This window comes from Nannobrachium achirus (assembly GCF_963921795.1).
Source record: "Nannobrachium achirus genome assembly, chromosome: 12".
Taxonomy (NCBI): domain Eukaryota; kingdom Metazoa; phylum Chordata; class Actinopteri; order Myctophiformes; family Myctophidae; genus Nannobrachium; species Nannobrachium achirus.
The window spans coordinates 16,412,730-16,478,391 of NC_137832.1; the positions used below are offsets into that span (position 1 = coordinate 16,412,730).

General features: G+C 44.0%; 1 protein-coding gene across 2 annotated transcripts; it reads right to left on the minus strand.

The window, feature by feature from the left end:
- Nucleotides 1-4,598: 4,598 nt before the first annotated feature.
- LOC308296151 (protein crumbs homolog 2-like) lies at nucleotides 4,599-58,759 on the minus strand. Of its 2 annotated transcripts, XM_080739304.1 has the most exons (15): nucleotides 58,011-58,759; nucleotides 49,797-49,958; nucleotides 30,501-31,202; nucleotides 25,559-25,754; nucleotides 24,761-24,900; nucleotides 23,137-23,322; nucleotides 22,045-22,158; nucleotides 14,197-15,186; nucleotides 11,563-11,738; nucleotides 10,669-11,067; nucleotides 9,793-9,955; nucleotides 7,987-8,854; nucleotides 7,412-7,528; nucleotides 6,419-6,545; nucleotides 4,599-4,877 (listed from the first exon to the last, which is right to left on the minus strand). In XM_080739304.1, exons 2-15 carry the CDS (start codon nucleotides 49,864-49,866, stop codon nucleotides 4,659-4,661), a joined length of 4,467 nt encoding a protein of 1,488 aa, XP_080595430.1. In that variant the 5' UTR covers nucleotides 49,867-49,958; nucleotides 58,011-58,759; the 3' UTR covers nucleotides 4,599-4,658. The 2 variants fall into 2 exon arrangements, with proteins under 2 accessions (XP_080595430.1, XP_080595429.1); XM_080739303.1 differs by lacking the exon at nucleotides 58,011-58,759 and having other exon boundaries at nucleotides 49,797-50,275.
- Nucleotides 58,760-65,662: the final 6,903 nt, after the last annotated feature.

A 65,662-nucleotide genomic window follows, 5' to 3' on the forward strand; every position in this document is an offset into this window, starting at 1 on the left:
GGACATGTTATTGCTACTGCACCAAGGGGGCGGTTGCGTCACATCCGCTTTATCTCGCACTCACCGTTTCTATTTCCGTCTGCCAGACTGTATGCTGGGAGCATTTGACCAAATCGCGGAGGCAACAGTCTGGCCACGCGAGACTATATGTACTGTATCAAAAATAAGCACCTTCAGTAGACAGTGAAAGAGGTTTGTAAAGTTAGCAGCACGGGTGTGTAGTGAATGAAAGGTAGGTGAGAGGTTGGAACTCATGGGTTCACGTGGGTACAGTTCACCTACAGTAGAGTTTATACTGTAGGTCAGTGGTTCTCAACCTGTGGGACCCCAGGGGGGTCCCCAAATTATTTGGGGGGGGCCCCAGATGATTAACTTAATGTGCAACATTGTTTTCTCACTCAACAGTAAACAAACCAACATAAAGTTTCCTGCTCATTTCTAAAGTGACAATTTAAGGACTTTTTTTAATACTAAATGATAAATTAAACATTGGCCAAATTGTCAAATATTCAAGGCAGAAATTGTGGAAAATAGCAGATCTACATGCGCATGTAGATCGGCTATTTTTTTCTTTTTTTCTTTTACAATAGAACCGTGTTATACAAAATGTTATGCCTCAACTCTTAGTGCTCGTCCCCAGTTAAAATCTTATTTTGGGGGTCGCGCTCTGAAAAGGTTGAGAACCACTGCAGTAGGTGAACACCGCTCAGTTTAAAATATCCTATGAATTATTGATGTGGTCTTTGCACTGTCCAGTCATTATTAGTGAACATAAAAAACTCTCCCAAAACCAGAAACCAAAGGAGAAAGAAAAAAAAAAATCAATTGCGGTGCTTAATTTAACCACTTAAACCCCATAGTCTTAGAAAAATTGGACTTGAGTTACTGTACAACTGTGCTCGGACCGCTCTTTTCGGTCTACACCAAATCTCTTCGGGCCCAAAATAGCCAATCTACAAGCTCAAAACTCATTGCAACGCGACACGTTTTGAGCTTGTGTACGTGCTACTTTTTGCCTTATGTTCTCCCCGGAACAGGCATGCTGGGGTTCAAGTGGTTCAAACATAAAGGTATGATATCTGGAGTTATATGCTACCGAGTTCCCTGTGGAGACCACCCTCCTTAGACAGAACTTAACCATAGACTGTAAAGTAAGCCTTCTTTAGCCTGAAACCCACAGGGGAATAGAAGGCCAGAAAGAGCCAGGAACAGCTGGAGAGGGTCTGTCGAGGCAGAACTCGAGGAAACAAGAACATCCTGGAAGGAAGCAGAGGAGAATGCACCAAACCAGCTGGAGAAGGTTCACGAATGACCTGTGCTCCCCAAAGTCAAATCTGGAGTTACTTCATTCAGCAGTGCACTTTAGTTACTTCCGGAACATTTTCTTAAAAAAAAAAAAACTGAAACTCATTCATGTATACCAGGGTTCCCCAATAGGCGGCCCGCGGGGGGCTACTGTCTGGCCCCCACCAACCCCAGTAATAATGGTGGTATAAGAGCAGCAACAACACTAGTATATCGTCGTTGTCGGGTGGAAATCTCGTATCTCCAAATGTGTACGTTCTTTCGCAAATCATACAAGGCCGTCGCACAAAAGTAGTGAAAACAGCAGATCTACAAGCACACCGCGAGGCGTTGTGTGCTTGTAGATCGGCTGTTTTCACTAGTTTAAATCATTTTTAAAATGATAAATTCAAAACGAACGGTTTTGGACATACAAGATTTTCACCTGACAACGACGAAAACTGTCGCTGGAGTAGCGGGAACGCCACCGCCGCCCCCTGCAATGTTGTGGCCCTCGGCTTGGTACCCTAGACATAATTCGGCCCTTGGGGAAAACTAATTGGGGAAACCTGGTGTATACAATTCAACCTCTACAGCAGCACAATCATTTGAGTCTCATGTCAGCATGTTTGAGTCAAGGTTTTCTCCAGTTTCCAGCTTTGGGAAAGAGATGTTTCTGTTGTTGACAAAAATATTAATGCCTCCTTTGTCAAGTCCCGCCCATGGCTGTGCCCCCTCTTCGCACCCATTTATGTTGCTGTTTCTTGGTTGGTTGGACAAAAATCCCTTCTCTCCATCCACAACCATTGAAATAACAGGTTTTTCAGTTGCTTCGTATTGATATTCAGTGTATTCAGTTCTTATTTGAAACTTGGTCTCAGTAAAAAAAGGAACATCTCAAGTGCAGTATAGTTAGTGACTGGGCATAAATTATGTAGGGCTGAACCAGGATAGAACAAGGCAGAAGGGCCTGCTCGTTAGTCAGACCAACCAGGAGGCTGACAATGGGTCAATTGTCTAGCCAGAGACTACAAGGGTAAGAGTATTGGAATCCCAATAGCCTTAAATGTAATACCAAACATAATCGTCACTGTCGGGCAGAAACCTCGTATCTCCAAGTTTCAAATTTGTAATTTTTTTCACAAAGTGAAGCACTGCTTCATCACACAAGGCCGTCACACAAAAGTAGTGAAAACAGCCGATCTACAAGCACACAACGCCTCGCGGTGCGAGGCGTTGTGTGCTTGTACTGTAGAACGGCTGTTTTCACTAATTTAAATCATTTTAAAAATGATAAATACAAAACAAACGGTTTTGGACATACAAGGTTTCCACCCGACAACGACGATATCTTACAGTGACTTTAACTGTTTTTTACATAACACATCAAAGACATAGACAACATACAGTGTATTTACATAGTGACAAATAAAGTACAGTGGTTCGCCTATTAAGCTACTTAGTGCACGTCGATAGAAAAATACAATGATTCTGAACACCAAAGTCAGTGTTTCCGCGGTCGGTTCCTCGCAAAACTAGCGAGGGCGTCGTTGAATGTCCACAGGTAGATCCGAGTTCCTTGGGTCAAAACGCCATCTATAATCCACAAAAAGGTCTCGCGTTCGTTGATATAGTGGGTCCAGCAGCAGTGGGGCCACAGACTCCACGGGACGAGCCTCCGCCCGAACAGGAATGCCTGAGTACAGGGACGTGCTGGCCATTGGGAATAGCGGGACAAGTCCCGAACGGCCGGTTCATTCTCGGCCATTAGGAAAGAAATAACAATAAAATGTCGGCCTTAATTCGTTCCATTTTGGGGGCTGTGCGGCCAACAAAGTCGGGCAGAAACCTTGTATCTCCAAGTTTCAAATGTGTAATTTTTTTCGCAAAGCAAAGTCCTGCTTCTTCATACAAGGCCGTCGCACAAAAGTAGTGAAAACAGCAGATCTACAAGCACACAACGCCTCGCACCGGCGTTGTGTGCTTGTAGATCGGCTGTTTTCACTAGTTTAAATCGTTTTTAAAATGATAAATACAAAACAAACGGTTTTGGACGTACAAGGTTTCCACCCGATAACAACGAAATAGAACTAAAAAATAATAAAAATGAGGGCCTCCCCAACTCTTTTTCCCGGGCAGAATCAGGGGCCCAGCACGTCCCTGCCTGAGTATCACACCGAAAAATCCTGAGCGTTCATTTAGCCCCGAGAGGGAGCAAAATGAACACGGGACGATTTCACCGTGCAGCCAGAGAGAGAGGCAGGTCTCTGACCTTTTTCCCCTATCCGTGCATGCTTGCTGAAGCTCAAACCTCAGCAGTTTCCCCCCCCCCCAACAAAGGGATCAGCCATTGATTTATTACCTTTCCCCCGCCGCCACCTCTGTCCCCATCGCTGTTCCCTGCGCGCAGTAGGCCAGGCACGTGCACACATAGACATCGAAGGGGGCTTGAGCCCCTGCCCTTTTACCTGTCTGTAAAAAGTGCCCTCTCTCCAGACCATGAATGCAGTTTTTACTATGGTGAAAGAAATGCAAATGCCCCTCTTTCCATGACATGTCTGAAGGCAGCATTCAAGAGAACTGCCATGTCCAAACATCTCCTGAACTTGAATGCGGCATCTCATGTTGAAAGAATCGCCCTCCCTGTGTAGGGAATCCATGCCACACTGTGCGTACGCCGCATCTCCAGTATCGACTCGATTACGCAAACTTAGTTCGGAGTGGTATCAAGCACAGAAAACAGCCGACCTCCAAGCTCACAACGCCGCGTTGTGAGCTTGGAGGTCTGCTTTTTTCAATATTTCCACCGAAAGGCCCTTTTGGAAACGTCAGCCCCTGCCTCTGTAACATTCTCTGCGCGCCCCTGCAGCAGGCCCCACCAGCAGCAGCCTAGCAGCAGCAGCGTAGCACCATGGAGACACGGTCCTCTCCCCCTCTGGTGGGGGGGCCATTCACTGGCCCCTTCCTGGACACCTCATAGAGTTATAAGACGAATAGAGAGGACACCAGATATCCCCGCCCGTCCACTTGCATTGAGTTGCTCACCCAGCGCATGAGGCGTTTTCACCCCTTCTTCCGGGTCGTAAAACCGTGACGTATAGTGGGGCCACTGTGACGCATTTTTCGTCATAGTTTGTGTTCATGGACGCGCTGGGGCTCCAATTCATGAACGAGCACTTATGAACGCGCGGCCAATACAAAGAAGCCTAGACGCGCGTTCATGTTATTGGCCCCAACTGCAGTACCTCAAAACGGCCACCATGTCCATTGCGCCTCAGGGCTTGGGACACCTCTATAATGACTTCTCTGAGGGAAGAGCAGCTCTGCGTCCGTCGTCGCCCCCCTCCTCCCCCTCCCCCCTCCTCTCCTCCTCTTCATATCAGCCGCTCCTCGGGGGGCACTTTGAGCACGCTGCCCATCTCCAGCCGCGCCCCCGCCACCTCCTGGGAGCTGGGGCTGTACGTGCCCTCCGACTGGCGCTTCTTCCGCGCCGTCATGGCCAGGAAGGCCACGGCCAGCAGGGCGAGCAGCGCGCTCAGCGTGGTGAGGGGGATGGCCACCACCAGCCAGGGCACGCCCTTCTGCTCCATCCTCTATACGGGAGAGAGAGAGAGAGGAGAATAGAGTGGTGTTGTTGTTAAAGGTGATGCACCGTGCATTTAAAAAGTATTTATGTCATATTGTTTATGTCCCAAAAACGTTTTTCAAAAGGTTTGAGGCTAAATTACCACTCCTGAATAGAGAGCCTCTCTCATTTTGAATGGCTCTCAGAGCATTTTCAGCTGCAGTACCACCTTTGGCCTGAACTGCGCCACCCCCCCAAAATCTTTTAGATTTTTTTTTTTTGAAAAATAATAATAATAATAATTTGAAAAAAAAAAAAAAAAGTTTTGAAAAAAAAAAACTTCAAAAACGGCCGTCGATGACGTCAGCGACGGCAGCAAATCTAGACAGCCTGTTTTGAGAACCTGTGGGATGCTTTTAACATCGGCCTTCTCAAAACCAGAGAAAGACACAACGGTCAGAAATGGACTTTGTGAGGATAGAAGGTGCTAGTGGGACACTAAAAAAAGGTTTTAAAATAGGAAAAGTGAAATTTCATGGTGTATCACCTTTAATCAGTCTTTTTATTTATCATCAAATCCTATCATATTTTTTTAGAGATGTGCCGATTGATCGGTGAGTGATCGCGATCGGCCGATAATGCCTCTATCGGCTTTGATCTGTGTCGGCTTTGTCGATTTACAAGCTAGATCAGCTATTTTCACAATATTTATCTGTGGGACTGAATGTAACCTCAGCTTCAATTCCTACAAGTTGAATTGGATACTAAAGGACCTCAGCCTGGCTGCAATCTCCTAATGTTTATACTTAACACATATGGTGCCAACCCCGAGTTTCCCGAGTTTGTATTGGTACTAGTGCTGTGCCAACCCCGAGTTTCCCGAGTTTGGGCCGTTTTTGAAAAAAAAAATTTTTTTTTTTTTTTCAATTTTTTTTTTTTTCAATTTTTTTTTTGGACCTCCAGAAATGTATTAGGCATGATCGCGATCGCGAAATTGCATGTTTAACCCCCATACCAACCCATTCTTTCAAACATGGCAGCCATGTTTGTTTACATGTGAAGAAAACATAATGGCCCATAAATCATGAATGCCTGAACGGATTTCCAAGCGGATTTTTTTGTTTGAAAGCTGTGAACAGCATCTACACACGTGGTGCATCATCTAGGCATGGGCGTGCACTTTTTACACACTTGCACAATTACATGGAAGTCTATGGTAACCATGGCAACGCGGGACATTGGCCGGAAAAAATCATTGCAACATAAGTGTTAATATACAACGTCAATGTTTTGTAAGAAGAATCATTAGATATATAAATGCTGCTGCAGTAACACAATAAATAGAAGAATTTATGGATTTGACGCTGTGATCGGGAATATCGGTATCGGCAGATACTGATTCCAGTTGATCGGTGACCGGTATAGTCCCCAAAAATCGCAATCAGAGCATCTCTAATTTTTTTGTGGTCAGAAATGATATTCTGTCAAGATATGTCCATGGCATTGTGGGCTCAAATGTGAATGAGTAACATAAAACACGTCATTCAAAATAAGATGTGTGCCACTTACGTTGCTTTCACACAGTCTGCCGCTGAACCCGGACACACACTCACACTGGAAGTGGTTGAGTCGGTCCAGACAGGTGGCGCTGTTGAGGCACGGGTTGGACTCACACTCGTCCACCTCTGTCTGACATCTGGAACAACACATCACACAGGCTTTAACACAACTCTCTCTGACACCCCACATATAGGTCTGTCACAATTATCGCAATTATCTAACTATTAATGTCCGTCCGCTGTCTGTCTGCATGCTGACATCACTGATACTAAACAGTGTCTTCATCATGGTAACAATGCCCAACTGACAACAACAAAGCCCAACTGACATCTATGACTGCTGCTACATCTATTATCTGCTATGTTCACAATAGAACCGTGTTATACAAAATGTAATGCCTCAACTCTTAGTGCTCGTCAGCGTGGAGGGGTCCCCAGTTACAATGTGATTATTTCCCCTGAAAAGGTTGAGAACCACTGTAGTATAGTACAGGGGTTTTCAAAGTGGGTGACGGGGCACCCTGGGGTGCCGCGACGGCAGTCCAGGGGTGCCGCGAGATAAGTTATTTTCAGTCAGTTCTAACCAAAATGGCTATTATCTCAACGTTTTCCTCGCAACATAATCACTAAAATATTGTCAGTGTCGGGCAGAAACCTCGTATCTCCAAGTTTCAAATGTGTACGTCTTTTGGTAAAGCAAAGCCCTGCTTCATCATACAAGACTGTCGCACAAAACTAGTGAAAACAGCAGATCTACAAGCACACAAAGTTGTGTGCTTGTAGATCTGCTGTTTTCACTAGTTTAGTCCATTTTATAGATGATAAATACAAAACGAACGGTTTTGGACATACAAGGTTTCCACCCGACAACGACAATATGCTATAAATATAAGGTGCTGGGAGTGAAAATTATAATGTAGAGGTGCCTCGGATTAAAACAAATATTTATAGGGTGCCCCGAGACAAAAAAGTTTGGGAACCCCTGGTATAGTATATCCCTTACCGGTTCCCTGTGTATCCTGGCTGGCAGGTGCAGTTTCCCCCCCAAACGCCTCCCATGCAAACGCCTCCGTTGAGACATTCTGTGTGGGCGTCACATGCCACTGGAGGGAAGCGCCACCTATTGGACACACATAGAAACATTCTATTACAATGCAATACATTTACACGTTTACCTTAGCCCCACCAACTTGTTTCCCCTATCCTGTATATAGTATTTTATAACTGCGATATTATTGAACGTTTTCTTTGCTTGCTATTTATTATGTCCATGAATTAAATACTGAGGGCTTCCAACGTAAAACGTACACTTTTTTTCAAAAGGTTATTTGTGTTTATTTTAATTCTTTTGTTTGCTAATAAATAAAAAGCTCTTCGAACTTGAATTAAAGATATATATATTTTTTCTTTTACAAAATATTGGACAAAACATCTGTAACAGGACAGATACATCTGGCCGGTGGTCTGGCTTAACCTTAAAGTGCTAGTAAGTAAGACACCCAACCCCTGTTGACTAAATCACATCATCAGCTAAATGCCCATTCAAAAAAAGCAAAGTGAACGTATCCCTGTACTCACTGGCAGCGCTTGCCGGTGTACCCAGGTGGACATGTGCACGTGTGGCGCCCCGCGGCCTCCAGGCAGGTCCCCCCGTTCTCGCAGCTGAACTCCAGGCAGTCGTCCACCTCCTCCCGGCAGTCCTTGCCCGTGTATCCCGGCTGGCACTTGCACTGGTAGTCTGCCAGCAGGTCAGCGCACGTGCCATAAACGCAGGGGCTCGAGGCACACTCATTTGTCTCTGTCTGGCAGACGTCGCCCTCCCACCCCGGGCTGCAGCTGCAGTTGAAGTCATTAAACTGGTCGTGACAGGTGCCCTGGTTGAGGCACGGCTGGCCGCCGCACACCGGAGCGCCGCGGCATCCCGCCGCGGGAAGGCGCCCGCCGCCCCGCCGCCAGAACTGCGAGGCCTGAGGGGCGTCTGGCGCGGCGTCCCTCAGCGGCAGGTAGACCCCGCCCACTCTCACCTCCCGCAGACACCCGGTGAAGTTGGGTGCCAGCCACACGGCCGTGTCGTTCAGGAAGTTGAGGTTGCCGCCGGCGCCCAGGCTGCCGCCGGCCCTCTGGCCGTCCACGGTGAGCCGCCAGCGGGACGCGGGCGCGGCGGGGTCGGCCATGGCCAGGTGGACGCGGTGCCACGCGCCGTCCGAGACCGTCACCTCGCTGGTGAAGGCCAGCAGCTCGGGCCCGTCCCGGCCGCGGAGCTTGACTAGCAGGGTGGAGTTGAGCAGCCCCAGGCAGAAGACGGTGGATCTGTGACCGGCTCGAAGGACCACGCCGTTCTCCTCTCTGGTGCGGAGGTCTATGGTGACGCTGGTGACGGGGTTGACCAGGGAACGGTTGGCGCTGTACTGCACGGCGTTGTCCTGGAAGGTGGCTTCGGTCAGGCCTGCATGGGCGGAGATGATGTTTAGATTTAGATGAGAAAGATTCTGCAACACTGCATGAGTTATAGGTATCATCTCAAGGGTTTATTCCTAATAAAAATAATTTCAATAGGTGCTGTTCACAATGCGATGCGACGCGTTGTGAGCTTATGGACCCGCTATTTTCAAATAGCATAGGTATAGAATAGGGATAAAGTGGTGAATGTATGTTTTCTAAGATTATAATTTATATCTGCAAAGTAACTAGTGACTAAAGTTTTCAAATAAATGTAGTGGAGTAAAAGTGCAGAGATCCGAGAGGTAGTGGAGTAGAAGTAAAAGTTTTGGAAATTGGAAATACTCAAAGTACAAATAACTCAAATTTGTATTTAAGTACATCTACTTACTTCATTACTTTACACCACTGATGAACTCATGCTATTCGATTTTTTTATATAATAGAGTTACGCTATGTAATAATACTATGCTATGATGCCACAAGCAACTCAATTATTTTTGTCTACTGTCTGAAAAGAACCAGCTTATCCCATCTGGGTTTAATGTAGTTTCATCTTAGAGTTAGGGCTGTTCGACTTGGCAAAAAAAAAATCCTGATTTATTTCTCTGAAAAGTAAATTTTCGATTTCGATCAAACAAATATTGATATTTCCGGGAATGAAGTCCAAACCGTTGATGAGGAAAGATCAATTCGGGCCGGGGATTAATAAAGTGACAAAGTCAGAGAGAAATAACATTAATTTGGTGTCGGACTCGGGCTTATTATATTGCAGAACATTTTGCCCTGTGCAGGGCTCTAATGAGCTAGATCCATACCAGAATTATCCTAATTAAAGTGAAAAATCAACTTGATTTTCTTTTTTTTTTAATCTTCCAAACAAAAAAATCAGATTTTGATTAGTGTGAAAGAGAGGGGAAACAGTGAAAAATGATTTTCACTCACACTCGTAGCCGTCCGGCAGGTCGACACACTGGCCCTCAGAACAGGGCCCGTCAACACACCACAACCGTGTCTCGCATAGCCTTCCAGAGAAGTTAATGGGACAGTCACACCGAAAGTCGTTCCAGGTGACATTACACCGCCCTCCATTCAAACAGGGCTTATTCTGCAGAGAGAGATAAAGAGAGAGACAGATGGATTAAAAGTTAATTGGCAAAATCGCTCACCCTACGTGACTCCAACAGTGCAAGCTGAAGAGAGGACTCGCATCGCGACGCGCTGTGAGCTTGTAGATCTGCTATTTTCAAAGACGTTGTACTTTTACTTTTAGTACCAATACTATTGTACTTTTACTCAAGTACATTTTGAATTCTGGACTTTTACTTGCAACAGAGTACTTCTACAAAGCAGTATTGATACTTTTACTTAAGTAGAAAATGTGAGTACTTTTTCCACCACTGTCATTATCTTTGCCACTTTTTTTTTCTTTTTTTTTTTTTCTATATTTTTTATCCCACGGTTTTGCAACCCATTTTCTCACCCAGTGCCAACTACCTATTTCCGCTCTCCCCCTGCCACGCCAGGGGAATTGGGGAGCAACTGGCTGGCCAGGGGGAGGTAGTATAGAAACCAGGACTACTGCATGTTTTTGTGAGGGCATCTACCCTAGGAGACATGGGGAGAACATGCAAACTCCACACAGAAAGGCCCTATCGCCAACCCCACCTAGGGTGTGGGCGCTGATGATGCGGAGGGAGGAACACGCCCCCAGCGCCCACAGCGTCCACCGGCGGGAATTGAACCCAGGACCTTCTAGCTGTGAGGCGAAGCGCTAACCACTGCGCCACCGTGCCCCCTGTCTTTGCCACTTTTATTCACCTTGCAAGTGTCGTCACTCTGGCACCCTGGCAGCACGTTCTCCGGCGGCGCGGCGGCGCGGTAGACCTCGTCCTCCGCGGCGGCGGGGTGGTGCTCTCCCACGGCCAGGAGGTGCTTGTGGTCCAGGCGGAGGTCCTGCAGACAGCCCTTGAAGTGCCCTCCCCAGGGGGCCGTCGTGCTGCTCTCGCCCCCGGCGGCGGCGGCGGGGAGCCCGCCGACGAACGCCACGTCCCCGGCCTCCACGCTGACGTTCCCCAGCGCCAGGTGGTTCCCCGCCTTGGGGAAGACCATGTGGCCGTAGCGCACCCTCACCGTCACCAGCTGGTCGCGGCCGTCCGTGACGAACCTGGACTCGGACAGCAGCGTGGTGTGCGGGCTGTAGACGGCCACCGTGCCCTCCTTTTGATTGATTGATTTTGTAGTATTTCATTAGACAAAAATGGAGAACGGTACAAGTACAGGCAATACAATAAAGAAATGTAGTACAGTACAAGTACAGTTAAACTCCCTGCCTAAAAGGAGCATCCCAAATAAGTACTTTTACGGTCTTTTTTTACATCGGAAGTCCTTGGTATTCAATTCGTGGACATAACAAATGGCAAGCAAAAAAAAAACATTAAAAAATCATCACAGTTATAAAAACACTAAATGTACAAGGTAGGGGAAACAAGTGAGTGGGCTAAGGTAAGGGGGGGGGGGGGGCTCACTTCTCTGTCTACGAGAGATGTGATGACTACCTCCGCCTCTGGCCTCCTGAGAGGTGAGTCTTCAGGGCAGTTTTGAAGGAGGCCAGCGAGCTACATGTTTTAAGGGAAGTAGTCAAGGAATTCCACACCTGGGTGGCAGTGTTGTAGAAGGAGAATTTACCCATATTTGTCTTATGGGTTGTGTTACCTTCAGGTAGATGGTGAGGTAGGGGCTCTGCTCGCGGCTCAGCTGCAGCAGCAGGCCGCTGTGCTTGAGGGAGCGCATCACGAAGGAGACGGTGAAGTTCTCGCCGTGGTCCTCCTGGATGGCGAAGGAGGCGTGGCTGGACACGTTCTCGTGGCCGAACGTGAAGGCGGGGAACTCTAAAAAACGACACAATTTTGACAATTAAAGAGGTGGTGCCATAGTTATGTTCTTTTTCTGGTGTTCATGTGTCTATGAGGTTGACAGTACTTCGTTATTTAGACCCACTGTGGTTGTTATGAGCAATTCACCAGTCGCTATGCCCCTCCTAAAGCCGTCCTTGTCCAATGCCAAGTTAGCAACAGGTTACTAAGGCAGGTGACCTGGCAAGCTGCCATGGCGGCATGCATCAGTGTACCGAGTCTGGCTGCTAGATAGAGATGGGATTTATGGTTCTTTGAAGTGAGCCGGATCTCTGAGATCCGTTCCTTTCAAAGAGCCGTTCAAAAGACTGGCTCATTTTAGTTACTGGTTACTTTGTAGATTTTGATTATGATTGCAAATCACTTCCACCCTAATAGGCCTATACATTTTGGCCATTGGATACATTTCTGGCATTTGAAAATAGCCGATTTACAAGCTCACAATGTGTCACGTTGCGATGCATTGTGAGCTTGTAGATCGGCTATTTTCAAATGATTTTTCTACATTTTACTCATTGGAAAACCTGTGAAACATTCTGCATAATGAGTACGTTCTAATATTGGTACTTTAAGTACATTTTGATACCAATACTATTTTACTTTTACTCAAGTACATTAACATTCCAAACTTGATTGCAGTATTGATATTTTTACCTAAGTAAAGAAATTGAGTACTTTTCCCACCACTGTTCATTAGAAAGGAACGGCTCCCTACTGTGAACCGAATCCTATCGTTCATTTCAAAGAGCCGTTCAAAAGACTCGATTCGTTCGCGAACGTCCCACCCACTCGCTCCGTGTCAAACAAACACTGAAACAAAAACAGAATGGATTACACTGACCTACACAAACCCACGGGAATAATTTAGAAGCACTTTATAAGAAAATATAACTGGTAACACTTGTGTACTGTATGTTAATCTGACTTTAGTATAGGCTATTGTTTTCTTCCTGGACGTGCGTTTGTGGCAGGTTTAACATGGGATTTTGACAGCTGGCTTCTCCTCCTCTAAACGGAACGCCGTTCCGGCCCCAAATGTTTTAACGGAACGGGGGTTCCGGCCGTTCCGGCTCACTTTCACCACTGTGTATTTCCTGGGGTTACCAACTCTAGCAGCCAGACTCGGTACACCGTTGCACGCCGCCATGGCAGCTTGCCAAGTCACCAGCCTTAGTAAACTGTAATGAACCCTAACGGTTCATTTGGTTCCATTCGTACAAGGTCAGAGTTACAGACTTGTATGGGTCAATTTAGCCCCCCCCCCTAAAGGAACCCACAGAGTCCCTGGAATCCACTTTGAGAACCACTGAGTTAGTCAACCTATTTCAATACATTCTTCTTTGAACGCGTACTGTAGTGTGTACTGTATACACAAACAGATGCAAACTGACGTGCTGACAGAAGTTCATACTCCACTCCACTAAATTACGAGCTCTCCAGAACCAGAAGTGATGTAATATCTTCCCCATAATTATGATTTATGAAACTTGCTGCATTACTGATTGCATCTGTCTTGAATTTTGTCAATGTCATTTGGTTTCTGTTAACGAACTCACTTGTGTCTCTGTTATCTCTCTCTCTCTCAATCTCTCTTTCTCTCTCCCTCTCTCTCTCTCTGGAGTGAGATGCTTGTAGCACTATGGACTTTATGGTCCCTGTTAAACAGGTTGTATAACTTCTTTATTTGAATTATTTTATGTGCGAATAAACTCAACATTGAGCTAGAACCAAGAAAACCTAGGGATCTAGGGGGTTGACCGGAGGTTTGGACAGCGATTTCCCAATCATTCCAGCAGTTTACATTTTAAAATAATCCACAGACTGCCATCTTGAGGCAGGGCTGAAGCAGATCATTTGAGGCATGCAAAGCATATCATCGTTGTCGGGAGAAAACCTTGTATGTCCAAAACCGTTTGTTTTGTATTTATAATTTTTAAAATGATTTAAACTAGTGAAAGCAGCCGATCTACAAGCACACAACGCCTCACTTGTAGATCAGCTGTTTTCACTACTTTTGTGCGACGGCCTTGTCTGATGAAGCAGAGCTTTACTTAACAGAAAAACGTACAAATTTGAAACTTGGAGATACAAGGTTTTGGCCCGACAGTGACGATATGTAATATAAAACATCTCTAAGCCACATCCATTGAAAACATCTGCTAGGAACTGGTCAATATCCCAAAGCATTTTTGGTTATCACAATCAAAACAAATGCCTATGCCTATGTGGCAATGCCTAAGTGGTATGCACCACAGTAGGCCAGCGGGCGCCGCTTCTGAAAATGTTTTGAAATAATAATAGTTCAAAACAAAATGTAGGAAGCAAAAATTAAGGGACCCATAAAAATGTGTCCGCGACCAACAAATGGGTCCCGAACCCAGTGCTTGGGAACCGGTGCCCTTGAGAACCGCTACATTACATTTGGGGTCCTTACCTTCCTCGCATCTGTCCCCGTAGTACGGCCGGTGGCAGTCGCAGGTGGCCCGGACCCACGCGTCCACGCAGCGCCCGCGCTGGGAGCACGGCTCGGCCTGGCACCAGTCCTCCTTGTGGCAGCCCAGCACCATGCCGCCCGCCTCCGCCATGCCCAGGTCCTGGGGCAGGAGAAGCCTGTGGTCCACCTGAAGGTCCTCCATGCAGCCCACGAAGCCCTTCCCGCTGGCGAGGTGCGCCAGGTACTCGTCCGGCGCCCCTCCCACGTACAGCTGGCGGAACGAGCTGGGCTTGAGGAAGAGGAGGTTGTTGTAGCCTTCGTCTTTCACCGAGCAGCCTCGCTCGTCGTCGCAGCGAGGACCCTCCAAGACCAGGACCAGCCTGTCCGTCACGCTCACCGTGACCCGGTGCCACTCTCCGTCGTTGAGCGGCCGAGGGTAGACGGCCGCCCTCAGGCCCCTCTCGGCCTTCACCCTGGCCTGCAGGAGGCCCCCCAGCAGCTCCAGCGAGACGAAGCGCTCCGCCGCCCCCCGGTAGAAGAGCACCATGTCGGGGAGGGTGGTCCTGAAGCGGAGCCGCATGTGGAGGAGACCCCCCCGGTTCTGGATCGCTGACCCGCTATCCGGGTCGGCCTCTCGCCTGGTCCTGTTGTCCGCCGCGGGCAGCTGGACAACCCCGTACCCGTACTCGGACGTGAAGGAGAAGGTGGTGGAGGTGTTGCAGCGTGCCCCGGCCCAGCCCGACGGACAGAGGCAGGTGTAGCCGTGCTCCCCGTCCTGGGTCAGCGTGGGGTGACAGGTGGCGCCGTGCTGACACCCGTGCTCCCGGCAGCCGACCAGGGGGACGTCGCAGTCGCGGCCGCCCCAGGGTTCCACGCCGGGCTCGGCCTCGGGGCAGTGGCACGCGTAGAAGTCGACGCCGTCCTCGCACGTGGCGCCGTTCCGGCAGGGCCCGCTTTCGCACTCGTCGATGTCCACCTCGCAGTGTACGCCTGGATGTGGAGAATGAAAAAAATAAACGTTACCTCAGAGAGGCTAGAGAGGCATATCGGTGTTATAGACTGTCCCCACAAATGTGCCTGAGACAGGGGTGGATGACTGACTGACATAAAAAATTAAGCTAATGACCAAGCTGTTTGTTTTTTTAGGTTGTATGAATCTATATGAATATACAGTAGTTATATTTAGTTGCGTGTGGGGAGTGGCTAACCATGATGGAAGATATTCTGTCAACCTGATGAATACAATGTTCTATCCTCATTAGTATTATGATGAAAATGAACTTAATTGGTCAGTAAAACAACAGCCAATGTTCTGTTCTTCTGGAAACCTACAAATTGTTCAAGTTAATTAGCTCTATTAGATAAGCACACGCACGCACGCACGCACGCGCACACACACACACACACACACACACACACACACACACGCACGCACACACAGAAGCAGGTTTGATGACGCGAGTGCACCTCAGGAAGGATTCTATCATCATTATCATCATCATCATCGTGCAGAAAATGAAATTACAGAGGAAAGATGGCAAATATCTGGTTAGCAGTTAATTCAATTTGCCTGTCTTCAGTGACACGGTCAAAGCAATGTCTGTGACGTTCACAGAATCAGCCGGACCTTTTGTGATATTGCACTGCATGCTTGATTGACCGCACCCAAGCACGTCAGGACCTGGACCAATCAGCGACGTCTCGAATGTGGGCCGAATCACAGCCCATATGGGGATGATCTTGACGTAATTTACCAGGACGTCATATGGACTTTTTTGTTTGATAGGATTTATGTTGGTTGAAATCAGGTGATATTCTAGGCCAGATACATATCATAACTAGTTAGATATGTCCCAGAATATAACCTTATATGCTCATATTTCAACTAACATTACAAACAATAACAATAATCCTGTCAAACAAAAAAGTCCATATGACATTCTGGTAATGACGTTAAGATCATCCCCATATGGGCTGTGATCTGGCCCCAATCGAGACATCACTGATTGGTCCAGGTCCTGACCGTGCTTGCTGGGCATGCTTGTCAGTCAAGCACCTGTCTCTTCCTGTGCCACAAACATACATGCCTGCAGTCTATCTGCTCATCCAGGCAAGAAGTGCATGGGAAACATTAGGCCCCGCGAGCAGCAGCAGTCGCCTTGCATTAACACACACCTTTATAACACTCGATCTCGTCTACGCCAAAGGAAACCAAAAGCTGTTAATTTGTCATGTTCCAACACTCCACCAAAACACACACACACACACACACACACACACACACACACACACACACACACACACACACACACACACACACACACACACACAAACACACGTAAGACATCTTCCTTTTTCACGTCTCATCGTTCAAGGTGCTGTAACGTGTACTGTATGGTACCGTAGGCCTACCTGTCAGCCTCCAAGGCCCACCGCAGCACACCAGCAGCAGCAGAAGCCCCCTCATCCCCCTCATGCTCCACAGGACCTCACAGCACATGTCCCTCCCTCACCCAGGTCAACGCAAGGCAGATCCCAAAGTACAGAGGCACAACCAGGTTCTCCTTTCTGTTTCCTTCTTTCTCTCTCTCTCTCTCTCTGTCAGTCTGTCTGCCTCTCTCTCTCTCACTCTCTCTCCAGCATACCTAACAGAACTGCCTCCACTCCCCCACCCTGTACCAGGACGGGCAGGCAGGAGCGATTACAGACGAGCCCTGCCCACCATTCCCTCCTCCTCTCACCCTCGCTCATCCTCCCCTCCTCCCACCCCTCTCTCCCTATCTATCTCATCCCCTCCCTGTCTCCTTTACAAACTTCTTTCTCCCACACACACACACACACACACACACACACACACACACACACACACACACACACACAAACACCCCGAACTCCCTCCCTTCATAACTTCTTCTCCCCTCCCTCCCTCTCTAATGGCCACAGCCTATCCCAGACAGAGCCTGTACATAAGCCCCCCCAGCCCCCCAGCTGGCTCCTGTCGGTTGCTGACAAGAGGAATGCCGCGCCACGCTGCGCTAGCAGTCACTCCCCGTCCCGATCAGTGACCCATCCGTCCTGCAGCGGTACCCACTGACGGCCGCTAGCGGACGCCACTGTCCAAACACTGAATTTAAAGGGGTCATGACATAAAAAATCACACCCGTGTGAACTGAGCGGTGGTCGTGGGGGGGGGGAGGGGTGCCTGTGTGTGTGGGGTGGGTGTGTGTGTGTGTGTGTGTGTGTGTGTGTGTGTGTGTGTGTGTGTGTGTGTGTGTGTGTGTGTGTGTGTGTGTGTGTCTGGCCTGGCCTGAACAACAGCGCCCCTCCCTTAACATGTGTGGTCAAAAAAGGTACTTCAGGCTACATACAGACACACACGCACACACACATACACACACGGCCACGTATAGGAGACGGTGTAACCACCGCTCAAAAAAAATATATATATATACCGGTATATATATATATATATATATTTATTTATTTTTTCATGTTTCCTGACCTCAATTACACCCCCCCAAAAAATTAACATTCAACATTCATTGGTTTTTCTGTATTCTGTAGTTTTTGGAATAAAGTCTCAGAAAAGTGGGTTAATTTATGCCTCTGGATGTGACATCATCATCATCCAGGGGAGGATGTGGTTGTAGGTGAGGGTGAACACAACAACTGAACTGGTAAATGGTAAATGTTAAACGGTGCATTGGAACGATACAAACTCAATGTAAAGTAACATCAAAGGTCGCTCAGGTCTAGAGAGGCTGGCCTCCTCTAGGTCCCAAAGGCCAACCGCCAAACCTGGGGTGACAGGGCGTTCTCAGTGGCCGCCCCCACCCTCTGGAACGAACTCCCTAAATGCGTCAGAGACGCCCCCTCCCTCCCCTCCTTCAAAACCGCTCTGAAAACTCATCTATTCAAAACTGCCTTCCCCAGCTGATCTTGGACAATACTTTCATTTTTATTGTTTTCTACTGTATCTTATCCTAGTTTTTTTTCCTAATAAAGTTGTTGTTTTTATCTGCCGTACACACACGCACACACAAACAATTAGTATTGTAAAGCGACTTTGAGTACTAAGAAAAGCGCTATATAAATCACAGCTATTATTATTATTATTATTATTAAAGGTGATACCCTCCCCTACAACCACATCCTCCCCTGGATGATGTCACGTCCAGAGGCATAAATGAACCCACTTTTCTGAGCCTAATTCTTCCAAAAACTACAGATTACAGAAGAACCACTGAATGTTGAATGTTCATTTTTTGGGGGGGGTGTAATTGTGGTCAGGAAACATGAAAAAAAAGGAAGAAATACATTTATTTATTTTTTATGTCATGACCCCTTTAAATAGCACGCATGCCGGTCTTGCACTTGGCCCCGTTCAGCCACCTTGCACGGGATGACGAGGAAACGAAGGCCTAACCCTAACCCAAAAGTATTGGCATCATAATGTACTTACAGGGGAGCGTGTCGATATTGCGACGTAGCATTTGTTCGACGTCCCATTCGACGCTGGTGGTGAATGCTAACCTGGTGAAATGTTAACCTGCCGACGCTGGTGAATGCTAACCGGGTGTTAACCACTATGCCTAAACCTAACCCAAACCCTAACCTCAGTCGAACTAATGACACATAGAAATATCGAGCCTTTCCCTACTTAAAGTACCAAAATCTTTTGAAAATAGCAGATCTACAAGCTCAAAACGCATTGTGAGCTTGTAGATCGGCTATTTTCGAATGGCCAAAATGTGTAGGGCTGAAGTGGTTACTGAATGTTTTGTAATAATAATCAAAATCTAGTAGAAGTAAAAGTGGAGTAGAAGTAAAAGTATTCAAAATTGGAAATACTCAAGTGAAGTACAAATACCTCCAAATTGTACTTAAGTACAGTACTTAAGAAAATGTACTTAATTACTTTCCACCACTGCCAGTGGGCCATGCTAACATGTCGTCTGGTTTGGGGAGGGGGGCACAGGGCAGGTATCTCCTAAATTGGTTTAGCAGCCAGTACTGTCGGTAACCCTTATCTATTGCACGCACGTGAGAAGTCAACATAGAAGCACGTGCAAAAGAAAGTTAATAGGATCATAATATTCCTTTTGCTCTAACGGTTTTATCTTTGCCTGTTCCTTCATCTCTGTAGTTTCAGTCAGTCACAATTGTGAAAGGCTGTGCAGTGATAACTGATAAGGTAATTGTTTTTTATGAGATACATTAGTCTGGCCATGCCAAGGCTAAGAACCCATTTGATTCATTAGGGCTTGATTAGGCTCATAAGAAGCTTTGTTGTTAATCTCCTCTCCCCCTGTCAGATTTCGCGGAGAGACAGAGACCACCTCCTTGTAAAAGCTAAGCCGGACAGCTGACATATGGTGGCTGCAGTCCTCCAAAACCATATGCTACGCAGTACAGTACGCACAGGCATGACTACAGCAACCACACTGTGTACACTGTGCCCTTAGTGTCATTAGGACAACTTTGTTTTTTTACAACAAGGGTTCATATTTTAGGTTGTAATTAGAGAAAAGGGAAGATGAGTGTTAAAATGTTTTCATTTACTGCTTTCTATTGTTTTAACGATTTTAGTATTTTGATTTCAGTGTTTGGGGGCAAGCGTACAAGTGGCTATATATATATATATGTATTTTTAGATACAATAAGCCCATTCCTAAGATGCACCACAATCTTTCATGGGCAGATGTGACTTATAGTCCACTTGCCAGAATCTGAACCCTGGCATATTGAGTACACCAAGGTTTTATGTTAGAAATGTTGAGTATGGGTCCCCAGCATGTAGAAACTGCCGGATGCTAACTTGCATATGTTGATCAATTTTCATAATTTGCATAATTCGATTTATTTAGCATAATCCCCCATAATAATGGATAATATGTCAAAAACTGATTGGCCGATTTGAACAATATTGGAGTGGTTTTGGGGGGTATTGAGGATGCTGAATCCATTTCTGACATTTTCTAAATTCAAAATTGCCGTTTTAAACCGGAAATGGCCATATACCAACTGGAAAATCAACAAAAAAGTATCAAAATCACCCCACTTTAAGTTGGTATAAGGCCATTTCCGGTTTAAAACGGCCATTTTGAATTTAGAAAATGGAATCAGCATCCTCAATACCCCCCAAAACCACTCCAATATTGTTCAAATCGGCCAATCAGTTTTTGACATATTATCCATTATTATGGGGGATTATGCTAAATAAATCGAATTATGCAAATTATGAAAATTGCTCAACATATGCAAGTTAGCATCCGGCAGTTTCTACATGCTGGGGACCCATACTCAACATTTCTAACATAAAACATTGGTGTACTCAATATGTCCGGGTTCACAATGGGGCTCTATGGGCTGGCAAGTAGACTATTATGGGGGCCAAGTAGTGTTACTGTAAATACTAATAAAGAAATTGCTGGCTTATTGTGTCTAAAAAGACAAAGTTAGGATTTGCACGCATGCCCCCATGCACTGAAATCAAAGTAATTAAAATCGCTAAAACAATAGAAAGAGGTAAATGAAAAAGAAATTAACACTCATCTTTTCTTTTACAATCTAAAATATGAACCCTTGTTGTAAAAAAAAAAAAGTTGTCCATTAACCAATGAATCCCCTCTTTGAATGTAAAAGTCAGTAAAGGTGTTTGCTATAATACTTTTTGTTGGTGATGTTATCTCTTTGTTTTGACGGATGGCAAATCTCCCCTGATGAGAGTAGTTTGTCGGGCCATCATTAGCAGGAGGACGGATTAACCCTTTGTTGTTTTGACTGGGAGATTCAGGGCCTTGGTGTTATCTCTGTCTTCAGTCCACTCTCTGTCTACACTGAGTGATGCCATGCAAGGGGAGTCAGTGGAGGTGTTTTTGTTAAGAGATAAATGGTTGGTGTCCCGAGACAGATTGGGGGAGCATCTGTAGAGGCACACGTAGCCCTGCTGGCCTAAAGGGTCACATTCAACTAGAGCTTCCTACTCCTGTGCCTCTTATTACTCTCACGTTTCCTACTGTGCAACCGTACAAGGGCTGGGGCGGTATGGATTTTTAGTTATTGCGGTAATAAGTCACTGTTTACCGATGGTATCTCAATAATAGTCTTTTAAAAGACAGAGAAGTAGCCACACACTAGTCAAAGTGCTACAGTTTGTGTTTAGAATGCAGAGTATAATAGGGAAACGAACATTTCGGCAGCAAAATGCCTTCTTTGGGGTATAGGGTATCGCGGTATCTCCCAAAAAAGTTGTTTTGAATAGAAAATATAAATACATTTTAAATACGTTTAAATTGAAAGAAATGATCTCTGTATAATCGCGGTTATGAACTCGACATGCGGTATGCATTACACAACCGCGGTATGGCGGTATTGTGGTTATTGCACCCAGCCCTAAACAGTACACTGAAGAATGTGGGTCCCCACATGATTTTGGGGGGGTTGCCCAGATGACCGTAAAGTGTAAATTTAAGGACGTTTAAGACCATTTTAATACATAATAAAATACCATTATAGCATCAAAAGTAATCAATACACTATACTATAAAAAATGGGTCAAACATTGGCCAAATTGTCAAATAATATAAAATAGAGGCAAAGAATTATAATCTACAAGCTTACAAACACTCGCAATGCGAGCGCACAGCGCACAACACACACACGCACGCACGCACGCACGCACGCACGACACACACACACACACACACACACACACACACACACACACACACACACACACACACACACACACACACACACACACACACACACACACACACACACACACTCGCGCACACACACACACACACAGATATGGATGTGTCCACCATTGGAGGGGGGACCTACCTGTGAATCCGCCCGGACACTGACACTGATAAGCATTGATCAAGTCCTCACAGCTCCCTCCGTTCTGGCACGGATCCGACTCGCACTCGTCCACGTTTATCGAACAGTTCTCTCCTGTGGGAAAGAACAAACATTTTAATTTCTATCCGTATCTGTCTGTCTGTCTGTCTGTCTGTGTCTGGCTGTCTGGCCATTTATATCTGAACTGGAACAGTGGTTCTCAAAGTAGGGTCCTTGAGGTGGTTCCAGGGGGGGTGGTCTCCAGTCCAATGTAATAATATAACCACTTTAAACTATCATTGTCAGATATTTGCGTGAGCAGGTACCACCTAAACCTAACCTTAACCCTAACCTGGGTAAAACTAACGCTGGTGAAATGCTAACCTGCCGACGCTCCGTCCCCCCGCGAGGAGAACGCTGGTGAAATTCTAACCTTGCCGATGCTGGTGAAAGCTAACCTGGTGAAATGCTAACCTCCGTCCCCTCGTGGGGGCGGGACTCCGGGTCGGGGATGCGTCATGGACCTGGACCCATCCCAGTACAGCTGCAGCAGGCTCTTACATATACCAGTGTTGATTTCGTCGACTAAAACTATGATTTCTTTTTGTCGACTGCGTTTTTTTCACTCATGAAAACTAACTAAAAACAAGATAAAAACTAAGCTGTGATGACTAAAACTAAGACTAAATATATTGACAATTTCGTCAACAAAATAAAAACTAGACTAAAATGTGAAGAGGGGACTAGTGGAGAAGAGAGTCATTTTATGTTTGGTTGCTCTCAGGTGTTGCGTGCTGAAAATAGCCGATCTACAAGCTTGTAGATCTGCTATTTTCAGCACACAACCAAGTGTAAAATCAGTCATTACGATGCCATCAAGGCCTGCCAAAATACATTTCAGTTGACTAAATCAACTGTAGATTTACTGATTTAGTCGGCTAAAAACTTATGATATTTAGTCGACTAAAATTAGACTAAAACTAAAACATTTCAGGTGACTAAATTATGACTAAAACTAAATTATATTTTATTCAAAAGACCATGACTAAAACTAAATCAAAATTTGCTGTCAAAAACAACACTGGCTCTTACCAGTGAAGCCAGGCTGACAGTGGCAGATGAACCCGGCTGCGTCCTTGTAGCTGAACTGCAGCGCGCTCAGCTCCGACACGACGCCGTAGTTCTGGGCGTCGGAGCGCTCGAAACACTCCCCACCGTTCTCACACGGCTCCAGCACGCACTCGTCTATGTCCACCTGGCAGTTCTCCCCCTCGTACCCTGCAAATAATTATTAAAAATAAATGAAAAGGTTATCGGCCAAAACACAAGCTCACATATTAGGAGGGTATTATGACTCGAGTCACCAGAAAAAAAAAATAATGGGTGTTTTTAATTAATCTATCATGGTTAAAATGGAGTTTGAAGTTACAATGGGTGTGTATGGGGAGGAGCCCTGGAGGAGGAGGGCCTGATGAAATTTACATCAAATATCTCAAATCTAAATACTGAATGAAGCAATTTAAAATATGTCCAGGGTGTTCATAAAAGCCTGATAAGACGATAAAATGTCCAAAGGTTTTTTGGAAATACCCCTTTCACTAGTTGTTTGGCCTTTTTGGATAAGATCTCTAACCCCCCTCCTCTCAGTCAGAATCATGACAGCCATAATCCCAGCGAGACAGCACACATTCTCCACCGTTAGTTATTGCAATGTGCTCCCATGCATCACTTTTCATAATTCAACACAGCACTGAAGAGGATTCAACAATTATGCACTGCAGTTTCTCAGGTTTTACACAAGATGGCACTGTGACAACGAGAGGCTGCTCAGTGCTCTTTAACCCTCCGTTGACCTCTAATCTCATGGGTCATGAACAGATTCTCTTTATCTGTGTGATTTATGTGGGAAACCACAGGATGCTCTGATGGAGGTCATCTGACTAAAATCCAAAATACACTGATGATTGTGCTGTCAAACAAGGAAACTACGGTATATGGAATCTATGAAAAGGTTGTGGGTGTCCCTACTTCATCTCTCTCTCAACTAAGGGGTCCTTGGCCTGAAAACGTTTAAGAAGAGCACTGGCCCTGAAGAGCAATAGATTTTTTTTCTGTCTTCCTTTTTTGCAATTGATGGAAGTGTGCATTTCATCTCCTTTTCTAGATACAGTATATTGATATCTGACTAATTATGACTAACGGCAGTGGTTCTCAAACTTTCTGACGTCAAATACCCTTAAAGTAAAACCCTTCAACCCCCATTAGAAAATATTTTGTGCCATACAAGATTTGAAAAATAAAATAAAATAAAATAAATAGCAGATCTCTCATACAAGAGTGTAACACAAAAGTAGTGAAAAGAAAGCTCACAACGCGTGGTGAGCTTGAAGATCGTCTATTTTCACTGTTTTCTTTGGACATACAAGGTTTCCACACAACAGCGATACACCGAACTCCACCCAGCTCATTCACTGTATGTGGCTAGTTAAAAACGTCTTTGTTAATGGTACCATTTATGCTTTTGATGTATTATATATATATAATACTAATAAAGAAACTTTAAACAAAAAACCTCAGAATGCTTATAATGTATTAAAGTATTTATGAGAAATGGTGAAGACGAGAAGAAGTGGAGCCCGAAAGTGAATTGAGTGTGATGACAGCGTGGCGCGATGATAACATGTTGCATGTCATTGTGTTGTGTGTAGTACCGTACCTGGCCAGCAGAGGCAGCCATACTGGTTGACGCCCTCCAGACAGGTGGCTCCGTTCTGGCATGGGTCAGACAGACATTCGGGGATGTCCTCCTCACAGTGGTCCCCCACAAAGCCTGTCCCCTCACACTTACATTCATAGCTGAGGAACAGAAGAGACACAGTATACAGCTGCTTAGTAGAGATTCTGAGACAAATAGGAAAGCAAGGCCACCTCCGCTTTACTTCCCTGTAGTCAGGGACCCACAAGGCCAAAAGCTCAAGGAATAGGGTTGAACCTGTGATGTCATGCCGCACTTTTTATTTCTGTTGTATCTATTAGTTTGGTCATTAAGGTCCACAGAATGAGAGGCCTGCTCTGCTGGAAACATCGCAAAAAAAAGTTATGGCCATTTGTATATTCACTGTCCCATTGACTCCACTATAAAGGAAAATAAAAATATTAAAAAATGAAAATAATCTTCTTTAAGTAGCATGTGAGGGGTCAAACTAGGGGTTATTCATGATTCTGAATCCATTGCAAGCATTTGTTTTGCATGAAAAACATTCCTGTTTCCAATATTTTTCTTTGCCTGTATAGTGAAGTCGATGGGACAGTGAATATACAAATGAAATGGCCATAACTTTTTTTCGCTTTGCAACTTCAAAGCCTAAAAGCTAAACAGAAATGTAATTGTCAATGACAAAAACACAATTAAATCATTAATCGCAATTATTTGAGTGACAATTAATCGTCATGTAAAATGTCATAATCGTGACAGCCCTATGTGTGACGTGTGTGTGAGTGTAAGCGTCCCCACCTGTTGATCAGGTCGACACACTGGCCCTGGTTGAGGCAGGGCGCGCTGGCGCACTCGTCGACGTTCACCTCACAGTCCACGCCCTGGAAGCCCGCCACGCACTGGCAGGAGTACATGCCCACGTGGTCGCTGCAGGTGGCGCCGTTCTGGCAGGGCAGCACCTCGCACTCGTCAATCTCCACCTCGCAGTTCAGCCCTGCAGGGAAACACACATTGGCAGAGCGCCAGGCAATGAGCTCCACAACACATATAATAGTCTTAGCACGCACACACACACACACACACACACACACACACACACACACAGTGCTGTAATGCAGTGGTTCTCAACCTGTGGGTCTCGGGACCACCAGGGGGGTCCCCAAATTATTTTGGGGGTTTCCCCAGATGATGAACTTAATGTGCAACATTGTTTTCTTACTCAACAGTAAACAAACCAACATAAAGTTTAAGTGTATAGAGGGTATCTGAACATTTCTAAAGTGACAATTTAAGGACTTTTTAATACCTCTAAAATGACAAATTAAACATTGTCCAAATTGTCAGATATATAGAGGCAGAAATTGTGAAAATAGCTGATCTACATGCTCGCATGTAGATCTGCAATTTTCACAATAGAACCATGTTATACCAAATGTAATGTGGCACTGTAATATCGGATCATTCAGTTCTTGACAATAAGCAATCCTACTTTTTGAATGCTGTACAGACGCACACATGGAGCAAAAATAATGATAGAAAAAAATTAAGGCTGGGACTTTAACTGATTAATTGCGATTAATTAATTACAGAAAATTAACGCGATACGCATTTTAATCGCACTTGGATTTTGCACCACATAACCTTCAGTTTCGGGCATACCGATCAAAGCGATGCACCAACCGAGAAGAGACAACAAACACAAAGGGAGAAGTAGCCGATCAGAGCGCTTTGCTTGGACAAGTGGATACGAAATTTAGATTTTAAAAACTCACTTGTTGATTCACTCGTACAACAAAATGTATTTTACTTGAAAAGAAATGCTTCTCAGGTCAAATATCGATGTGCGATTAAAATGCGATTAATTGCGATTAATTAATCACAGAGCCTGTAATTAATTAGATTAAAATGTTTAATCGCATCCCAGCCCTAAAAAAAATACAAAGGATTTTTTTTCAACTTCGACTTTCTCTGGTGGGAGTGGACTTGTGTAATGAAGTCGACTCAGTCGACAGACATTTTCGTTAATGTCCTACTCCACAACACGTCTCTGCTGTCAGGCCGAAACCTCTTAACTCCAAAATGTTCATTTTCGGGAAAATGAGCTCAAGTGGAGTTAGGAGGTTTTGTTTTTTTACTACCTTTCATTGGTTCAATATTATTTTAACCAACACACAGACGTAAAGGGTGTTCAATAGCACATATTTATGAAAAAAAAAAAAATAGAGGGCCAATCGGGTGGAGTTAGCTGGTTTGGCAGAAAGTGTGGAGTTAGGAGGTTTTGTCCCAAGCACTTTTTAGTACTTTCCATTGGTTTAATATTATTTTAACCAACACTCAGATGTAAGGGGTGTTCAATAGCCCTGATTTATGCCAAAAAATCTAAAACCTCAATAATGGAGTTAAGAGGTTTTGGCCAGACAGTGACGAAATAGTCTTAGCATGCAGTGGTTCTCAACCTGTTTGGGGGTTTCTCCAGATGATTAACTTAATGTGCAATATTGTTTTCTCACTCAACAGTAAACAAACCAACATAACGTTTAAGTGTAGAGAGGGTTTATGCACATTTCTTAAGTGACAATTTAAGGACATTTTGATACCTCTAAAACATTGGCCAAATTGTCAAATATTAAATTAGACAGAAATTGTGAAAATAGAACCGTGTAATACAAAATGGAATGCCTCAACTCTTAGTGCTCGTCAGGATGGGGGGAGGGGGGTCCCCACTCCCCAGTTAAAATGTGATTATTTTAGGGGTCACAGCCTGAAAAGGTTGAGAACCACTGCTGTAATGGCATCCCTGAACATTATTGCAGCCAGCTGCAGAGCTGGACTGTATGCTGTAGAGGGCGATGTTGTTACACAGCAGCTTGTCAAATTCTAAAGTCAAAATACAGAGGTTCTACACTGGGGAAATGGACAGTGGTGTAAGGCAGGGGTGTCCAACAGTGGTTTCATTCCTAAATTGTATAATAAACAGCACTGTCAAACAAGAGTAGTTTATAGTATAATTTGTCAGGATTCCTTGTTCAAGATTCAAGATTAAATCCTTTATTGCCATGTCTACAGAGTTGATTGGAATTTGTTGCAGGGCAGCTCTTAAAACATACATATAAACAGACAAAGCACGCAGTCAAACGTGCTTTGTCTGTTGTCTTCCTGTTGTCTCATTCTGAAGGGGTCAAAGAAAGGCTATTTTGTTGCATTTTTTTTACCTTGCACGTCTGGTTATATTTGGCAATGTGAGTTATTTGTGTTTTGTTCAGAGCACACACCTGACAAAGGACCCTTGATATTAAATATTGATGATGATAGTTAAATAAAAATGTTTTAATTGCGATGCATAGGCCTATATAGCCTAGCCTACAAAGGCAGAGTGCAGTAACTACGTACTAGAATTTCACTAAAAAATGAGTTTAAAAGTGTTACAGCTGATCAGCCAAATGAGATAAAGGCATAAAAGTGATATTAAACTGATTGTATATCTGTTCTTGAGCTAATTGTTCATCCCCCAGTATCATGAAGGCTAATTTGACCTTTGGGCGACACAAATAAGTTGTTGTGTCCGAAAACGTAGTTACTGCACTCTGCCTTTGTAGGGCAGTAAACTGACTTTGTTATGGTCCGACCAAAAGTAGGCTACATTTTGTCAGGAGATATAGTTGTCGGCCCTTGGGTGATTTAATATTTTCAAATGTGACCCCCTTTGAAAAAAGTTTGGACACCCCTGGTGTAAGGTAACTAAGTACATTTACTTAGGTACTGTACTTAGGTTTTACAATTTACAATTTTGAGGTATTTTTATGTTACTGTAGTATTTACAAATTCCACTACTTTTGCTTATACTCCACTACATCTCAGAGGCAAATATTGTGATTTTACTCCACTACAATTAATTGAAAACTTCAGTTACAAGTTACTTTTTAGATTTAGATTTTTATTACTAAACAAACACTGGCCATTGGAAATGGAAATAGCCTAGTTCTATTCTCTTCTCTTCTCATGTTAAGATAAACATTCTTCCTGGCTTTAACTACAGCCTGGTCTCTAGCACTTCTTTGTCTTATATGATCATTATAACATCTATTGTTAGGCTGGTTTGGCTTCCTTAACCCCTCACTGACCCCATTGCACTATACTTGCCCCTATAGGTTGCTTTCGTTACCATAGCGACCTAGTACAGTGGTTCTCAACCTTTTCAGGACGCGACCCCCCAAAATAATCATATTTTAACTGGGGACCCCCCACCCCAGGACCCCATCCTGACAAGCACTAAGAGTTGAGACATTACGTTTGGTATAATACGGTTCTATTTAGAGATGCTCCGATTGCGATTTTTGGGTCCGATACCGATCACCGATCAACTGGAATCAATATCTGCCAATACCGATATTCCCGCGCACAGCGTCAAATCCATAAAATCTTCTATTTATTGTGTTATTGTAGCAGCATTTATATATTTAATGATTTGTGTTACAAAACATTGACATTGTATATTAAGTATAAACATTAAGAGATTGCAGGCTGAGGTCCTTTAGTATCCAATTCAACTTGTAGGAGTTGAAGCTGAGGTTACATTCAGTCCCACAGATACATATTGTGAGAATAGCTGATCTAGCTTGTAGATTGGCAAAGCCGATAGAGGCAAAGCCGATACCGATCAAAGCCGATAGAGGCATTATCGGCCGATCACGATCACTCACCGATCAATCGGCACATCTCTAGTTCTATTGGGAGAATAGCAGATGCTGTTTCTGCTATTTTCACAATTTCTGCCTCTAATATTTGACAATTTGGCAAATGTTTAATTTGCCATTTTAGTGGTGTTAAGCCCATGCCAGAGGTTGACTGCCATAATCAAATCAATGTTATTTACCTGAAATATGTATATACCCTCTATACACTTAAACTTTATGTTGGTTTGTTTACTGTTGAGTGAGAAAACAATGTTGCACATTAAGTTAATCATCTGGGGACCCCACAAAATCCCCCCCCCCCCCCATGGGACCCACAGTTTGAGAACCACTGATCTAGTAAATAAAGCTTTCAGAGAGATTGTAGATCCGCTATCCTCGCTATATTTTCCTATAATAATGACAGGTCCATAACGTAATAGTGGCACCAGGTGGGTTATAGGCCTAGAATTATTGAATGCTTTAACCAGTGAAAAATAGCAGATATACAAGCTCACAGCGCGGCACCGAGTGCTGCGCTGCGAGCTTGTAGATCTGCTATTTTTTTTAAAGTCGTGAAAATGTTGCAAATCTTTGAATATATGTATTTTCAAAGCAAACGTTTCTAACTCAAATTTTGCTTTCCCTGGAACTAAATATTTTGAGATGCGGGTCCGTGACCAAATAAATATTATTTTGGGGGTCCTTCACATGTAAAGGTTTGAGCACCACTGACATAGTAGTCTCTCAAGAACAGACTAACTGAGCTCCAGTTAAGTCAAAAGGACCTCCTCTTTGACGATGGCGAGCCAGATTGCTGACATAGAAACATAGGTTTTTTCAAAAGAACCTTAGAAGGATTCAAAAGACACTTATAGAATCGGGTCAAAATTGAACATTTCAGAATTTTTCAAAAATAGCAGATCTACAAGCTCGCAGCGCGGCACTCGGTGCCGCGCTGTGAGCTTGTATATCTGCTATTTTTTTAATATTTAAATCATAAAATATTGCGTAATAATGTGTTCAGGCCTAAATGGGTTAATAAACATATGACGTCGAACCGCTCTCACCTTTGAAGCCCTTGGCGCAGTCACAGCTGTAGATGTCCACCTGGTCCACGCACGTGCCGTTGTTCTGGCAGGGCTGCGAGGCGCACTCGTTGATGTCCAGGTCGCAGTGGGAGCCCTGGAACCCCGGCACGCAGAAGCACTGGTAGCCGTCGACCAGGTCCTTGCAGATGGCGCCATTCCGACAGGGCTCCGACAGGCACTCGTCGGCGTCCTCCTCGCAGCGCTCTCCCCGGTACCCGGCGGGGCAGTGGCACCGGTACCCGACGTCGGGCACGTCCTCGCAGGCGGCGCCGTTCCGGCACGGCTCCTCCTCGGCGCTACACGCGGTGGTGTTCTCCCGGCAGTCCTCGCCGCCCGTGCCGAGCGGGCAGTGGCAGGAGTAGCCGCTGACGCCGTTGACGCAGTGCGAGCGCGGCGCCTCGCACGGGTTGCTGCGGCACTCGTCCACGTCCTGCGTGCAGTTGGCGCCCGCGAGGCCCTCGGGGCAGTGGCAGGCGTACTCGTCCGTCCCCGGCGTGCTGGTGCAGTTGGCGCAGGGCGCCAGGATGCAGGCGTCGTACAGCTGGTCGCAGTTGGTGCCCATGTACCAGACGGGGCCTTTGGGGCACAGGCACACATAGGCTCCCATGTGGTCCAAGCAGGTGGCGCCGTTATTGCAGGGCGATGACAGACAGCTGTCTGCGGCCGCCGTGCACAGCAGCCCTGGAAAGAGAGAGCAGTAGAATTAGTTATTTAAACTTAGACCCTCTATACCAGGGGTTTTCAAGGGGTGGTCTGTGGACCGCTGGTGGTCCTGGTCCGTGAAGGTATTGTATGTGGACTGTGGTCTCTGACCATACGTTTTTTAGACCTAATGTAGGAAAGAGAAAGTGAATATATCACAGAACAGTGCACTAAAGCAGTGGTTCTCAACCTTTTCAGGCCGCGACCCCCAAAATAATCATATTTTAACCGGGGACCCCCCAGTTAAAATAATTCCTCAAGTGTTGAGGAAGTACATTTTGCATAACATGGTTCTATTGTTTAAATAGCAGATCTACATGCTCACAACGCCTTGCGTTGCGAGGCGTTGTGAGCATGTAGATCGGCTATTTTCACAATTTCCGCCTCCAATATTTGACAAATTTTGGCCAATGTTTAACTTGTCATTTTAGAGGTATTAAAAAGTCCTTAAATTGTCACTTTAGAAATGTGCAGATACCCTCTATATACATAATATATATATAAATAACCTGGTGACCTACAGTATGATGACGTGTCAATGCTGTCAGTTACTGAGAAGTCAGGGGTCAAGCCATTCCACGAAAATTACACATTTGAAACTTGGAGATACGAGGTTTCTGCCCGACAGTGACGATATACAGCAATATGCAATGTGGCCCTCTGGAGTGAGTGTGGAAAGATAGTGGCCCTCTACCATCATTACAGTTGCCCACCCCTGACATAGAACATTGTGAGTTCTTAGTTATACACCTTAGTCCAGTGTTTCTCAACCACTGTGCCTGGGGAGGGGACCTTTGGTGTGCCCCTGAGAAGGGTCAAGTGTGCCCCTTGAAACTGCTTGAAAGCCAGTATTGTATTTATCATTTTAAAAATGATTTAAACTAGAGAAAACAGCCGATCTACAAGCACACAACGCCTCGCGGCGCGAGGCGTTGTGTGCTTGTAGATCTGCTGTTTTCACTACTGTTGTGCAACAGCCTTGTATGATGAAGCAGGGCTTTACTTTGCGAAGAAACAAGGTTTCTTCTCGAACAGTGACGATATTTACACCCCCGTATTATGTTGGTGTGCCCATGGATTCTTGGGACATGAGAAGTGTGCCCATGCAGAAAAAAAGGTTGAGAAACACTGCCTTAGTCTACTGACCTGGACCGTGATCTAACATCACTGGACCTGTCATTGGTATACTCTGCATGGGTTCACCTTTGACCGATGCCAGCCTAACTCACACAGGACCTGAGCCGTATTACCCTGTGGCTTATACACTGCTTTTGAGCGCTCCTTTGTCTTTAGAAGTATTTAGAAAGCAATCTATTAGGAGTAAAAAGCCTCCCTCTTGTCTCCAGACTTATGGTCAGTGCAGCAGATGGTGTGCGGAGTAAACTTATTACGCTCGTTTAGCGTGAGCAGCTGTCACCTGAGGACCGTCGTCAATGAAAGTTCCACTTACACTCTGCACTGTATTACACCTCTCTCTCTCTCTCTCTCTCTCTCTCTCTCGTTCACTGACTGTTCCAGCGCAAATACAAAGGTAAATCTTTGTATGTTTTTAAGACATGCAGTATTGATTCCATTAAAGGGCCAGTTCACCTCTGGGGCAACCAGATCTTATTTTATTGTTGTTTGGGACACGATCAACACAATCCTGAGTTTTTTTTGTGTTCAATCTGTGTTTTGAGATATTTTAGTATTTCAGCATGAATGATGATGCATTTTGCATCATATGAGTCATCATGCTGCATCATATGATGCAAAATGCATCATCATTCATGCTGAAATACTAAAATATCTCAAAACACAGATTGAACACAAAAAATAACCCAGGATTGTGTTGATCTTGTCCCAAACAACAATAAAATAAGATCTGGTTGTCCCAGAGGTGAACTGGCCCATTAACATTCATAGCCAGGCTGAATCAGTCTGACCCCAGACCCCAGACTCAGACTCTCAACAAACAAATCGTCGTTGTCGGATGGAAACCTTGTACTGTGATGTCCAAAACCGTTTGTTTTGTATTTATCATTTTAAAAATGATTTAAACTAGTGTAATGATTTCACTACTTTTGTGCGACGTCCTTGTATGATGAAGAAAAAAAGACACATTTGAAACTTGGAGATATGAGGTTTCTGCCCGAAAGTGATGAAATTCAGCAGCAATGGACTGGATTAATCCTCCCTCCAAGTTAAACCTACCAGAGAAGATTAGTCAAGTATGCTCTTTTTTATCTTTGGTTACATTTTTCTTTCATGTATCCCGGGCAATGGTTGTGACCATGGTACATCTTGAACCGCGCCCACACCACCTGCTTGGCCGGGACAGAATCTTGCTAAAACCTTCTCTCCCGTGACTCTCCTCCGCTGACATTTCTCCAACCTATGCCAAATGCAATGTAAGAAATTGGTGGTAGTCAAAGGCATTTTGCACATAGGCATTCGGCAAACGGATAGTGCTAGGATTAGGCCTTCCACGCCCCATGTGGCACAACGGGTAGAGCATATGGCACTGCCACTGGTTAGGGGATTTATTAAATCTGCGAGACACCCAGGCTATGAATGATATTCATGTTCATGGTTCTGGAAGGGTGGTTTGAACAACAGCACCTAATTAATGACTTAAAGCAGGGTTCCCACACATCTTTACCAATTAATTTCCAAAACTTTTCCAAAACTTTTCCAGAATATTTAACCCGATTTCCAGGACTATATAATAATAATTCAGCTCAATAACGAGTCGCTTACTCCTATGCAATGGCCAAAGACAGGAAGTGTATGCCAGTGGTTCTCAACCTTTTCAGGCCGTGACCCCCGAAATAATCATATGTGAACTGGGGACCCCGGCACCCTGACGAGCAGTGAGAGTAGAGGAATTTTGTATAACACGTTTTTATTGTGAAAATAGCCGATCTACATGCGTTGCGAGGCGTTGTGAACATGTAGATCTGCTATTTTCATAATTTCTACCTCTAATATTTGACAATTTGGCCAATGTTTCATTTGTATTAACAAAATCAATAACCAAAGACAATGCATCGCTATTTTTTCCATGACCTTCCAGGACCCTTGATCAATTCCCAAACTTTTCCAGTACTGGAAAAATCTTTTTCTAATTTCAAAATATTTCCAGGAATTTCCCTGAATTAACCCTGTTAAAGTTACATTTACAAAGAAATCCTACCAAACCACCTGGCAAATAGCCAAAATTCTATATAGCGTATAACACCTATTGTTTCCCACCATCACACCAAATGAATCCATCTCCTCATGCAGTTAGTCACCGGCATGCTGTCTTTACATGAGTCCACCTTTTCTCATATCCTTATCTGATGTCACACCAAGCCTGCCAGCGCACTGTCCCAAACACAGTGCATGTCATATTAAACAACTTTCCCTCATTCAACGCATCCTGGGGAAAGGTGCACCATTGTTTCCTCCACTGTCATTTGTATGCATGGAGCAAAGTCTTATACTAGATCCACCAACTTAATATCTAAACTTTTTATCCCGTGAATTTATAACCCATTTTTCACCTGGTAATCCTGGGCGCTACACTCCCTCTGCCGCGCCTGGGGGGACAACGGACTGACCTCATGCTTCTTTCTATGCATGAGGAGTCCAAGTTGCTTCTTTTCACCTGGGTGTTTGCCCGGTTTGGAAGTAGCGTGTGGAAGGAACACGTTATTCCAACCAGTTCCTTTCCCCTCCATCAGGCGCCCCGGCTGGCAAGGGAGAGGCAGTATAGAAACCAGGATTACTGCATGTTTTTGTGAGGGTATCTATAGGAGATACGGGGAGAACATGCAAACTCCACACAGAAAGGCCCTTTTGCCAGCGCCACCTAGGGTATGGGCACTGATGACGCGGAGGAGAGAACACGCCCCCAGCGCCCACAGTGTCCCCCGGCGGGAATCGAAGCCAGGACCTTCTAGCTGTAAGGCGAGAGCACTAAAGACTGCGCCACCGTGCCCCTAGATCAGGGGTCTTTAACAGGGGGTCTGGGACCCCTAGGGGGTCCTCAGAGTTACTACAGGGGGTCCTCCAAATGTGTGTGCGATAGAAACCTTTTTTTCTCCTGTTTTGTATTAACAACTTGAACCCTAGTGTCCAAATTCTGAGAACTTTAGCCAAAAGTAGCAGATCTACAAGCTCACAACGCCTCGCGCTGAGAGGCGTTGTGAGCTTGGAGATCGGCTATTTTCGGCAAAGAGCTCTGGTGTAGAGGGGGAAAAGAGCAGACTAAGTACAGAGTGAAAGGTCAAGTTTAGTAAGCATTGACGGTTCAAGTGGTTAAATATCTGGAAACACACATTAACATGAATCCAAAATACACTGATGATTGTGCTGTCAAACAATGAAACTACGGTATATGGAATTTATGAAAAGGTGTGGGTCCCTGCTTACTCTCTCTCAACTAAGGGCTCCTCGGCCTGAAAACGTTGAAGACCCCTGCCCTAGATCCACCAACCTGATGAGAAGTTTAGTTTTAGTCATATTTATTTTGAATATGTTAATAAAAAAATCAACAAAGTCTCTTGCAAATTGCAACATTGTTCATTAAAAAAGTTACTTAATTATTAATCATTATAATTTCATGTTAACACATCGGATGCCCACGTGATCTCTGACATCTTAATTTGCTGGTGCCCATGGCAACGCGTCATTTTACCTACCGGCTAGAGTACTGGCGAGAAAAGTAATCCGAGTAAATGTAATCCGAGTATGTCCTGTTTATTTCGCGAAAATCTTTTCTTTCAGTCAGGACCGTTTTTTATCAATTCTAAGCCACAGTGTTTGTGTTACGGCCGGTAGAAGAGGCTGCCGTTTTGAGAAAAAAATGAAAAAAGGAAGAGAATCCGGAGAAAACAGCATTTTTGTGCAGCCGATAAACAGGAAGTCAACGAGCCACACAGCACGTCCGGGTGACGTAATTGCGCGCTGCATGTTGGGAAATGGAGTTGTTTCATCACCGCGGTAGCCAAGTGCAGTAGCTACAGTACAGTATAGTTTACTGTACAACGCGTCAAACGCGTCGTTGGGCACTCGTAAAGATCAAAGAGATTGACGCGTAGACACCACGTGGGCACCCGATGTGTTAACATGTAGCCTATCTCAGTGGTTCTCAAAGTGGATTCCAGGGACAGCGTACAAATGGAACCAAATGAACCCTAACGGGTCCATTTGGTACCATTTGTACACTGTCAGAGTTAAGGGGAGTCCTCGAAATGTGTTGAGCACAGCTCTCCAACATGCAACTGGTCATGAAATAATGAATGTATGGGAGGAGGAACAGTGAATTATGTTTGTACAGCACATCCTCTCATCACTCTGAGTACATTACATACTGGGGAGCTTTTCATGAAGCTCTCCCCCACTGTATCCTTGTGTAACTACAAGATTTGCGTATTCCATCTTAACCAGAATACTGATAATGAGTGCCAGGACGAACGAATCATGAGTCATTTATTTAAGCCTGTGTGGGGATGACAATGGCTATGTTGTTGGGGTGAGTCATGAGTCATGGCCAGTGACCCTGCTATGTAAGCAAGCATACAGTATGTGTGTGAATCATTCTAAACACATTGTAACTCAGTGGTTCTCAATCATTTTCATGTAAATGACCATCACATTGTCCTCATGTATTTGGCCACGGACCCCCATATTTTGTTCCAGGGACCCTCAGTCTATAGTAGTAAAGTAAATATTTGAGTTAAAAATGTTAGTTTTAAAAAAAGTGGTACCAAAATATATATTATATAGATTCAAAGGTTTGCATAACTCATGGAGCGGCACAACGTGACACGCTGTGAGCTTGTATATCTGCTATTTTTGAATAGCCAAGTATAACATAATGGTTAAAGTGGTTCAAATCTAAAATTACACAGATGCTTTCCCGGTATTAATGGGTTAACTCATTTAGCTGGGGACCCCCTGAGACCCCCCCCTCAAGGACCCCTGGGGGTCCCCGGACCCCACTTTGAGAACCCCTGCTGTAGTGTAGCTCATGACTTTGAAGCTTGTCTTCATGACACAGTTCAACTGTACTTCCCCTGTGCTCCTCTGTACCTGACTCAATGAACTGTTATCTAGGTTAGAACAACCCGTTTCTATTTTTTTTCCACTGACATTGTTGATATACTGGGAGTCTTCAAGTAAGCACTTTGTCAGCTTCATTAAAAACGTACTGTTTTTTAGTTTTTTTGCTCTTGAGTACAGGCCTTTTCTTTTTTTAAAGATTTGTGTTTGGGGCTTTTATGCCTTTATTGATAGGACAGTAGACTGACAGGAAATGGGGGGAGAGACAGGGAGTGACATGCGGCAAAGGTCGTCCGGATCGGGAATCGAACCGGCGCCGCCACCGCCAGGCATATATGCCTATGTGGCAAAGTCTAAGTGATATGCGCCCAGACCAGTAGGCCAGTGGGCGCCCGAGTACAGGCCTTTTCTAAAGCTTGGTTTTCATTCGTCACCTTGGTGATGATGACCCACGCACGCATGTTTGTCCTTGGCACAATTCAATCTAACTATTTGCTGTGTGACTCACTATGTCTTGTTACCGAAATGCTGCTAAATACTGTTGCCTACTCATTGTCTGAGCTTATTCAGGTGCTTGCCTTGAGGCAACTTTGATCATGCATGGTGTCTGAGGTGTTTACGTCATGGTCACAACAGTTTATCTTGTCACCTATTCAGAGGGCATTTGGGTAGAGTGTGCATTATAATACAGTACATTGAGTGAGTGCCAGAGGCGGTGACGACGGCAGCAAACAACCACAAGAAAAAGTTTGAAGGTCAATGTTTACAATGTAATCCTGACACGCGGAACAAGGCCCGATAGGGACACCAGTTTAAAGTGTGTCTGTAGGTTTTATATAAATATATCGTCACTGTCGGGCAGAAACCTCGTATCTCCAAGTTATAAATTTGTAATTTTTTTCGCAAAGTAAAGCCCTGCTTCATCATACAAGGCCGTACGTCGCACAAAAGTAGTGAAAACAGCTGATCTACAAGCACACAACGCCTCGCACTGTGTGCTTGTAGATCGGCTGTTTTCACTAGTTTAAATCATTTTAAAAATGATAAATACAAAACAAACGGTTTTGGACATATGGGGTTTCCACCCGACAACGATGATATAACCAATGAAAAAGTATTACTAAGCGCTTGTCACTAAATAATAGATAGATAGATAGATAGATAGATAGATAGATAGATAGATAGATAGATAGATAGATAGATAGATAGATAGATAGATAGATAGATAGATAGATAGATAGATAGATAGATAGATAGATACCTTTATTATCCCAAGGGGGAAATTCAGTTGTCCAGTAGAAGCACAGCAGTATACAGTTATTTACAAAGTTACAGAGACGTAAGAAAAGAACTACTGGAACACAGGTTTATCTTTTTCCATTTCCTGAAAAGTGACGGTTTTGGACATACTGTAAGGTTTCCTTTGACTGCCTCTTTCTGTCATTTTCTGAGAGCAAATTAGCTTTTATTTGTCCTGTGTTTAGACTGATGCACCTAACTGGTAAAATAGTGTACTTGAACATTCTGAGGAACTTTTACTTTACTTTAGTATTTCCATTTTTCAATACTTTATACTTCTAATCCACTGCATCTCAGTCAGAGGCAAATATTGGACTTTTTACTCAACTGAAAACTTTTGTTTTTAAGTTACCGTGCAGATTTAGAAAGCAGACATTAAACAATCAACCCCTATCTTATAATATGTCTAGCCGTCTGTTCTAAAAAAGAGCAGATCTACAAGCTCACTCACAGCGCGTCACGATTGCATCATGACGCAATGTGAGTGTGTAGATCTGCTTTTTTCGATAGATTTTTTTGAAATGTTGAATGTTGATGATGCCAACACTTTTGGACTTTTGCTCAAGTAAAAGTATTTCTACATTGTGGTATTATGTTTACTCAAGTTAAAGTGCTTCTTCCACCAACGCTAAAAGCTAAACATCGTGATTGTTCTGGCTTTCAGCTCAAGCTGCAGCTGCACTACCTGAGTGTCTCCTGAGTCAGAACGCTTCAGATAAGGACGGAGGGGGGGATACAGGGACATGCTGGGCCCCTGATTCAGCCCGGGAAAAAGAGTTGTAGAGGCCCTCATTGCGCGCTATAGAGAGAGATCTCTCTCTATAGCGCTGTTGCTACTCAAATATTTGCCATTTCAGATCATGACAAGTGACAAGCCAGTGGGCCAATTACATGAGTTATATTTCGTCGTTGTTGGGTGGAAACCTTGTATGTCCAAAACCGTTTGTTTTGTATTTATCATTTTAAAAATGATTTAAACTAGTGAAAACAGCCGATCTACAAGCACACAACGCCTCGCACCGCGAGGCATTGTGTGCTTGTAGATCTGCTGTTTTCAATGGGGCTGTTAAGTCTGACATCATTTTGTAGGCAGAGGAGAACTTTTGGGGCCAACTGGCCCCAAAACCTGTGAATCTTTTTACAATTTTAACTATTTACAAATTGTTATTCTCTTTGTTGTTGAAAGGAAAGTGGTAGAATTATACTTTAGTCGTTATTTTTGTCTCGGATCTGTTGAAATAGCAAGGGACAGATTTTGATAATAAATCTGCTTGGAGGTCTGACTACAAAATGATGTCACGGCTTAAAAGCCCCATACTTTTGTGCAAACAGTTTAATTTTTACTTTTGTGCAAACAGTTTTTTTCCTAATGGCCGGGCTGGACCGGGCCGGGAATGAACCGGCCGTTCGGGAGTTGTCCCGCTTTTCCCAATGGCCAGCACGTCCCTGGGGGGATATCTCATGCTCCCCCCCAACTATACTCCCAGGTCCATCCGTACCCACTCAACCCCATTCTGACACATTCCAGTGTGCTGGTGTCACAGCCTAAACCGCCTAAAGTCATCCAACAGTTCATAGATCATGGTTATGGACCAGCCAGAGGTGGTGATCTCTGGCACCAAGCCGTACCGCTCTCTCAACCCAACAATAACACTAGAGCAGAGCCATGCTCTGCTAGCTACGTCAATTCACAAAGAAAATAACTAAACCCCATTTCCTTTTTTTTGCACCGTGGCAAAAAGTCCATCTTAAATTAATCTGATAATTATTATTGTTTTTTTTTTTGTTTGTTTTTTAATAAATTCAAACAATGTGCCATTTGGTTGAGATAATATCCTTCTGAATAAAGTGACATTATTTGCATACTTGAAGTAATACAGATCACCCGATCTGCATTACTTCAAGATAACGTTCTAAAACACGACGGGCAGGCAGGTCATAATAGGGAAACATATCGTTGTTGTCGCGTGAAAACCTTGTATGTCCAAGACCGTTCGTTTTGCATTTTTCATTTTAAAAATGATTTAAACTAGTGAAAACAGCCGATCTGCAAGCACACAACGCCTCGCACTGCGAGGCGTTGTGTGCTTGTAGATCGGCTGTTTTCACTACTTTTGTGCGACGGCCTTGTATGATTAAGCAGGGCTTTACTTTGCGAAATAACATTTGAAACTTGGAGATACAAGGTTTCCACCCGACAACGACGATATGGTGAAAACGGGCAAACATCTGGCGAAAATAGTCAATCTACAAGCTCAGAACGGTGTCGCATTGCAACCTGTCGTGAACTTGTAGATCGGCTATTTTCATTTGACATACAACCAACTGAACCAAGTATATATAGGGGGTAATCTTTTGAGTTCCTTTTTTTAAAATATAGTGTCTTTTCATGTGTTGTAGCTCCTAGCAGGTTGAGGGGGCTTATAGGAGGTCAGAGGCTTTACTGGAGATGTTGTCCAGAGGTGAAGAGCGGGGAGATCTGAAGGGTAAGCTTATCTGTGTTGCCGAAAGAGGGAGTGGAGAGGAGGCATTCAAATGCAACATGTCCTCATTTCCTCCGCGCCATGTTCGGTGTTTGCCCAATAAACGATTTCAAATGCTCTAAAAATAGGGGTATAAAATCTGAGTGTGAGGTTTGTTGTTCGTCTCACATGAAATCACTCTCCCAGACTATGTATTTCATGAGACCGGAAAAAGAGGTTTGGAGCAAATAAGGCAGTGGGTTCTAAGCCCTTTCTGGATCAGGACTCAAGCGATCACTTGACCTGTTGAGTGGTCAGATGGGTGGGCCATTATTTTAATGATCAATCAATCAATTGGGTTCTGGCTTGGGTCAAAGGAGAACAGGTGTGGCAACAAAAGCAAGCTAGATAGCTATATACAGGGGCGTCACAAGGGGGGAAAAGTGGGACTGAGTTACTAGGGCCCAAGGTAGAGGGACCTCAATTATTTTATGTTTTAATTATTGAAAAATAGCAGATATACAAGCTCACAGTGTGGCACAGAGTGCCGAGTATTTTTTAAGCGAACATTTGTAACTCAAATTTTGCTTCTGGGGGGTCCCTGGAACTAAATATTTGGTGGGGTCCGTGGCCAAATGCATATCATTTTGGGGGTCCTTGACATGAAAAAGTTTGAGCACCGCTGACATAGAAACATAGGTTTGGAAAAAAAGAAAAAAAAAAAGGATTTGAAATATTCAAAGACTCAAAATGTTAACTAGTTCACAGCCAAATCGCCTTCCATCGCCATTTTGAGGAGGGTGAGGCAGCCAGATCGCCAAACGTCGCCTTGGGGATCATTTTCTGATCATTTTGGTATTTTTTTGACATTTTTTGAGCTATAAATGACCTTTCTAGCTTAATTTTAGTCTAAAGTTACATATTCGAAGGAAGTGACATCATCGATGACGTAACCCGGAAGTCGTTCGGCCATAACATAGAATGGGCCTTTTTACAGCATTGAATGTTGACGTTTTTCTTATCAAACTTTACCATATTTAGACCGATTTTCATTCGGAAAAAAATGGCTGGACTGACAGATTGGTCACTCAAGAGCAAAAACGAGTGTAAATGGCGTGCGCACGACGTTCGGATCGTGTTTTATAGCTCCCGTTCGGCGGACCGGGAGACATAATGGCCGCCAATGGGCGCCGCCATTATGGGTCTACTGCTGTCCACTCGCTAGTCCAGACTCTAGGAGATTATCGTTGGGCACACTCTAGTGGATAGTACTAGTACTACATTCTACAACAATATGATCCCTGTTGGGTTAGATTAAAGCTAACTTGGAAATTAATAAAATTCCTGGCAGTATAGGCGCACAAGCCTATTGTAAATGGCTAGGAGAGAGTTTAATGATTTTTCAAAAATTGCAGATCTACAAGCTCGCAGCGCAGCACTCGGTGCCACGCTGTGAGCTTGTATATCTACTATTTTTCAATAGTTAAAGCACAAAATGTGAGTGAATCCTTGTACCCAGGGCCCAGAATTTGGTGCAACACCCCTGGCTATATACTGTATATAGCCAGGGGTGGCATTTTAACTCCAGGTTTGGCATTTTAACTCCATTTGGGTGGAAAAGGCCCGGGGGTAAGAAATCTACAGTTTGCCCCCCGGTTAAATGTCAAAGAAAAGTCCCGCTGTAGGGCTCCTGGCATCAGCGCTACAGTACTATATGAGTCATAGAGAAGGGATGCCCCTGGCAGCGCAGCCTGGCTCCCACACAAGGTTCGTTCATAGGAATTCTATTGAGTCGCCGCGGGAGACGGCCTGTATTGAGCTTTGTGCTAACTTTGTTGGTAGTCTAAAGGGCTGCTCGGCAGGTGGCCACACCAAATAACACACAAAAATGCACAAATCCACAGCACATTAGTCACACTTGCACGTACAAAACGACGAGTGTGAAGACTTCCAGACATAATGTATCTGCTCGGTGTCATCCGCAGCCAGGAATTTGAATGAATATATAGTCTAGATGGACAGGGGGGTCCGCGTGCATAGGGTGGATTTTTTTTTTTCGCCACCAGTTTTTTCTTAATCCTTGAAAGGTACATTTTAAGATTCTGCCAGGTACCAACCTGAAATATGTTCTCATGGGGTTAATTTTAATGATTTATTGCACCTCCCATTCACTTACTATACAGGGAAAAAAGACCCCCCCCAAAAAAATTCTTCTTTAAGTAGGATGTGAGGGGTCTAACTAGGGGTTTTTCATGATTCTGAATACACTGCAAGCATTTGTTTTGCACAAAACACATTCCTTGGGCTGAAAACGGCCCTACAAAACTATGGTTTCGTGGTGAAAAGTGACGAGTCATCACTTTTCACAGTTTTGTGGGGTAAATGTTTAGCCTTAGGAATGTTTTTTGTGTAAAACAAATGCTTGCAATGGATTCAGAATCATGAAAAAACGCTAGTTAGACCCCTCACATGCTACTTAACACATCGACTGCCCACTAGGAGGCGCCAGTCATCCCCTCTGAGTGCCCCCATAGCACTTCCATAGAAGAATACGAGGCCCTGTTGCGTCAATGCATGCGTGATGACGTCACTTGGTCACATGAGCGCAGACAGGATGTTATTGTGTAACTTACTGTATGGGCTAGTGTTGATCATAGCTGTTCATTGCCGATCAAAATTTGGACATTTTGCCGCACGCGGCCACAGTTTTAGCCATAAAACAAACATCGGAGATAAAGGGCTTTAAAGATGGGGAAATGCATTGGAGTATACGGAGAAAAACGGCCGCGCGATGCTCTCAGCGTCGACTCGAAGCGACTAGCGGCTAATGGGCTACATCCAGGCGTAGCCCCGACCTAACGGTGAGATATAAAGTTATACTGTAATTACAGTAAACGCGCCCAACGCGTCGTGGGCCTCCAGCGACATCAAAGAAATTGTCGCGTTGACACCTCGTGGGCACCCGCTGTGTTAAAGAAGAATTTTGAGGGGTCTTTTTTCCTGTAAAGTAAGTGAATGGGAGGTGCAAGAAATCATTAAAAATGAACCCCATGAGAACATATTTCAGCTTGGCACCTGGCAGAATCTTAAAATGTACCCTTCAAGGATTAAGAAAAAACAGGTGGCGAAAATAAATCCACCCTATGCACGCGGACCCCCCTGTCCATCTAGACTAATATTGTTGTTGTCAGGTGGAAACTTTGTATGTCCAAAACCATTTGTTTTGTATTTATCACTTTTAACTCTTTGTGTGCCAGCGCCCTCTAGGGGCCAAAGAATGCCAGCGCATCTCTCATAGGCGAGCGCTTTAGCTTCCAGGACTTCAGCTTCCAGGACCTGACGTGCTCACGTTGATGCACGGCATGGAAATGTCCCGGATGAAGATGCTAACAGAATGGCTATTCCCATTTTGTCATCTAAAAGATCATTTTTGGGCGATTTCGCCGTAAATAAACCTCGCGCCGCTTTCCTAAAACACAAAAAAGAGATATAAGCCTTTAAAGATGCGGTCTTTCATTGGATTAGGCGGAGATTGGCGATTGCGTTCGCAAATTACGGCCGGCCGGGACGTTGTTAGCTTTCGGCTAGTAGCTACAAAAATCAAGCCAGGCTTCAGAAGGCCTCTTATCATTTTATTCATTTAATTAAATAAAGCCGAACTACTTCGGGATCGGCACACTCGTGTACTCATCGGAAGCGGCGCCGAACATCGGGTGAACATTGGGGAGCTCAAAAATGTATTTTAAACCATTTTTAATGGAATATATCGTCGGACAGAGTAGAACGGCTAGCTGGCTAGCGGCTAGCGAGCCAGGACCACCCACGACTCTACAAGCAGCTCGGGGTAAGTGAATTAATAAAAAAAAGATTGTATTGGATTGAAATAAAGCCGAACTAGTTCGGGATCGGCACCAGATGAGTTAAAATGATTTAAACTAGTGAAAACAGCCGATCTACAAGCACACAACGCCTCGCGGTGCGAGGCGTTGTGTGCTTGTAGATCGGCTGTTTTCACTACTTTTGTGCGACAGCCTTGTATGATGAAGCAGGGCTTTGCTTTGCGAAAAAATGTACAAATTTGAAACTTGGAGATACAAGGTTTCTGCCCGACAGTGACGATATTATTTTTACATGATATGGACGCTAATGGTCAATATATTTCGGACGTGGTTCTTGTTATGACCCTGGGGTCATTTGTGTATTTTCAGTTGCCCTGTTCTGTAATCTTGTGTTTCTGAGGTGGAGAGGTGCTGCTGATTGCCAACATCCAAAACACCCAAACTTTTTTTTCTTTTTTTTCAAGGACCCCCCATAACTCTGAGTGTGCAAATGGAACCAAATGAACCCGTGAAGGGTTCATTTGAAACTGGTATATTCAGTGATTGTATTTCATTCAAATAAAAATATAATTGGTACATTTTCCATTCATTCTCCTCACTAGAATGTGTGGTGACCATATAAAGACTTCCACCATGGCCCGTGTTACGAGCATAGCTAGATTCGGTTTTCAGGGGTGGCCAGCCAGTCCTCGACCAATCAGGGTAGAGTATGGCCATAGTTATGTTATGATATTTAGTTATGATGGTCAAAATAAAAGTTTTGAGAACCACAGTCGCTCTGAATTAAGAACGTCTGCTAAATGCCTATATTGTAAACTACTGAACTCATAAAATGCCACAGTCTCGTAGTAAATCAGTATCATATCCTGAAGCTGGAGACGTAGGCCTACCGATATTCAGTGATTGGGTCTAATGATCAAAACGAGAACATTATAGTGGTGTAAAAAATCTATAAAAAACTGAACATTTCCACGCTGTAAGGCCAGTAAGGGACAAGATGACCCCCGGCCACTTTCATTATCACTGAATACACCTTTAAAGGAGTCCCCCAGCAGGGGCTCAATGTCATCAAATCATTGGCTTAGGAATGCGACAAAAACATGAGGCTTGGTGGGTTGCGTATAGAAAATAAGTAATTTGTTGGGGTTAACTACTCCTTTACGCAACAATGAGGGTCCCTAGACCACACTTTGAGAAACCCCTGACATTATTGTACATGATAACTACCCAGTCGCAGCTAATAATAGTGAGATTCGGGGGTTGTTTTTCTTCAAAAACCATTGCGGTTTAAAGTGCCAGGGCTCTCTCTCTCGCCACACTTCTTAAGACCCCCGGTCCCCCCCCACCCCTCCCCACCCGTGCGCTCCTCCATTCAGCGCTCAGACAAAACCCAGTGCAAGCCGGGTTCTTGGCCCGTCACCATGGCGATGGACAACAATGGCCCTCGCATCATGTGATCACGCCCGAAAGCCCTGCCTTCTGTCCGCCGCAAATTTAACGAGGTTCAGGCGCTTCCCACAACGAAGGTCGCGGGAAAAATGGGTCAACCGGGGCTTCATTAGAGGTGGGGTTTAAGATATCCCCCCCCATATACATACATACACACACACACACACACACACACACACACAGCCCGGTCACACCCTGCACAGACATGTTTTATCAGAGCTCTATAGTAGTTGTTCCCAAACTTTTCAGCTCGAGACCAGCAGTGAAAGTTTTCACTACCTTCTTAAATGATTATTATATTAATAGTTTATTAATAGTTTTTTTTAATGGAATTCATTTGAAAAATGTTGGAATTTGTTTTCATTCAATTTTTTCCTTGAAATCTTTTACATAATAATTTAAACTTTAATTTAAACTAAATGTACCTCCACCGGCTGTCTGTCAGCCACATCACGTCACACTTTTGCCCTACTCATATCTCCGCCACCATTGCCCCTATCCATGAAAAACTTTGCACACACACTCCACCAAACCACAACCTCCACCCCTCATTTCTCACATGGCCCTCTTCTAGTGCCACCATCAGGCCGATTCTTGCAAAACACATTTTTGGACACTGCGCCTACAGATTTTGCCCTAAAATCACGCAAAGCGGTCTATAGTCATGTCATTAACATGGATCTGTCCCATTTAGCGCCACCATCAGGCTGATTTTTTAATGGCACTTACAGGAGTCTTACTGGTAAAACTTAAAAACTAAATGTAGGAAACATAAAAATAAAGCGGTATTTACTCGCGACACATCAAAATTGGTCGATGACCCAGTGTTTGGGAAACAGGGAGCTATAGTGTAGTTGGCTTCATCATAGACACATCAGTGCATCATCACAGTTGCACAAGCCTATTAGACCCCCTGCACTGTCGTCATCCATTATGAATGAACCGTTATTAAGCACTCAAGCCAATTAAAGAGATGTGTGTGTGCCACAGATTATGCCAGATTATAGATTTTTAGATAAGCCTAGCCTGCTCATCTAAACCCAAGCCCAGTTCCAGTCATAATTAGACTGTCACAGTGGTTCTCATAAGTGGGGTCCGGGGACCCTAAGGGGTCCTTGAGGCGGTTCAAAGTGGACCCTTACAGGTCTGTAACTCAGGGAGTTATGAAGGTCCTTGAAGTCGGACGGCATCGCATTCATTAGATCAGTGTTTCTCGAACTTTCACATTTCAAGGTTTCCCCTTGACTCTGACAGTGTACAAATGGAACCAAATGGACCCCAACGGGTCCATTTGGTTCCATGTGTATGTACACTGTCAAGAGTCACAGACTTGTATGGGTCAATTTAGACTCCCATAAAGGAACCCACAGAGTCCCTGGAATCCACTTTTTGAGAACCACTGCATTATCTTCATTCAATAAATGCATTCCTAGTTGTTGAAACAATTTAGAAAAGGCCATGAAAAACACAACAATGAAATGGCTAAGCTTTGCAGCCTCTATTGTGCATTGAATTCTGGAGTGCAATACTATATACTGCATTATACACTAACACTATCAATGATGTTGTGCTGAATACAATGAAAGCCACTGTGGTTCCTCAGATGTCTGGTCTTCCCTGTGTGAAATATACACAAGTGATCATCTTAAGATAGACCTATCACTGTCACTTTGGCTGTCCAAAACCATTCCTTTATTGTTATTTAATTGAATAGTGAAAATAGCAGATCTATAAGCTCACACAACTCATCGCATCGCAACACGTTGTGAGCTTGTAGATGTGCAATTTTCACTACTTCTTAAAGGAGTAGTTCACCCCCAAAATGACTTTTTTTCTATTGATCACTCACGCCATGGAGACTTGAGTTCAATAATATTTTTTTGTATTTGTCGCATTCCTAAGACACAGAATTCATTATAGTAAATTTTGTTACACTACTTTTGTGTGACACTCTTGATATGATGAAGTAGGGAATTCATTTGCAAAACTTTGAAACATGGAGATACAAGGTTTCTATCCCGACAGCGACGATATGATTAAACAAGCACTGGAAGTTATCAGCCCAGTTCATTCTCTATTTCAACACACTCCTAAGTCCTGACCTTACACATGCATCTCCTCATCGCACCTTGTCCATTCATGAACACATGTACCCTGTAGCCCAAAGAGCCTACACACCAGTGGTGGATAGTAAGCTGTCCTGTACTTATGAAAAACTATTTACCATTTGTACTTTCCCTGAATATTTTGGAGGCCTAATACAGTGGTTCTCAAAGTGGATTCCAGGGACTCTATGGGTTTCTTTAGGGAGGGTCTAAATTGACCAATACAAGTCTGTAACTCTGACAGTGTACATTTGTACACTGTCAGAGTTAAGGGGAGACCTTGAAATTTGAAAGTTTGAGAAACACTGGCCTAATCCATTTGGAAGCTTATGACTCTCACTCGACTTTTGACTCGACTATATTGCTAGGAATTTACCCCCAGTACACCCAAACACACACAAATATAAATGAACCGATTTGAATCAACCAATAAAGGCCTATTTCAAAAACAGCATGTTGTGATTTGTGAGGTTTTAAATCATTTTTTAAACATTTTTGGGTATTATCTTTGAAATTTGTTTCTAAATTTCAATACAGCAATAACTCATTTGTACTTTTAAAAGTAAGTACTTTAACTCAAGTACAAAACTGACTGAGCGACTTTCACTTGTAGTTGAACATTTTTGACCAGGAGTACTCTTCGTCTCAAGTACTGGATACTTTTTCAAAACCCTACACACACACACACACACACACACACACACACACACACACACACACACACACACACACACACACACACACACACACACACACACACACACACACACACACACACACAGTCACACACACACACACACGCACACATACACAGTGGTGTAAAATAACTAAGTACATTTACTTAAGTACTGTACTTAAGTTGAGTATTTCCAATTTCCAATACTTTTACTTCTACTCCACTACATCTCGGATCCAAATATTGTACTTTTACTCCACTACAATTATTTGAAAACTTTAGTTACTAGTTACTTTACAGATATAAATTACAATATTATAAAACACATATTAACCAATTTAGCCCTATTTTATACCGTGGCTATTTAAAAATAGTCAATCTTGTAGATCTGCTTGTAGCTTGTAGATCTGCTATTTTCAAACATTTTGTACTTTTGTGTACTTGTCTTTAAGTACATGTTGATGCCAACACTTTCAAACATTTACTCAACTACATTGAATTCCGGACTTTTACTTGTGTAACAGAGTATTTCTACATTGCAGTATTGATACTTTTACTTATGTACACCATTTGAAACTTTTTCCACCACTGCACATACAGTACAAGTACATACACACGCACATACAGTACAAGTACATACACACACACATACATGTACATCATCAGTTCATCACACACTTTGCAGTCAGAGGGTGATGACGCCAACGACTCACCCATCTTGAACATCATCATGGTGAGCAGCACAGTCCGCTGGTACTTGGAGAAAACTCTCCCCAACTCCATGGCAAAGCTGTCGTCCTTAATGCTGGGAAGAGGAGCAAAGTAGTGGTAGTAGTAGTGTGGTCCTCCTGTCTGTCACTCCGCAGTCTCCCCTCCTGCATCCAGCATGCATCCAGTACACAGTAGTAAAACTTAACTGTGGTGAGTAAACCAACGGCGAGACCCCCATGCATGCCTGGTCAGTGCAGTGTGTGAGTGAGTGTGTGTGAGTGTGTGTAAGCTCTCAGGGGACCAGAGAGAGAGAGAGAGAGAGAGAGAGAGAGAGAGAGAGAGAGAGAGCTAGTGGACTAGAGTAAAGCAGAGTAATCACCCCAACAGAGACAGAGGGGGTGGGTGGGGATAAAACATGGGGCGGAGCCACTGGCCCCGGATTCTCTCAGCCGGACGGGCGCACTGTCCGACCGCTGTTGTTTTCTTGTCTCTGTTGTTACCCCTTTTTCGCCCCAATTTAGTCGTTATACCAATTAATTCCTCCCCAAACACATTTCTGTGTGTGGGGGCCGGTCATAGCCGGTTGCACCACAGGGGATTCGAACCCACAACCTTCCGTGGTGGTGGGCAGGGACTGCCCACCACCTTAGCAATATTTATCTCACCTCACCCCACTCGTACACGCATGCATGCATGCATGCATGCATGCACGCACGCGCACGCACGCGCACACACACACACACACACACACACACACACACACACACACACACACACACACACACACACACACACACACACACACACACACACACACACACACACACACACACACACACACACACACACACACACACACACAAAGCCAGTCTCATCAAAGGGTGATCACCTCCTTGTTGAGTCAACACTGAAATACAGTGCTGAACCTGCTATACCGCTGAATAAAGTTCATAATTTCACGTCAAACATTTATATTCTTCGACTTGAGCTGAGGCTTGTCTATTTTCAGAGCGTCTCGCAATGAAAATGAGCAGTCGTGGTGGGACTGCAGTCCTGGTAAAAGTCTCTTGAACCTGTGACCTAACAGTTATCCACCAGTGTCTTTGAACAGTGGTTCTCAAAGTGTTTTCCATGGACTCCTGGTTCCTTTAGGTTGGGGTCTAAATTGACCCACACAAGTTTGTAACTCTGACAGTGGACAAATGAAACCTAATGGACCCTAACGGGTCCATTTGGTTCCATTTTGTCCACTGTCAGAGTTAAGGGGAGACCTTGAAATTTGAAAAGTTTTAGAAACACCGTCTCTGAACACCTGCCTGTCAGTCCTCATGTTGCTTTACCAACCAGGGCAGTGGTGGTAGCAGGAGTTGTCACTAAGGTCCAGGTCAGAATTATCACGTGCGCGCACACACAGGGACCATGATCATTGGCACGCTATCCCTCCCCTCCACATACCCCACTCGCCATCCCCCTCCCCCAGCTATGCGAGCAGGGGGGGGGCTTATCCTAGCCGCACTCCCAACACCTTGTCGGGCAGCACAGAGCCCCCTCCCCGTGGCAGCTGGGCCGAGTCCTTCCTGACCCCCCCCCAGCCCTGCGCCCCCCGGGCGCATCGTGGCTTAACTTCAACCTGCTGCGACTGGGGAGGACAAAGTTTAATTAAACACTTGGCACGCGGTGGCGAAGCAGAGAACGGAGGCTCCTTCAGCTCTCTCCCCCTCCTCACAAAACATGCAAATGTGTGCATCTAGTCTGCTGGCAGAGGCCGTGGCCAGGGGCGTCACAAGGGGGGAGGGAAAGTGGGACTGAGTTTCTAGGGCCCAACGAGCTGGAGGGGCCTTAATTATTGTATACTTTAGCTATTGAAAAGTCGTGAAAATGTGTACAAATCTTTGAATATATGTGTGTTTTTTAAGCGAACATTTGTAACACAAAGTTTGCTTCTGGGGGGTCCCTGGAACTAAATGTTTTGAGATGGGGGTCCATGGCCAAATACATATCATTTTGGGGGTCCTTCACTTGAAAAAGTTCGAGCACCACTGACATAGAAACATAGGTTTTTCAAAAAACCTTAGAAGGATTTGAAACATTCAAAGACCTGCGCAAATTTTCACGATTTTTCAAAAAATAGCAGATCTACAAGCTCGCAGTGCGGCACCGAGCTTGTAGAGCTGCTATTTTTTAACAGTTAAAGCACAAAATAATGCGGACCGGTAATAAGGCGTTCCCCAGTCTAAATGGGTTAACCCCCTCCTCCACCTATGAAGAACATTCATGGGAGGGCCCCGCGGTGAATCCTTGTACCCAGGGCCCAGGATTTGGTGCTACACCCCTGGCCGCTGCGCAGCACCGAACAGAACGCTCCACATTCCTCAGTGACTGGCTGCTGCTTTCATTAAAAGCGACGGCACAATAGGAAAATACACACAGAGCTACCAGGGCTTTCCTTAGCAAGGCCGGCCCGGGCCAGACAAAGAACAGGCTTGAAGATGTCAAGAGTACTTCTATACCCGTGGACAGCAAAACAACCGCCTTCTTTCTGTGATTTGTGCCTGTATAATTCTGTTCTACAGTGTATCTCTCTGTACCTGACTCAGAATAGTGTCATGTTGTTTTATCTCAAGAAAGAAGATACTATCTGTATTCTAAAGTAAAGGCTGATATACAGTATGTACAGTCCATTGTTGTTTTTGACAGTGAATTTTGATTTAGTTTTAGTCATAGTCTTTTGAATAACATGTCATTTAGTTTTAAACATAATTTAGTCATAAGTCACCTGAAAAGTTGACTAAATATCATAAGATTTTAGGCGACTGAATCTACAGTTGATTTAGTCAACTGAAATGTATTTTGGCAGGCCTTGATGGCATCGTAATGACTGATTTTACACTTGGTTGTGAGCTTGTAGATCTGCTATTTTCAGTACACAACACCGGAGAGCAACTAAACATAAACTCTCTTCTCCACTAGTCCCTCCCTAAGTTTTAGTCTAGTTTTTATTTTGTTGACGAATCACAGCTTAGTTTTTATTTAGTTTTCGTCAGTGAAAAATACACAGTCGATAAACATTTTTTGTCATAGTTTTAGTCAACAAAATCAACACTGGTACAGTCTCTAAACATGCAATGCAACCATTGACTTTATACGGCGCGTCAGTTTGAAAATGCAGACGAATGGTTTCAGGAATAAAGAAAAGATAAAGAAAAGAAACGAAAGGAAAACCAAGTTCATGTAACAAAGTGTCAGCTTTTATATGGCCTACTCCCCGTATTGGACCCAGACCAATACTGATGTCAGTGTGGGCAGAAAAGATTTATGCTGGGAATTCACAAATAGCATTCCTCCATACACCCGTATTCACCTCCAGGGACGTGCTGGGCCCCTGATTCAGCCCGGGAAAAAGAGTTGGAGAGGCCCTCATTGCGCGCTATAGAGAGAGATCTCTCTCTATAGCGCTGCTGCTACTCAAAGATTTGCCATTTCAGATCATGACAAGTGACAAGCCAGTGGGCCAATTACATGAGTTATATTTCGTCGTTGTCGGGTGGAAACCTTGTATGTCCAAAACCGTTTGTTTGTTCATTTATCATTTAAAAAATGATTTAAACTAGTGAAAACAGCCGATCTACAAGCACACAACGCCTCGCGGTGCGAGGCGTTGTGTGCTTGTAGATCTGCTGTTTTCACTACTTTTGTGCAACGGCCTTGTATGATGAAGCAGGGCTTTGCTTTGCGAAAAAAATGTACAAATTTGAAACTTGGAGATACGAGGTTTCTGCCCGACAGTGACGATTTACTTTGTTGGCCGCCCAGCCCCCAAAATGGAACGATGGCCGACATTTTATTTTTAATTATTTTCCTAATGTCCGGCCTGGACCGGCCGTTCGGGAGTTGTCCCGCTTTTCCCAATGGCCAGCAAGTCCCTGTTCACCTCCGGTGTGAGTAAACGAAAAGGAATCTCTCCCAGCAGAAAACATTGTCCCTCATATCATAGGAGTCATTCAGTTTTCATTCAGTGACAGAATGCTACTTTCTTGAAACAACTGAAACATATTTATATTGCATTTATGCAATATTTTTGACTTGTTGTTTCCAATGCAAATCCACTTGCCCCAAGAATCTTCTGGAACCAAGTGACACTATCTTGATGCTATTAGTGGACTGATCTGTCTTCCTTCAAGATAACGTCACTTGTCGTTTCAACAAAACAGTCTCGGAGGAATATTTTAACCTGCGTTGGAAACAGTGAAATAAACTCATCCAGTTCACTGACGTGACCACTTTCAGGTTTCAGTAGAAAAGAGAAAAAAAACTAGGCCCATTTCTACATTAAATATCCGGTTACAGTGGACACGTTTTGATGTTTTAGAACTTGCCGCAGGACAAAGTTTATCTCATGTCTTGCGAGTCTTATCGGCCTTGTTTGGCCCTTTTAAAAGACCTGATAAAGCAACCTTCCAGCAGCAGATCTACTTAGCAGCAGTGACACTTCCAGATCACTTCCAGTCATCCAGTACTCACGCAGTACAAACCACAACGCATGGTTGTCATCATCATATATAGTAACAAAATATCTGCAGTGGCTTGCAGATATTTTGTAAGCCAGTCTGTCATCACTGCTGGCCCTGCCGTCACTAGTCATTTAAAAAATGAACTAAACTAGTGAAAACAGCCGATCTACAAGCACAGAACACCTCGCACCGTACAGTCCATTGTTGTTTTTGACAGTATGTTTTGATTTAGTTTTAGTCATAGTCTTTTGAATAACATGTCATTTAGTTTTAGACATAATTTAGTCATAAGTCACCTGAACAGTTGACTAAAATTTAATATCATAAGATTTTAGGCGACTAAAGCTACAGTTGATTTAGTCAACTCAACTGAAATGTATTTTGGCAGGCCTTGATGGCATCGTAATGACTGATTTTACACTTGGTTGTGTGCTGAAAATAGCAGATCTACAAGCTCACAACGCGTCACACTGCGACTCGTTGTGAGCTTGTAGATCTGCTATTTTCAGCACACAACACCGGAGAGCAACCAAACATAAAATGACTCTCTTCTCCACTAGTCCCTCCCTAACGTTTTAGTCTAGTTTTTATTTTGTTGACGAAATTGAAACCACAACGCATGGCTGTCATCATATAGTAACAAAATATCTGCAAGCCACCCAGTCTGTCACCACTGCTGGCACGTCACTGGATGGCAACCACAGAAAGGATGGAGGTTTAGGAATGTGTTTCATTGATTAACTTATCGTTGTTGTCGAGTGGAAACCTCGTATGTCCAAAACCGTTCATTTTGTATTTATCGTTTAAAAAATGAACTAAACTAGTGAAAACAGCCGATCTACAACGCACACAACGCCTCGCACCGCGAGGCGTTGTGTGCTTGTAGTTGTTTTCACAACTTTTGTGCGACAGCCTTGTACGATGAAGCAGGGCTTTACTTTACAAAAAACATACAAATTTGAAACTTATAGAACTTATGAGATACAAGGTTTATGCCCGACAACGGCGTTATGCTAAGGTTATACAGTGTAGGCACTGTAATGTAGGGTTGGGGTCCAACATTGAGGACCCGGGTAACCCAGAGGGTCCTTGTACTTTAAGAACCAGTGATGTATAGGAATGGTTGAAGGCAACCATTAAGGCAGGGGTCTTCAACATTTTCAGGCCAAGGACCCCTTAATTGAGAGAGATGAGGCAGGGATCCACAACGTTTTCATAGATTCCATATAGTTTCATTGTTTGACAGTATGATCATCAGTGTATTTTGGATTCATGTCATTGTGTGTTTTCAGATATTTAACCACTTGAACCGTCAATACTTAATAAACTTGACCTTTCACTCTGTACTTAGTCTGCTCTTTTTCCTCTCTACAACAAAGCTCTTTGCCGAAAATAGACGATCTACGAGCTCACAACGCCTCGCAGCGCGAGGCGTTGTGAGCTCGTAGATCTGCTATTTTTGGCTAAAGTTCTCAGATATGGACGCTAGGGTTCAGATGGTTAATATGAAAAAGGAGAAAAAAAATGTTTCTATCACAAAGATTTGGAGGACCCCCTGTAGTAACTCTGAGGACCCCCCTAGGGGTCCCAGACCCCCTGTTGAAGACCCTTGCATTAAGGAATCAGTCCGTTAAGAGGGAATCGCTAAGGAACTGGAATCGTTCAAATCCTAAAGGATCCAAAAGTGACAACCCCTGCTGCTCCCAAGCTGCTGTTCAGCTTATCATCACTGCCATATGTGCCATGGACATGTAGTCAATGGTGGACAAAGTACAGGTACTCAAGCCCAGTACTTGAGTCAAAGTATAGATACACCTGGTCAGCTGTTACTCAACTACAACTGAGAGAGAGTTCCTCTGTCAAATTTACACTTGAGTTAAAACAGTGGTCCTCAGCCTTTTCAGGCTGCGACACCCAAAATAATCATATTTAAACTGGGGACCGCCCACTCTGACGAGCACTAAGAGTTGAGGCATTACATTTTGTATACCACGGTTCTATTTTGAAAATAGCAGATCTACATGCTCTGTGAGCATGTAGGCCGCAGGCATTTAGACCAAAGGCCTAGAAGTGTGGTTCTCTAATCCCTAGCATCCTTTAAAAATCGCCCTGAAAAACCACTTAGAGGCGGCAGCCGTTCGCAACTGGCAATAACAAACCTAGTTCTGGTCCATAGCGTTAGTGGAGTTCTCCCTAACACTATGTTCCTCTACCTCCCAAATCCTTGGCAAATCCGGAAAGACCAGTCGTCTGGTCCGAAAAAAACAAAAACTGTTTCACCCTCACCAAACCAAAGGTATCAGTGGACAGTTGAAAGCTTACTCTACTTAGTGGATGCGGTAAAAAGCATTGGGGGGTAGGCGAGTGCTACAGTAAGTGCTATGGGCCTAGGTGGAGTCTGAAGAGGTGAGTTTTCAGGCCATGGCGGAAGATAGGGAGTGAATCTGTTGTTCTTAGTGCAACAGGAGTCTATTCCACAGTTTGGGGCCAAGAGGGCAAATTGTCTTGGACGAGTAGATTTTTGTCGTGGGTTTTGTTCTTGCGTCCCTGGTTACAGACCCATAACCTAGACTACAGCCAAAACTTACACCAAAAGGTAAGTAAACAAACATTCCAATCAAAACCAAATAATATTACCCCCAACAAAACCTTTACAGAGGAAACCGTGTGGGTGGTAGTTTACAGGGGGTGGGGGGGTTAATGAGCAGCTGATGCTAATTCATCCATTGAGTGGGTAATTGATCTTCATGACAATCAGTTAGTGCCCAGTGAGACTGTAACTGATTGTCCATTAACACTTTGACCACAACTGTCTCAGAGAGACAGCAACAACAGCACACAAACACCTGCCTCGGAGACGGCAACAGCACTACACAAACAAGTGTTTCTTTAATTCTAAAAAAATATATTATATATCTATATATATTTGTATTCTTAGCACACTTTTAGAAAGTTAGTTTAGTTCGTTTTTTCTTTCTTTTTAAAAAAAATAATGATTAACCACTTTCAACCTTGCATCCCTATTTTGGGTATGTGATTATAGGCAAAAAGTAATACAAAATACAGTAGTTTTTGGTTTTGTTTCAGTTTTTGTAAACGTATGAATAGGGCTTAAGAAGTGGTTAACAAATATTAAGCATTCGGATAAGCAAATTAATAACCCCAAGATCACATTCAAAATTGAAAAGGACAAATGACAAGCTACTGTACAGGTGCATGCACAATAAAATCCACAGTGTGAATCTAAACTCAGAGACCCTTACAGATCCATGTGTTTACATTTGCACACTCTCAATGTTAAACGAACACTGACAATTTCACAATCAATGTCGGCCTATACACAACGAATATAACAATGGTATAAAACACTGTTTTTCAAACTTCCACATTTAGGTCTCCCCTTAACTCTGACAGTGTACAAATGGAACCAAATGGACCCGTTAGGGTCCATTTGAACGGGTCCATTTGGTTCCATTTGTACACTGTCAGAGTTACAGACTTGTAATGGGTCAATTTAGACCCACCTAAAAAGGAACCCACTTTGAGAAACACTGGTCAAAAATGGACTTTAAAATGTAATTTAAAAGATGGTTTTGAATGGAGAGAGAGAGTGGGAGATGGCCTCATTGTCTGGGTTTCTCTACAGGGCCAAGTACCATTTGACACTTCCCACCTTCTCCGGGAGAGAGGGAGGGAACGGCCTACCTTGTAATTTATGGGCTTGCTTATAAAGACCCAGACAGGAGATTTGCAGTAGATACTCCATCTCATCTCTGGCCTGTCCTCCCCTAAAAGAGACTTACCCCACACATACATGCATTGTTGCACACACACAGGGGCGTCACAAGGGGAGGGAAAGTGGGATTGAGTTACTAGGGCCCAAGGTGGAGGAGCCATAATTATTATATATACTTTAGCTAGTGAAAAATAGCAGATATACAAGCTCACGGTGAGCTTGTAGATCTGCTATTTTTGAGAAGCAGTGAAAATGTGTGCAAATCTTTGAATATATGTATTTTTTAAGCGAACATTTGTAACTCAAATTTTGCTTCTGGGGGGTCCCTGGAACTAAATATTTTGAGATGGGGGTCCGTGGCCAGATACATATCATTTTGGGGGTCCTTCACATGAAAAGTTTGAGCACCACTGACATAGAAACATAGGTTTTTCAAAAAACCTTTAAAGACTTTTAAGACAAAAATCTACAATCTCGCAGCACGGCAGCTTGTATATCTGCTATTTTTCAATAGTTAAAGCACAAAATAACGCAGTGAATCCTTGTACCCAGGGCCCAGAATTTGTTTTGCGACGCCCCTGCACGCACACACACACACACACACACACACACACACACACACACGCAAATTGCCTCTTATTTGCGTCCAGATGCCCTGCTCGCATTTCCTTGTGCACACATGCGTGCGCGCGCACACACACAGGGGGGCCGCCCAGCTTCCCCCTCCCACCACAACCTCACAGCAAAGAGGAGCTGAATGTACCATTCATTTACTGTGGGACCCTAAACAACACCAGCACCCTCTAGAAGACCAATTGCTTGGCGACCCTTTAACTTCACAGCACCACTAGCTATGCCCCCCCCCCTGCCCCCCTTTCTTTTGCCCTGTCAACAAAGAATGCTGGTGGAACTTATAAGACTGCCGGGTACTCATCCAGGGTGTCTGTCTCGTGTCCCTCTGCACCCGCAACTGTTGAACTGTAGCATGAAGAAAAAAATAAAGAAAGAAAAAAATCAGGGAAGGGTTTTATTTGTAGATTGTCAAAACCAGGGGTGTCACAAGGGGAGGGGGGAAGTGGGACTGAGTTACTAGGGCCCAAGGTGGAATTTATTTTATACTTTAGCTATAAAAAACAAGCTTGTATATCTGCTATTTTTGTAAAGTCGTGAAAATGTGTACAAATCTTTGAATATTTTTTCACAATAGAACTGTGTTATACGAAATGTAATGCCTAAACTCTTAGTGCTCGTCAGGGTGGGGGGGTTCCCAGTTAAAATATGATTATTCTGGGGGTCGCGGCCTGAAAAGTTTGAGTACCACTGCCTCAAAGCATGGCGCTGAACCTCAAACTTCATCCAGTGGTGTCTTGTTGTTCAGAGGCCAACAGTAAAACATTTTGAAACGCACCGAGCAGCTTCCAAGCGTCTGTGTGTTTCATTATACGACTAGAAAGCGAGTTGCTGCAGAAAAAGAAACATACGTGCTCAGCAAACCTTTCCCCGAGATGAATAAAAGGTTTAAAAAAACAGTGTACAAACGTCCACCAGAGATTAGATATGATACATCTCAGTGATATCTGCAAAGCACTGCAGTTCACTTCCTCGTAGGGGCATTAGTCAGGGTCCTGGGAGTCCCTGTAAGAGGATTCTAGAGACACACAATCTTCTTAAGAAGCGGCCGAAGCAGGGGCGTCACAAGGGGGGGGGGGGGGGGGGGGATGGGACTGAGTTACTAGGGCCCAAGGTGGAGGGGCCTTCATAATTTTAGACTTTAGCTATTGAAAAATAGCAGATATACAAGCTTGTATATCTGCTATTTTTGAAAAGTTGTGAAACAGTGTGCAAATATTTGAATATATGTATTCCTTAAGCGAAAATCTTTAATCAAATTTTGCTTATGGGGGGTCCCTGGAACTAAATATTTTGAGATGGGGGTCCGTGGCCAAATACATATAATTTTGGGGGTCCTTCACATGACAAAGTTTGAGCACCACTGACATAGAAACATAGGGTTTTCCAAAAACCTTAGAAGGATTCAAAGACTTGCACACATTTTCAAGATTTTTCAATAGTTAAAGCACAAAATAATGCGTTCCCAGACTAAATGGGTTAAACCCCCTCCCCACTAATGAAGAACATTCATGGGGGGCCCGCAGTGAATCCCAGGGCCCAGAATTTGGTGCGACACCCCTGGCAGCGCAAGACACACAACCAAATCCCTGAAGTTTGTGGTTGAAAGAGTAACGTTGTTTGCGTGACAGTGGCTCACTAGAACAAAAAGCACTGTTTTGTGACCTGACTAATTACTCATGGCTGCTGTAACGCCAGATTAGCACAATCAATTGTGATTCACGGGCCAACTGTGGCCTTTTCCTGTTTGCTTTATCACTTGTGTGCTCTCCATAGGTGCCTTTGTGCTAACTCTGTTCTCTCGCTCAGGATTATAAAGTCATTAAAAGTCATGACAGGCCGGAATCGGCAAGATACTGTACACACAGTATGTCCTTTTTTAATGCTCGACTAAAACTGATGCTAAAATGAGAATCTCAGCCGTTTAGAAACAAGAAAACACATGACCTCTAGAACAGGGGTCTTCAACGTTTTCAGGCCAAGGACCCATTAGTTGAGAGAGAGATGAAGCAGGGACCCCCACAACCTGTTCATAGATTCCATATAGGGGTCCATTGTTTGACAGCACAATCATCAGTGTATTTTGGATTCATGTCAATTTGTGTTTTCAGATATTTAACCACTTGAACCGTTAACACTTAGGCCTATAGGCCAGACGAATGTGGATATTTCATATATCCCAGATTTTCAGATATCCACAAATATCTAGGTCCACACGACAAAGATATCTAGGTCTAAAATAATCTGAGTCCCCAGACCTCCACTAGGGGGACAAGCACACACATAGTAAAGTCTTCAGAGATATCCGTGTTCCATGCCTACACAGATCCAGTGAATCGGATATTTTTCAATATCTTCACTTATTTATCCGGTTTCAAAAGTATCCAGTTTCGCGGCTGAAATATCCAGCTTTGTGTGGCTGCAAGCCCCAATCGCACAACGAAATGTCTAGCTTCAGAAATGTCTAGCTTCAGAAATGTCTAGCTTCAGAAATGTCTAGCTTCAGAAATGTCTAGCTTCAGAAATGTCTAGCTTCAGAAATATCCAGATTTGTGTAGCCGGCAACTTAATAAACTTGACCTTTCACTCTGTATTTAGTCTGCTCTTTTTACCCTCAACACCAAAGCTCTTTGCCAAAAATAGCCGATCTACAAGCTCTCAACGCCGCGTTGTGAGCTTGTAGATCTGCTATTTTTGTCTCAAGTTCTCAGAATATGGACACTAGGGTTCAAGCGGTTCATATATATATATATTAAAAAAAAGTTTCTATCAAACAAAGATTTGGAGGACCCCCTGTTGAATACCCTTGCTCTAGAAGTAATATTTGTTTTGTATGTATGGTATAAAGAGATTGTCCGGTTTCAATATGTTCCTTTGCCACCGGCCTCCTGTCTCAGAGTAATCTTGATGAGGCGACTAATAAGCCAGGGGGACCTTCCTCCCCCCACCCGGTGGGGGGCCCCACTGCAACCCTTCAAAACATCCCATGCAGGGGCGTCACAAGGGGGGGGTTAGTGGGACTGAGTTACTAGGGCCCAAGGTGGAGGGGCCTGGAATTATTTTATACTTTAGCTACTGAAAAAGCAGATCTACAAGCTCACAGCGCGCGCTGCGAGCTCGTAGATCTGCTATTTTTGAAAAATCATAATGCGTGCAAATCTTTGAATGTATGTATTATTTTTAAGCGAACATTTGTAACTAAATATTTTGAGATGGGGGTCCGTGGCCAAATACAATTTCGGGGGTCCTTCACGTGAAATGGTTTGAGCACCACTGACATAGAAACATAGGTTAAAAAAGGAAAAAAAAAGAAAAAGAAAAAAAAACTTAAACGAATTTAGAAGGCATTTATAGAATCACGTCAAAGATATTCAAAGACTTGCACACATTTTCACGATTTTTCAAAAATAGCAGATCTACCTGTAGATCTGCAATTTTTCAATAGTTAAAGCACAAAATAACGCGTAATAAATGCGTTCCCAGTCTAAATGGGTTAAACCCCCTCCCCCTATGAAGAACATTCATGGGGGGGCCCCGCAGTGAATCCCTGTACCCAGGGCCCAGAATGTGGTGCGACACCCCTGTTTTAAAACATCCCATTGTTAACCCTCCGGTTGCCCAATCCCACTTGTTTATAAGGATGCCCAAATGCTCAAGTAATGAAAGGGATTGACTGGAGCTAAGGGGGATTGGAGGGCTACTTCCTCCAGTGATATTTTGAAAGTGACTAACGGCGAAATATTGCATTCCATTTAGCTTTCAAGATTGTGTCTGTCTGTAAGCTTAGCTAAGACATTGTGGGGAATGCACCGAGGGGGGCATGTAGACAGACGAGACAGGTTTTTTTTTTCCTGTTTTGGGGCACCACTGTCAGTGGACTCTATAGGCCCGTGGCTGTACAGTGGGTGGGTTTCATTACAACATGCCGCATAGCCATTGAAGACTGCTGCCTGAAATTCCTCTGTCAAAGGCACAGATGATTGATTCCGTTCAAACAAAAAAAGAATTGGAATATTTGGGATGACTTTGTGATGATTCATAACTTCAGTAGTCAATAGATGTCTGAACCTTCTCTGAAAGACCCAGGACAACGCACCTCATGTCCCAAACTCTTCTCGAGTAATCTTGTTGTCAGAACGGCAGACCCACTCCAAATTCCCTCTCTTAAGAGAGGCAGCATGCATCCAACACAAGTGAACAAGGGCTATAGTTAGGGAACGTTAGCAGAGTCTTTGACCAATCTAGGAACTAAATAAATGCTTCTACCGCTTTTTGTGGTCACGTACATGTTCAGATACTGGATTCTGATTGGCTTAAAACAGTGGTAAATCAGTCAACAACCTTGAGTTGGCTCATGGACCCCGGCGCCCACTGTTGTGTTGCAGTTGTAAAACTAAATAACCTTGCGTTACAACTGTGTTTTCTTTAATTTATATGGTAGAAGTGGTAGAAAAGCAATTTACCATTCGCCTCGTGCCACAACCCTGAAACAGTGGTAAATCAGCCAACAACCCATTCCCTCTCATTACCAACAGCTTTCTTCACAAGTGTGTTCATAAAGGTGTCAACTAGTCACCTCTGAACTTTGTCAAACCCAACTCCCTTGGGTTTAGTGATGAGTCATCACTTTTCAGTTTTGTGAGGGCCATTTTTTGCCCAAGGAATGTTTTTCGTGCAAAACAAATGCTTGTATTGGATTGAGAATCACGACAAACCCCTATTTTGACCCCTCATGTGCTACTTAAAAAAGCAGATTTGTATTTATTTATTATTATTCTGTATAGTAATGTCAATGAGACCCCAACTTTGATTGGCTCCCACAAAGTTTCCCAAGGGAGTTGGGTTTGACAAAGTTCAGAGGTGATAGTAGACACCTTTATGAACACATTTGTAAAGAATTAAGCTATTGGTGAGCATTTAGTTCCCAGATTGGTCAAAGACTCGGCTAACTTTCCCTAACTATAAGGATTGTTCTCATCGGGTTTCAATAGGGATGGGAGCGAGAAATTCTAGACAGTGTTCCAGTTTTCAACACAGATGCTAGGTCAGTGTTCTTGCCACCTAATAATAGTCAACTGCGCAGCGGGGAATCCATCATTCCCTTTTATAAATGTAGATGGCGTGTCTGCAATAGATGTAACATAGCCCATTCTTCTTTGACGTTTACCTTTTAACTTTCAATTAGATTCTTATATTAAGGACAACAATACACCATTGAGCTTCTGCCTTCTTTGTGTACAGTGAAGAATAGCATTGAATCTCATGACTATCTTTACTGACGATTGTATGGCTTGCAATGCATGTTGTCCGACTGTACATTCTTGTGTGCAATGGTTATGTGTAAAAGTTCAACTAGTCCAAGTCCCTAGAGATCAACATCATCAAAAAAAATAAAAAATAATCATGTAGATTTACAGCACTGGGTAAATAAAGTAAATCCTGTATGGATAACTTGCGTCCATAAAACCTACAGAATGTCATTGTATATACCTGTAACCCATCTCTTCTGGCACTCACCTCTTCAGACTCCACCTAACCCCCTAGCACTCCTCCACCACTCCTCCACCTGTACGCAGAGATGGGCACAAAATACAAAAATGTATTTGAAATACAAATTAAAGATACTATGTGAAATACTTACCAGGATACTGTCACCAGGATATAGTATCTTGGTGACAGTATCCTGGTCAGACCAAGTACAGACCAAATATCTTTGGTCAGTTGTATTTTGTGCCCATCTCTGCCTGTACCACATCCTACCACCTTCTGCTTCTCTTGATGCTAGTGTGACCAAGATATGGCTACCATGCAGACATGTTTTAGTCACTCTTTCCCATGTTTTTGTTATTTGGGTTTGTTTCTGGACCACAATGTTAAGAATGCTAGGTTCATTTTGACCTGGTATGCTATAGTTTAAATGTATATAAACTAGAAATTCGCCCCGCCGCTCCATTCCTAGGACTTCGCGCCCTCCGGGCGCTCAGGCAGGACTGCTCTATATTTGATCATTGATGCTTGTCTTGTAGCGGGGACTCTGCTGCCGTGCTCTGCACTCACTTGTGGAGGCAGCAGCAGCAGCTGCACATGCAAACACAGTGGTGTCAAATTTCACTCTCTCTCTCTCTCGCTTGCCCGCCCCCCCTCCCCTGTTGCCTCCTCTCTCTCGTGCTTAGCGAATGAGCGGACGGCATAGGGTTAGGGGCTGTATTCCTTACGTCCTAGACAACGACTACCTATGAGTTGAAGTCGATGTAAAGGGGGTGTTAATGGGCTTGGAAGTGGGATGCGGCAATAGGAGGAATGTATATATAAGATGGTAAATGGTGCATTTATATAGCGCTTTTATCCAAAGCGCTTTACAGAGATTGTGCATTACATTCACCGATTCACGCACACATTCATACACCGGTGGCGGAGGAAACCATGCAAGGCACCAACCTACTCACCGGGAGCAATGTGGGGTTCAGAGCCTTGCCCAAGGACCCTTCGACATTAACTCAGGGGGAGCCCGGATTCGAACTGGGAACCCTTCGTGCTCTAATAACGGTTTCTCTACCCCTGAGCTATGCCGCCCCACACATATACGTATATGTCACAGTTAGTTTGAGATTCAGTTAGATTGAGAACAGGAGCGCTCGTTGTTGGGCACAAGGTGGAGCAGGCGGTGCCTCCCTTGGGGGAACTTTAGGCATAGTTTTACTGAGGTTAGGGTTAGGTTTAGGCATAGTAGCATTCACCAGGTTTGCATTCATCAGCGTGGGACTAATGCATGGGCTTCTTCCACATCCAGGTGAACTTTTTTTTTTAACGACAATGACATGGATTATTTTCATTACACCAATAATTATCAAAGAGATCTACTTTTATTTCACAATTAGTTGGGTTTCTCACTGGAGTAAGTTGGATTAGTTGGTGGCAATATTACTTTGTATAAAATATAGTGTAAATTGCAGCCTCTGTGCATAAATTAACCTGCATCATTAGTATAAGA

Excerpts from the sequence above, each read along its gene's own strand:
- LOC308296151 (XM_080739304.1), bottom strand. The coding sequence starts at position 49,866 with ATGGAGTTGGGGAGAGTTTTCTCCAAGTACCAGCGGACTGTGCTGCTC. Across the intron at positions 31,203-49,796 it reads CATGATGATGTTCAAGATGG|GGCTGCTGTGCACGGCGGCC; the intron begins GTGAGTCGTTGG and ends CTCTCTTTCCAG. Across the intron at positions 8,855-9,792 it reads CCTGCCGGACGGCTACGAGT|GCCTGACCGAAGCCACCTTC; the intron begins GTGAGTGAAAAT and ends CCGCCCATGCAG.